Below are 72,089 nucleotides of genomic sequence, written 5' to 3'. Positions count from 1 at the left end.
GTCTGACAGCCATTGCTATCATCCGTTCGGGTTCCCAGCTGATTGAATAGGGGCAGCTGTAGCACCTCAAATTTGCACCTATCATTGTACATACATTCTCATATTAGGTCATAACATAACATGGCCCACTGCATAGCATTGCATTATCCTTTTGCCTCAAGTGCAAACCAGTCAGAAGAATTAGGTCAAACTGGTCAGGAGGTCAGTCAATCAAGCAAGCAAGTACAATTTTTCATTGAGCCAAAGCCCTAGGGTTGGTCCAACATGTTCACATGACTTAGGGGTCCCTTGGAAGTGTTTTGGTCAAGGATTGGATGTTCAGAAGTCATCAGTCAATGCACAGTTTACCAGAAACCCTAAAAAGTCAACCTTGGTCAACTGGGCCTGATTTTATGGTTTTGATGGTGGGATTTGGTTTGAGAGGGCTTATTCATGTCCATATAGGCCTCATATAACATGTCAAACACCATCATGGAAGAATTTGAAGCCAGACAAGAAATTTCCAAAAATAGAAACTTGACCTGTAATTGAAACTTGCCAAAAATGGAAACTTCTTGATCCCAAACTTACATCATGATACAAGCTTCAAATGAAATTTTTCCCAACATGAAAGTTGAAGGTCTTGTTCTCCCATTTCCAAAAAGTCCAAGAACCCTCAATTCCCATGTATGGTTGGCAAGTTATGATCAATTCATTCTCAAAAATTTTTGAACTTCAAAAGGCCATATCTCTCAAACCATTTGGCCAAATTGGGTGGGGTTTTTTGCAACAAGTCACATTTAATCCCCTCTTTCCAAATATGTCATCATCATTCACCAAAACATTACCAATCAAAATGGCATTATTTGAGGTAACTTGAATTATTTAAGTGAGGTAGAAAATTGACTTTTCAAAATAACCATTTTCAACCATTGTTACCATTTGGAATTGATCACAAATTACATTTGGAACTTGTTAGCAGCCCAAATTCGTGCACATCCATGCACCCCCCATGCACATTGTTAATTTTTAGCAATTGGTCCAAATACACTTTATTAAGCAATCATGATTATCTCTCTCTTAACCAAACTTAACAAACCTTAAACAGAGGTATATATTTCATTCTCCAATCTGAACAAAGCCCTAGCCACTTTGATAAAACAGAAAAAAGTTGCATTCTCTCAAAAACCCTCATTTTGCATTTTGGATTTTTTCTTGACAAAACCTCAAAGCCCTCGAGCCAGCCTTAGTTGCTTCATCATATGCTACCATTTTTGAACCCTTTGAAGGCTGGATACCACAACTGTAAGGCTTGTTTCACTACTGTTTTAAAGAAGCATCACTCATGGCAGTTCAGAATGGAAGCTAAAAGCAAGGCATCTGGGCGTTACATACGTGTCTACTCATCATTTAGGACCTTCATGCACATCTGTTTTAATCAATCACCGCCAGAAAACCACTGAGTCATCGCTGCCTTGCCAGATCAGGTGAAAATCGCATTTAACCATTCTCAAAATCATGAACTACATCTTGTAGATCTTTTTGCCATGAACTTGCTGAGCTTTGAATCGAAGGAAATGGTTAGGTATTGAGAGAGAAATATGAAATTCAAATTTGATGTTCATTTATGTTTTACATGATTTGTCCATTTTAGCATGATTTGAGATTAATGGAGTTTGGTTTAGGTTTGAGCATGTTTAGATGAACATTTTGGTATATTTGTTTTTGATTTTGGTTGCAAAATTTTTTCTGCGGGAATCACAGTGATGAACATGAATACTGGGAATTTGTTTTGCAATGTGAATACTGGGCATTTTTCTGCAACATGATACTGGGAATTTTCTGTAGCCAAGCCGTTTAGATCTGTAGGGTTTATTATGTACGCTGTGCATGTGTTTTTGAGGGAAAACATTCCAATTGGTCCAGCGAGGTACTATGCTTGCGCGCTATTGGCTGTAGCTTTTGTTGACCGGGCCCTTTGACTGGGCCACTTAACAAAACGCAGAGTTTTGTTTATTTCAAGCGAAGCATGCCAGGCCTATGAGACACGGTTCGATCCCGTGGGTTACATTTGTTTGTTTTATTATCTTCTCATAAATAAATTACATTAATTGTTTTATTTAAATTTTTATTCCATTTTCTTTACAATCTTCAAAAATTCATAAATAATTAAGGGATGATCCAATTGAGATGGGACTTTTTGCATTGTTCTCCATTCTTCATCTAGTTTTTTATGAGCATTTTTATTCAAATTGTGCACATGTGGAAAATTTATTTGGCTAGGGTTTGTGACATGTATCCATTTTTTTGTACCTTTTGCCAAAACATTTGTGAAATGGTGATGCTTTGTCCAATGGCTTCCAAGATTTTTGTGCATAAACTAGACACATCCATGGTGATTTTGGTATAGAGTTTATGAATTTATCATCTCTGGTCATTGAGTTAAGATTTTTTGAATTAGGGTCTGACAATTTGTGTCACACCATTGATGTGCAATTTGATGATTTTCAATACCATGCCTCTTGACCTCAAATTGGATTGAATCTTTGCATGAATGTACTTGAGTATGTCTAGTTTACATGTGATTTTTCTTGGAATTATTTGTGGCATTTCCTAATTGATTGAGATTTTTCTCCCCTGTTTGGTCTTATGTTGACTTTTTGTGACACATGCTCCCATTTCATTTGTGAAATCCTCATGCTTTATTAGATGGACATGAAATTTGATATGTGATTACTAGACATCTTAAACTTTGCCATGGTTTTAGTCCCATTCATTTCTCATATGCCATCCCTGATTTATGATTTTTTCAAGTTGATGTATGTTTGGTTGACTTCTTTGAGCATGTTTGGAATTGCCTTGCCTTTCTGATTTTCATTGACCACCTTCCACTTGTCCAAGTGAGTTGAAATTTGACATGCTTACCATGCTATGGGTTGTGTTTGATCATGATTTATTTGTTGATATTTGGGAATGTTTAAGATTGCTTTTGAGTTAAGTCTTTCTGTTGACTTCTATGAGCTTCTAAATGCCATGCCTTGACCTAACTTGTTCATGAAATGATGATGATGATTGATATGAATGTGGAACCAATTGAGCTTGTTTCTTGATTGTTTGAACATGATTTTGGATACTTGCCACTTGCTGTTTTAACCTTTTCATCCCCTTTTGACCCTAGGCTTGCCCTAGTGGTCCTGTTACTCACATTTGAGCTCATTTTTTTCAGGTTAACCAACAATTATCCAATGAGACCAATACAAATTGGTTGTGTGTGTTTGTTTATCATGACTAACCTATTTTGTTTTGTAGGTTGCTTGGCTCACATGCCTTGAGCTTTGTGCATTGCACATTTGTCTGTTTGTGTTGACTGGTTGATATCTGTTTCCTTTTGCTTTAACTTTGAAGTTGTGTACTAATGTTGTCTGACTGGTTTCAGGTACTTTTAGTTGCTCAGTTCCTTGTGAACTTTTGCTTTGCTTTGCTTGATAAGCAATTTGCATTGAGGTATACCTTTCTATCTTCATGTAGTCTGGAAGACCTGGCCTGTTACTTGGCCAGGCACCTGTCTGAAGTCCTCCTTAAGAGGCAATGTTTTTGATTGTTTAATTTTGTTCTTGTACATATGCAAAGACCTCCTAAGTGAAGAGGCAATTGGCAGAACCCAAGGGATATGCAATCTATCCCCTGCCAGTCTGTGTGTCACTCACCTTGCTCACACTACCTGTGTTGATGCATAGTGAGTAAAAACCCAAGATCTATAGAGTCTAACTTGTGGAGAGAGTTCCCCCTTTCTGAACTCCCACACCTTCTGATATTCAAATGCTCTCCCTGACCAGGGATAAGAGCAATGAGGCACACCCCTCATCTCCTTTCATCTGCTTCACCTTAGCCCCTCAATGGCAAGGTTAAGAGCACTTTTAACCCTATTCCAGTTGGCTTCAATGCCTAACCCTTGTGTGAGCCCATTGCTTGTATATAGTGTGTGCTACTTGTGATTGTGTGCTTGTTTGACTTGCTTCCTGTGCAAGTTAGGTTTAGTTTAGACTTGCTTCCTGTGCAAGTTAGGTGTGGCTTGCTTCCTGTGCAAGTCATGATTAGGATAGACTGGCTCCCTGTGCCAGTTAGCTAGAAACCTTAACTTAGGGATGATTTTGCATGACAACATCTAGGCTCGAGTCGTAGTCTCCCTAGTGTTGTGTCTCCCTCTGTTATCTGGTTAGGCTAGTCCTTTATCCCTGCGTAGCCGAACTACGGCAACTCTGATTCTCATGTCCAGATGAGATACGTAGGCACGAGATGCGATGTCTTGTCGAGTTTGACTAACACCTAACACTGATTCTTTTCTCTCGCCCTCGTTGCGATTGAGACCTCCCCTTTCTCCTGCCCTAGTTGCAATCGAGACCCTTGCTTCCTGTGCAAGTCATGTTTAGGATAGGCTTGCTTCCTGTGCAAGTTAGCTAGAAACCTTAACTTAGGGACGACTTTGCATGACAACATCTAGGCTCGAGTCGTAGTCTCCCTAGTGTTGTGTCTCCCTCTGTTATCTGGTTAGGCTAGTCCTTTATCCCTGCGTAGGGGAGCTACGTCGCCCTGATCCTCATACCAGATGAGGTACGTAGGCAGGAGATGAGCTGATCTCTCCGGGCGCCCTTTTTCTTTTTCAACCCTTTGTGTCTTAACCACCCTTGCGTGTGTTTTGGTTCGGATGCTGATGTAAGTCCAGTGATTGGCATTCGGGCTCCACGTTCGCCCTTTTGTTTTGTTTGTGTGAGTTGTTTCTCCTTTTCTGGTTGGAGTCCGACGTAAGTCCAGCAATTGGCAGTTGGTTTCATGTGTGTGTTTGTTGGTTCGGATACTGATGTAAGTCCAGTGATTGGCATTCAGGCTCCATGTTTGCCTTTGCCTGTGTTTGCTTGTGTGCGTGTCAGCCGAGCTACGAATGCTCTGATTCTTCTTCGTCCAAGAAGATACGTATGCATAGGATGCGATATCCTAGCGAGCATGTGTCGTTTCCCCAGTCCGAACTACTTCGACTTTGATGTCTATGCCTGATAGACTAAGTAGGCCCAGGATGCGGTATCCTGCCGAGTCGGTCTTGTCTGTTTTCTTGTGTCTCTTTCAGCCAGTGTGTGTGTGTGTGTGAGCAGCGTTTTTTAGCAACCATTTTCCTTCCTATTGTGCGTGGATCCCGTCGAGTACGACGGATGCGTAGGGGTGCTAATACCTTCCCTTCGCATAACCGACTCCCGATCCCATTCTCTTTGGTCGCGAGACCATGCTTTTTCCAGGTTTACTCTGAGCGTTTCCTTTCCCTCTTTTGGGATAAATAACGCACGGTGGCGGCTCTGTTGTTCTTGTTTTCCCGCCGGTTTTTCGCGTAATGCGACAAGTCTACGTCAAGCAACCTCCGGGTTTTGAGGACTTCAAGAATCCTTCACATGTGTACAAGTTGAAGAAAGCACTATATGGCTTAAAGCAAGCACCAAGAGCGTGGTATGACCGTCTCAGCAACTTTCTATGTGAAAAGGGATTTGTAAAAAAAAAGGTTGACAAGACTTTGTTCATAAAGAAGATCAAGGGTAACATCTTATTGGCTCAAGTCTATGTCGATGACATCATCTTCGGTTCAACAAACAAAGATCTCTGCGAAGAGTTTTCAATCATGATGCAAGGAGAATTCGAGATGTCCATGATGGGAAAATTGAACTATTTTCTTGGACTACAAATCAAGAAAACAAAGGATGGCATCTTCATCAACCAATCCAAGTATTGCAAGGAATTGTTAAAAAGATTCGATATGGATAGTTGCAAAGTGATGTCCACTCCTATGGGATCCAGAACGTACGTTGATCAAGATGAATCCGGAGTTTCAATAGATATTACAAAATATCGAGGTATGATTGGTTCATTACTATATTTGACGGCAAGCCGTCCTGACATTATGTTTAGTGTATGTTTGTGTGCACGCTTTCAAGCAAACCCGAAGGAATCGCATCTCACCGCCGTGAAGAGGATTATGAAATACCTCAAAGGAACAACGAACGTTGGACTATGGTATCCAAAAGGTAGTATATGCTCCTTGATTGGTTATTCTGACGCTGACTATGCAGGATGTAAGACCGATAGAAAAAGCACAAGTGGTACTTGTCACATTCTCGGGAATGCACTAGTGTCGTGGGCATGCAAGAAGCAAGCATGTGTCGCACTTAGCACGGCCGAAGCGGAGTACATTGCAGCAGGCAGTTGTTGTGCACAAATTTTATGGCTTAAGCAACAACTTCTGGATTTTGGTGTAGACCTCGGCTGCATTCCTCTTCGATGCGATAACACAAGTGCCATCAACATCACAAAGAACCCGGTCATGCATTCAAGGACAAAGCACATAGATATCCGGCATCATTTCCTTCGAGATCACGTGCTGAACGGAGATGTAGATGTTACGTTCGTGGATACACATAACCAACTCGCTGACATATTCACAAAACCATTGGCTAAAGAGCAATTTTTCAAGATTCGGAGAGAACTTGGTATTCTCAATGAAGGTAACATCTAACCTTTTCTTAGAAATTGCTTGTTATGTGGTATAGTAACTTCAAATATGCTTATTTTCACTTTTTATGTTATGCAATGCTAGCACTTCTTTTTCGCCGGTTCTAGTTTTTCTTACTTTTGCATGTCCAAATATTATCGGTTTTAAAATATTTTCTGATCAAAAGTTGCGTATTGATATGTGCTAATACTTTGTGAAAATTCTTTGTGAAAATTTCTTCCCAATTTTTCAAAACAGGGCTGCTGTTTTTTATTATTTTTTTGAAAATCTCAGTCTGTTAACCGGTTAACGGAATAGGTTAACTGGTTAACGCCTCCCAGAAAGCAGTTTTGCGCTAATTTTAAAAGACAGAATGTTTAATACCTTTTAATTTTAATTTTATTTTGGTATGTGTGTTTATGTTTGGTGCATGTGCTTTACTCTTCACCTACACCTCATAACTCCTACTCCTTCTACATTTACTCACCATAAACCCCTCATCTCACTTCTTCAACTTTCAATCTTCTTGAGTGTCATTAAAGCCCCATTAAACCCCACTCAACCATACCCTCTTGCTAACTCTCAAAATCCTGTTCCGAAAATCTCTCTCAACCCTAGAATCTCCATCTTCTTCCATGGCTCCTCCAAGAATGGGAAAGGCTCCTGTGTCAGCATCTAGCAGTGAAGAGGAAGAGATGAAAATGGAAACAGCAAAGAAGAGAAGAATGGATTTCAAAGTCAGGGTTAGACATCTTCTCAAGGGTAAGTATGTGAACCTCAAATCCTTCACACCTATTACTTTCACCTTCCCTGAACTGTTGAAATATCAAGGGTTGCATGAGTTTATCACTGATAATGGCAAAATTTATACTGATTTGGTAAAACCTTTTCTGAACCATTTCACCTTGAATCTGAATGATGATGATCAACATATGCTGTTTTCCATTGTGAGAGATTGTGAAATTGAGACAGACCTAAGTTCGTTGGCTGCTTCTCTTAGGATCCCTTATTCGGGATTTTTTCTTCGGAAAGGTGTTAACCATGTTGATGGAAAATGGGCTCAATATGATAAAATGGAATATTATTACTCTATCTGTAGATTTCCAAGGGCTGCTGTTGTGTCGGGACAACGTATTTCTCGCATACTTTGTTATGCGAAGAACTTGTCTGTTGATGATCGAATGCTACATTATGTTATCTGCCATGTTTTGCTACCAAAGGATTCAAATCTTGCACAAATCAATGACTTGGAGATGCAGGTTCTATTTGCTGTAAAGAACAAGATCAGAATTAATTGGCTTCCTACTATGATGTATCATCTCAAACAACAACTCTCCCTCAAGACTAGGCTGCCGTATGGTCATCTTATTTCAAGGATTTTGGAATTAACAGACATGGAAATCGGAAGAGAACCGTTTATTGCTATGACCACAACCGCCAATGAGATCAACGGCGTTACTATTATGAAGAATACCGGCATTGTTCAATGCAATGACGGATCTTACAAGTATGATGACGGGTCTTCTTCTTCAAACTTCCCTATTCCGGAGGGTGGCATTACAAACGAGTTCCTATATACCACCATGATGAGCCAACACCGTGAAACCATCCGTGCTATCAAAAGCCTTCGAAACCTTGTGTTGAGTTCTCGCAACCTTCCCGTGGAAGATGATGAAGGTGAAGCCGGTAGTGAAGCGGAAGGCGAGGAGAATGAGGACAGTTCGGAAGAAGATTAAAGCACTATGTTTTATCTGTGTTATTGTTATGTGTTGTTCTGTTTTTAGTTCTAGAGTATCATTATGCTGATTATGTTTACCGTACACTTAACAATTAATCCAATTATATTTCTGTCATCATATGTGCTTGAATGTTTATTTAATGATCACATCATGCGTGTATGCTTGTATGCTTTTCTTTTTCATAAGTTTCTTCCTTTTTGCTAATGCCAAAGGGGGAGAAGACTTGTTTCTCTAATGGTTTCTCTATGCAGAATTTTTTGGGTTATGCCTCTCATTTAGGGGGAGTTCTTGAACTTAGGGGGAGAATCAAATTAGAGAAACTTCACTCTCAAGCATCTATCTCAAAGTTGGTTGTCATCATCAAAAAGGGGGAGATTGTAGAAGCAAGCTTCAATCCAAAAAGAATTTTGATGAAGACAACATGTATCAATGCAAAAAGAGAAGAGCTTCAAGAGAATTCAAGCATCAAAGTGATCAAGCCACATATGCATAAGCAACATTTGGCTCAAGCTTCTTTTTCAAGCCCACCTTTTGCAAGTTTGTTGATTCACTTCTAAGGTACATCTAATTCACTCTTAGATTAGTATACAAGTGTTCAACAATCATGATTTGCATTTCCATATTTAACCTAACCAATTTTTAACATGTTGAAATGAAAGACACATTTTTTCTTAAAGTATTTTTCTGCATTTCAACAGTGTTAACCGGTTAACCATATGGGTTAACCGGTTAACGGCCCTGTTTTTGAACTTCCTTGTTAACGTTATACACGTTAACTGGTTAACCCATTTGGTTAACCGGTTAACACTGTTTGTTTCAGTGAAAAATGTTTTTCAAAAACTCATACCTTTTCATTAATTTTTATGAAGAAAATTATACCTTTTTGAAAAGGTGTTTTGTCAATATAAATTCTTGAATTTTTAAAATGAAAATTCACCTCCAAGAACTTTCATAAAAACTTAAGATAATCACTCTTTCATATTTTTCAATATTTCATAAAAGTGTTCATAACCAAATTTTCATCTCATTCCATTTTTGTTGAACACTTATATATTATTCATTGAGTGAATTATTTATCTAAGGAGAAGATCAATCAAGAGAAGATTGATAGTGCTACACTTTATTCAAATCATCAAAAAGATTTATTTCTGTTTGACTTGTGATCCAGGATTGTTGGACACAAGGGTTGGTGTGGCAAGAGGATTGTTCTTGCACACTTGATTACCTATAGGTTAGATAGTAAGCATCACCATTGGTGTGAGTAGGCTGTACAATAATTCTAACTATAGTGAAATCTCTTTCGAGTCGAAAGGGGAGTGGATGTACCTTCGGATTATGAAGGGAACCACTATAAATTCCGGTGTCTTTTTACTTTCCGCAATTTATTTTTCCGCACTTAAACGAAAAATAACCAAAAACCGGAAACAAGATCGAAGATTTTTTAACCACCTAATTCACCCCCCCCCCCTCTTAGGCGCATTTACAACTTACAATTTGGTCATTAAAATTTGACAAAAATCTTAAAATTTATAAAAATGGCCTTAAATTTTTTACCAATGAATAACTTTAATACTCTAAACAAACAAAATAATTTTAAAAATGAAGAAAATTCAATTAAAGCATTTGAATAAGAGTGAGGTGCATGTTGGTTAGTGCAGGATTGAAGAAGGTTTTTTGGGCTGAGGCAGTCATGACTGCAGCTTACCTGATAAATAGGTGTCTCTCGAGTGGTTTGGTGATGAAGACACCTGGAGAAGTTTGGCCAGGTCATCCACCAGACCTCGACAAACTTAGAGTATTTGGTTGTGTAGAATATGCTCACATTAGGCAAGACAAAGTCGAACCTAGAGCTTTGAAATGTATGTTTCTTGGATACCCTGAAGGACTCAAAGCTTATAGGCTGTGATGCTTAGAGCCATGTCACATGAGGTGTTTCACAGGTCGAGATGTAGTTTTCAATGAAGCATAAATAATGTTCAAAAAAACGGATGATGCTGGTCGAAATGCAGAGATCTATGCAGAAGAGCTGGAACATGAAGAGATTCATGTTGAGGTGGAGCATAGTGATGCTAAATTGCATAACCTAAATGAAGTTGAAGAGCAAGCACAAGTTGCTGATGAAGATGAGGAGACTGATAATGACTACATGTTGGCAAGAGACAGGTCGAGAAGAGTCGTCAAGCCATCTCAGAGACTTGGTTATGCAGATTTCATAGCTTATGCCTTAATCTCTACAAGTGAGGTTCTGGATGAAGAACCTAGATACTATAAGGAAGTTATGAGGAGTCGAGACAAGACTGAATGCCTTAAAGCCATGGATGATGAGATAAAATCTCTTCATGATAATAACATTTGGGATCTGATAGAGGCCATGTTAGTTAGCTATAAGTGGATTTTCAAGATTAAGGAGGAATCAAATGAGTGATGTCGAAGTGATTTAAGGCAAGGTTGGTTGCTAGGGAGTTCACTCAGAAAGAAGGTGTTGACTTCAATGATGTGTTCTCACTTGTTGTAAAGCACATATCAATTAGAATGTTGTTAGCCATGGTGGAAAAGTTTGACTTAGAACTTGTACAAATGGATATAAAGATAACCTTCATGTATGGTAATCTAGATGAAACAATCCTGATTAGGCAACCTGAAGGGTATGTAGAAAGAGGAAAGGAAGATCATGTGTCCGAGCTAAATAGGTCGTTATATGGCCTGAAACAATCTCCTCGACAATGGAATATGAGATTCGACAAGTTCATGGCACACATAGGTTTCACTAGGAGCCAGTTCGATCACTATGTTTACCTCAAATTTTGACCTAGAAGTTCAATTGTTATTTTGTTACTTTATATGGATGACATCCTCATAGCAAGAAACAATGTCGAGAATGTTATGAAGGTGAAGGTTGAACTCGATAAGGAGTTAGACATGAAGGATCAGGGAGTTGCCTCCAGGATTCTTGGGATTGACATCTCGAGAGATAGAAAACAGTCGAGATTATGTTTATCTTAAGAGACATACCTACTAAATATTATCGACAAGTTTGGCATGTCGAATTCAAAGCCTGTTGTGACTTCGAAAAATCCTCAATTCAAGTTGAGTATAACTCAGAGTCCCAGTACTGAGGGCGAAAGAGCCTATATGAAAAGCATACCATATGCTACATAATAGGTTCTTTGATGTATGCTATGGTCTGTATTAGGCCAAACATAGGATATACAGTGAGTCGTACAAGCAGGTACATGGTCAATCTTAGAAAGGGGCACTGGAAATAATTGAAGGGGATTTTAAGGTACATAAAAGGGCCTCTGAGCATTGTCCTAGTTTATGGTGGAGCCTGTAATGATGATAACAAAATAGGAATCAAAGGGTTTGTCGACTCTGATTATGCATGTTATAAGGATTCTACAAAATCTATTTCTGGATATGTGTTCACTATGTTTGGGACAACAAACAGTTGGAAAGCAACACTTATGAAGGTTGTTGCCTTACTAACCACTGAAGCAAAGTATATTGTCCTTACTGAAGTTGTGAAAGAAGCATTATGGCTTGAAGGTTTTGCTAAAGAGCTGAAACTTCAAGATCAAGCAATTACTGTTAAATGTGATAGTCAAAGTGTAATACACATGTCGAAGAATTCAACATATCATGAGCGAATCAAGCACATCGATGTGAGGCTTCATTTTGTCATAGAGATAAGCGATCGTGAAGAAGTCCAAGTGCTGAAGGTTTCTACTGATGATAATGTTGCTGATATGATCACCAAGACATTGCCAAGTTGCAAATTTTTTCCACTGTATGCAGCTGATAGGACTACATGATGACATCTAATTGGTTTCGTGGTTCAGAGTTTGTTATAAAATGGAGATTTGTAGCTTATGAGTTATAAGCTAGTGTTGTAGCAAACTCTGTTGAAGTCAAAGATCTCTGTTGAAGTCGGAGAGTTAGTCTAGTTGTTGAAATATGTTAGCTTGTTGTTTAATTTAGCATGTTGAATTGGGTCAGTTTGTTGGACTAATTGTTTAGTATGTTAGTTGAAAGTTAGGGTTTAGTTTTCTTATAAATATCATACTAGTCATCACTTTTCCATCAATCCCTGATAATCCTGATCAGTGGAAAGAAGTGGTGTGGTTGAGATTCAGTTGTAAACATTGTTCCCTAATGTGTAATTGAATCAAGAATCCAAGGTTTTAAACCCCTTTATATTGTCTTTCTTTTTCTTCTCTCCTTTCTTTTACTTTATGGTTTTCTTATTAATAAAGAAACTGATTCTATTATGTTTCTTGGACATTGATTTCACAACAGGGATCAAATTCAAGATATTGCAATGTTTGAATTTATAGGTGTTATTATCACTTTGTTTAAATATCTAAAGTAATAAGATTATTTAAAGAGAAATAGTTTTTAAGGAAATTAATATGGCTTGCCAAATTTATTGTTTGTTTAAGAATATGAAGAATTGTTAAAATAATAAAAATATATAAAATATTTTATTGAAATTAAATTTAAAAAATTTCAAATGATCACATCAAAATGAAGAAAATTGATATATCTCTTCTAGTTTATATAACGTGAATGTTAAATTGTTTATTATTAATCATTTAAATTTTGTAAGTTGGTCGTCATATATTTTAAAATTTTCAAATTGACCTTAAAATTTACAATTTGGTCATTAATATTTGATAAAAATCTTAAAATGTATAAAAATGGCCTTAAATTTTTTTACCACAAAATAATTTTAAAATGAAGAAAATTCAATTAAAGCATTTGAATTACCTAAATTATAGTATTTTAAAAACTCTAACTAACTCATCTAAATGCAACGTTAAAAATTGATAAGTCATTTGCATCTTTCTAAATAATTGAGTCCCAAGAAAGATATGTTTTTGGTAGGACTATCAACAACTAAAACCTCGTTATAATAACTTCTAATTTTCCTCCTATTCAATTCCTTGTATTGTCTTTTGAATTATTTTTGAGACTTTCACTTATCATGTGGTTCTATTATGATGCTAAGACGAATGAAAATTGCCAATTTTAGTCTTATGTCCCATCTTTTTGGTACAATGGTATTGACAGGGTGATGCCAACAAATAGCGTTCGTTACACAGACAGCATAATCAGAATGCAGAAAGTATATGCAAATAGAGGTATCAATTGCAAAATTGATAAAACATGTGTTGGTGTTATGAAAAACTAGCTTGCTACAAAAAAACAGTTTGACATTGTGTACTATACTCATCTGTGAAGATCTGTTGATGAATATTGTCTTCCATATCTAACCGGTTGAAACAAGTACCTTGTAGAAGCAAGCTTCAATCCAAGAAGTATTTTGATGAAGACAACATGCATCAATGCAAAAAGAGAAGAGTTTCAAAGATAATTCAAGCATCAAAGTGATCAAGCCACATACGCATGAGGAACTTTTGATCAAGCTTCTTTTTCAAGTCAACCGTTTGCAAGATTGTTGATTCACTTCTTAGGTATATCTAACTCACTCTTAGATTAGTATACAAGTGTTCAACAATCATGATCTGCATTTGCATTTTTAAACATAACCATTTGTTAACACATTGAAATGCAAGACACAATTTTCTTAAAGTATTTTTCTGCATTTCAACAGTGTTAACCGGTTAACCATATGGGTTAACCGGTTAACAACCCAGTTTTTTGAAATCCTGTGTTAACGTTGTATGCGTTAACCGGTTAACCCATTTGATTAACCGGTTAACACTGTTCGTTGCAGTGAAAATGTTTTTGAAAAATTATATCTTTTCATCAATGTTTATGGAGAAAATGATACCTCTTTGAAAAGGTGTTTTGGCAATATAAATTCTTAATTTTTCAAAATGATTTTTCACCTCCAAGAACTTTCATACAAACTTAAGATAATCACTCTTTCATATTTCCTTCAATATTTTTTTAAAAAGTGTTCATAATCAAAGTTTCATCTCATTCTATTTCTTGAACACTTGTATATTATTCATTGAGTGAATTATTTATCTAAGGAGAAGATCAATCAAGAGAAGATTGATAATACTACACTTTGTTAATATCATCAAAAGATTTATTTCTGTTTGACTTGTGATCCAGGATTGTTGGACACAGGGGTTGGTGTTGAAGAGGATTGTTCTTCATACACTTGTTTACTTTTAGGTTAGATAGTAGGCATCACCGTTTGTGTGAATAGGCTGTACCATAATTCTAACTATAGTAAAATCACTTTCGTGTGGAAAGGGGAGTGGATGTACCTTCGGATTGTGAAGGGAACCACTATAATTTCCGGTATCTTTTTACTTTCCGCAATTTATTTTTCCGCACTTAAACACAAAATAACCAAAAACCGGAAACAAGATCGAAGAATTTTTAACCACCTAATTCACCCCCCCTCCTCTTAGGCGCATTTACAACTTACAATTGGCATCAGAGCAAGTTATAGGTAACTTGTTCCTAGAGATCCAGCATGGCTTCCGCAAGCATAAATCCGGTTTTCAAAGACGGTGGAAGTAGCAACAAGCCCCCACTCTTCTCCGGAGAATGAAGGCACATCTTGAAGCCCAAGGGGAAGGTATACGGGAAGCAGTTGAAGAAGGTCCACACAAACCGGTAAATGTGGTGAATGGAGTTGGTACCCCAAAGTTGAAAAACACTTATGACGAAGATGATAAGAAAAGAATTCTAAATGAGAAGAAGGCAATCAACATACTCCAAAGCGCTCTTAGTATGGACGAGTTCTTCCGTATATCTCAATGTAAATCGGCAAAGGAGATTTAGGACACCTTGGTTGAAACACATGAATGAACCACCGAAGTGAAGAGATCGAGGCTAAACACTCTAAGTCAAGAATATGAGATGTTCCGCATGCAGCCCGGTGAATCTATAGTTGCCTTACAAAAGAGATTCGTCCATCTAACAAATCACTTGATTGCTCTGGGTAAAAATTTCACTAATGATGATCTCAACCTGAAAGTCCTAAGATCTTTGACAAGAGAATGGCAACCGAAAGTGACCGCTATTTCGGAAAAGAAGAGCCTCTCAACGATGACATCCGCGTCTTTATTTGGAAAACTTCAAGAACACGAATTGGAACTTGGAAGGCTCGAGAAGCACGAAAGTCAAGAAAAGAAGTCCAAGGGAATTGCCTTGAAGGTTGATTCAAAAAGGGACAAAGATGATGAGACGTCCGAGGATGAGAACTTTATGCTTCTTGTAAAGAAGCTTGGTAAGTTTTTTAATAAAAATAAAAATTCCTCTTATCCTAAAAAGAATAACCATTTCAGGAAAAAGGAAGCATCCACATCAATGCAAGACGTCACGTGTTATGAATGTGGACAGCAAGGTCACATAAAGCCGGATTGCCCAAAACTTGCAAAGAAAGGAGGATTCAAAGGCAAGAAGGAATTCAAAAACAAAAAGGCTTACGTCGATTGGGATGATAATGAGATCAGTTCATCTTTGGAATCGGAAAGCGATGAATGTGCGAACATGGCTCTTATGGCTTCACATCACTCCGATGAAGAAATCGATGAGGTTAGTAGTAATTTTTCAGTTTATGACAACGACGCACAAGATGTTATAAATGAACTCTTAAAAGAATGCAAGACATTGTATAAAAGTATTTCATCCCAAAAGAAACAAATTTCATCCTTAGAAGAAAGAAATACTGCTTTGGAAAAATATATTGAAAATGAAAAACAAAAGTTGATGGATGAAAAACAAAGGCTTGCATGTAAGAATTGTGAATCTTTATCCTTTCAAATTATTCAACTTAAAAGAGTTTTAGAAAGATATGAAAAAGGTCAAATTGGCTTGGAAGAAATTCTTAAGCACCAAAGATATTCTAATGATAAAAGTGGATTAGGATATTCTAAGTTTTCTAAACCAAGCACAAATAAGACCATTTTTGTTAAAGCAAGTGAACAAGTTGCTAAAGAGAAAGTAAACAATTCTAAAAATATGCATCAAAGTCATAAAAAGAAATTGATTGCTAAGAAGAAGAATTATGTTCCTAGATATAGAAGTGATTTTCAACCTACTTGCTTTTATTGTGGAATCAAAGGGCACACACCTAATGCTTGTTATGTGCGAAACTTTAGCGTTCCAAAAGGGCATTATGTGTGGGTTAAAAAGGGTACTAACTACCAAGGACCCAAAGCAATTTGGGTACCTAACAAAACTTGATTTTGTTTTGTAGGTATGCTTGAAGACAACCTCGAATCAATGGTATCTTGATAGCGGTTGTTCAAAGCATATGACGGGCGACATCGACAAATTTTCACATCTATCTTTAAAGGCCAAAGGATATGTTACATACGGTGATGACACCAAAGGGAAGATCCTTGGAGTAGGAACCATTGGAGCACCTCCTTTTACCATCATCGAAGATGTCCTTTATGTTGAAGGCCTAAAGCACAACCTTCTTAGCATAAGTCAATTGTGTGACAAAGGGTTCCGGATCAATTTCACAAAAGATGAATGTGTGATAGAGCATGAAGTCACCCATGACATTTTGCTAAAAGGTAAAAGGGTTAATAATATTTTTATGACTTCTTTTGATGACTCTTCCTTGAAGGTAAAGTGCTTAATGACAAACAACAACGAGGCTTGGCTATGGCATAAAAGATTCGCTCATATACACATGGAGCACATGAACAAATTAATAAAGCATGATCTTGTTGTTGGTCTTCCAAAGATTAAGTTCATCAAGGATAAGCTGTGTGACGCATGCCAAAAGGGAAAGCAAACCAAGACAACTTTCAAATCCAAGAATGTTGTATCTTCGTCGAGGCCACTTCAACTCTTGCACATGGATCTCTTCGGTCCATCAAGAACGAAAAGTTTCGGAGGTAATGTTTACGGTTTAGTAATTGTTGATGACTTCTCTAGATATACGTGGACTTTGTTTCTTGTGCAGAAAAGCGACGCTTTCAAGGCTTTCAAAAAAATATGCGAAACAAATTCAGAATGAGAAGTCTCTCTCAATAACCTCCATAAGAAGTGACCACGGGGGAGAATTTCAAAACACATTCTTTGAAGAATTTTGCGAAAAGCACGGAATTTCCCACAACTTCTCCGCACCACGAACACCACAACAAAACGGTGTCGTAGAGAGAAAGAATAGATCCTTGGTGGAACTCGCAATAACAATGCTCAGTGACTCCAACCTTCCTAAATATTTTTGGGCGGACGCAGTTAGCACAGCATGCTTTGTTAGCAACCGTGTCAACATTCGGTCGATTCTCAAAAAGACTCCGTATGAGCTTTTCAAAGGAAGGAAGCCTAGTATATCTTTCTTTCACATCTTTGGGTGCAAATGTTTTGTCCTCAACAATGGAAAGGACAACCTTGGTAAGTTTGATGAGAAATCCGACGAAGGTATCTTCCTTGGCTACTCCCTATCTAGTAAGGCATTTAGAATTTTCAATAAAAGAACTCTTACTATTGAAGAATCAACGCATGTATGCTTTGATGAAACTAACCCCTCGAAAGAGGATAACTTTGTTGTTGATGACGATGATGATATAATAGATGTATCACAAAAGGAACTTTCAAATGTTCAATCAATTCCACAAGGAGATGGCTCACCAATCATTGAAGAACATCATGATCTACCGAAAGAATGGAAAACTCATAGAGATCACCCGATCGATAAAGTTATTGGTGATATTAGCCAAGGCGTTGCAACACGACTAAATCTCAAAGATGCTTGTCTCAACATGGCTTTTGTGTCTCAAATAGAACCAACCAAAGTCGATGAAGCCTTAGGCGACGATCAATGGATAGTAGCAATGCAAGAAGAACTCAACCAATTCGAAAGAAATCAAGTTTGGAGTCTTGTACCAAGACCGGACAACAAGCACATCATTGGAACAAGATGGGTCTTCAAGAACAAACTTGATGAGAATGGGATCATAGTTCGTAACAAAGCAAGATTGGTCGCACAAGGATACAACCAACAGGAAGGAATTGATTTTGATGAAACGTTCGCTCCGGTAGCAAGGTTAGAAGCAATTCGACTATTACTTGCTTATGCTTGTTCTATGAATTTTCAATTGTTTCAGATGGATGTCAAAAGCGCTTTCCTAAATGGCTATATCAATGAAGAAGTCTACGTCAAACAACCTCCGGGTTTTGAAGACTTCAAGAATCCCTCACATGTTTACAAGTTGAAGAAAGCACTATACGACTTAAAGCAAGCACCAAGAGCGTGGTATGACCGCCTCAGCAACTTTCTATGTGAAAAGGGATTTGTAAAAGGAAAGGTTGACAAGACTTTGTTCATAAAGAAGATCAAGGGTAACACCTTATTGGCTCAAGTCTATGTCGACGACATCATCTTCGGTTCAACAAACAAAGATCTTTGCGAAGAGTTTTCAATCATGATGCAAGGAGAATTCGAGATGTCCATGATGGGAAAATTGAACTATTTTCTTGGACTACAAATCAAGCAAACAAAGGATGGCATCTTCATCAACCAATCCAAGTATTGCAAGGAATTATTGAAAAGATTCGATATGGATAGTTGCAAAGTGATGTCCACTCCTATGGGATCCGGAACGTACGTTGATCAAGATGAATCCGGAATGTCAATAGATATTACAAAATATCGAGGTATGATTGGTTCATTACTATATTTGACGGCAAGCCGTCCTGACATTATGTTTAGTGTATGTTTGTGTGCACGCTTTCAAGCAAACCCGAAGGAATCGCATCTCACCGCCGTGAAGAGGATTATGAAATATCTCAAAGGAACAACGAACGTCGGACTATGGTATCCAAAAGGTAGTATATGCTCCTTGATTGGTTATTCTGACGCTGACTATGCAGGATGTAAGACCGATAGAAAAAGCACAAGTGGTACTTGTCACATTCTCGGGAATGCACTAGTGTCGTGGGCATGCAAGAAGCAAGCATGTGTCGCACTTAGCACGGCCGAAGCAGAGTACATTGCAGCAGGCAGTTGTTGTGCACAAATTTTATGGCTTAAGCAACAACTTCTGGATTTTGGTGTAGACCTCGGCTGCATTCCTCTTCGATGCGATAACACAAGTGCCATCAACATCACAAAGAACCCGGTCATGCATTCAAGGACGAAGCACATAGATATCCGACATCATTTCCTTCGCGATCACGTGCTTAACGGAGATGTAGATGTTACGTTCGTGGATACACATAACCAACTCGCTGACATATTCACAAAACCATTGGCTAAAGAGCAATTCTTCAAGATTCGGCGAGAACTTGGTATTCTCAATGAAGGTGACATCTAACCTTGTCTTCAAATTACTTACTATGTGGTATAGTTGCTAAAAATGTGTTTACTTTCAATTTTTATGTTATGCAATGCTAGCACTTCTTTTTCGCCGTTTTCCGTTTTTCTTACTTTCGCATGTCCAAATATTATCCGTTTTAAAATATTTTTAAATCGAAAGTTGCGTATTGATAAGTGCTAATACTTTGTGTAAAATTTTTGTAAAAATCTTTTCCCGATTCTTCAAAACGGAGCTGCTGTTTTTCTTTTATTTTTGAAAAATTTCAGTCCGTTAACCGGTTAACGGTATAGGTTAACCGGTTAACACCTCCAAAACAGCACTTCTACGTTAACGTTTTGAATACAGATTTTTTAATTTTATTTTTTTTAACTTTAAACTTTATTGTGGTATGTGTGTTTATGTTAAATGCATGTGCTTTACTCTTTCACCTACACCTCATAACTCTCTCCTCCCTCATTACTCACCATAAACCCTTCATCTCATTTCATTCAACTTTCAACCTTCTTGAGTGTTGTTTTTTTAAAAAACCCATTAAACCCCACTCAACCATACTCTCTTATTAACTCTCAAAATCCCAAAAATCCTCTCAAAACCCTAGCACCTCCTTTTTTCCCCATGGCTCCTCCAAGAAGAGAAAAGGCTCCCGTATCGGCATCTATCAGTAAAGAGGAAGAAGTGCAAATGGAAACAGCAAAGAAGAGGAGAATGGATTTCAGAGTCAGGGTTAGACATTTGCTCAAGGGTAAGTATGTGAATCTCAAATCCTTCACTACCTTCTCTTTCCCTGAGCTGTTGAGATATCAAGGGTTGCATGCGTTCATAACTGATAATGGCAAAATTTATACTGATTTGGTAAAATCGTTTCTGAACCATTTTACTTTAAATCTGAATGATGATGATCAACATATGCTGTCTGCCACTGTGAGAGATTGTGAAATTGTAACCGACCTAAGGTCGCTGGCTGCGTCTCTTAAGATTCCCTATTCAGGATTTTTTCTTCGGAAAGGTGTTAATCATGATGAAGGAGAATGGGCTCAATATGATAAAATGGAATACTACTACTCAATCTGTAGATTTCCAATGGATGTTGTTGTGTCGGGACATCGCACTTCTCGCATACTCTGTTATGCTAAGAACCTGTCGGTTGATGATCGAATGCTGCATTATGTTATTTGCCATGTCTTGCTGCCAAAGGATTCAAACCTTTCACAAATCAATGATTTGGAGATGCAAGTTCTATTTGCTGTGAAGAACAAAATCAGAATTAATTGGCTACCTACTATGATGTATCATCTGAAACAGCAACTATCTCTCAAAACAAGGCTGCCATACGGTCGTCTTATCTCAAGGATTTTGGAATTAACAGACATGGAAATCGGGAGAGAACCGTTTCTGGCTATGACCACTACCGCCAATGAAATCAACGGCGTTACCATTATGAAGAATACCGGGATTATTCAATGCAATGACGGTTCCTACAAGTATGATGACGGGTCTTCTTCTTCAAACTTCCCTATTCCGGAAGGTGGCATTACAAACGAGTTCCTTTACACCACCATGATGAGCCAACACCGTGAAACCACCCGCGCTATCAAAAGTCTTCGGAACCTAGTGTTAAGTTCCCGCAACCTTCCCATGGAAGATGATGAAGGTGAAGCCGGTAGTGAAGCGGAAGGCGAGGAGAATGAGGACAGTTCGGAAGAAGATTAAAGCATTATGTTTTTTCTATGTTCCTGTTATGTGTTGTTCTATTGTTTTTGTTGTTAAACTATGTTTATGCTAATTATGCTTACCGTACACTTAACTTTTAATCCATTTTTATTCTGTCATAATATGTGCTTGAATGCTTATCTAATGATCACAAAATGTGTGTATGCTTGTATACTTTTCCTTTTTCATAAGTCTCTTCCTTTTTGCTAATGCCAAAGGGGGAGAAGACTTGTTTCTCTAATGGTTTCTCTATGCAGAATTTTGTATGCCTCTCATTTAGGGGGAGTTCTTAAACTTAGGGGGAGAATCAACTTAGAGAAACTTCACTCTCAAGCATCTATCTCAAAGTGGTTGTCATCATCAAAAAGGGGGAGATTGTAGAAGCAAGCTTCAATCCAAGAAGTATTTTGATGAAGACAACATGCATCAATGCAAAAAGAGAAGAGCTTCAAAGATAATTCAAGCATCAAAGTGATCAAGCCACATACGCATGAGGAACTTTTGATCAAGCTTCTTTTTCAAGTCAACCGTTTGCAAGATTGTTGATTCACTTCTTAGGTATATCTAACTCACTCTTAGATTAGTATACAAGTGTTCAACAATCATGATCTGCATTTGCATTTTTAAACATAACCATTTGTTAACACATTGAAATGCAAGACACAATTTTCTTAAAGTATTTTTCTGCATTTCAACAGTGTTAACCGGTTAACCATATGGGTTAACTGGTTAACAGCCCAGTTTTTTGAAATCCTGTGTTAACGTTGTATGCGTTAACCGGTTAACCCATTTGGTTAACCGGTTAACACTGTTCGTTGCAGTGAAAATGTTTTTGAAAAATTATATCTTTTCATCAATGTTTATGGAGAAAATGATACCTCTTTGAAAAGGTGTTTTGGCAATATAAATTCTTAATTTTTCAAAATGATTTTTCACCTCCAAGAACTTTCATACAAACTTAAGATAATCACTCTTTCATATTTCCTTCAATATTTTTTAAAAAAGTGTTCATAATCAAAGTTTCATCTCATTCTATTTCTTAAACACTTGTATATTATTCATTGAGTGAATTATTTATCTAAGGAGAAGATCAATCAAGAGAAGATTGATAATACTACACTTTGTTAATATCATCAAAAGATTTATTTCTGTTTGACTTGTGATCCAGGATTGTTGGACACAGGGGTTGGTGTTGAAGAGGATTGTTCTTCATACACTTGTTTACTTATAGGTTAGATAGTAGGCATCACCGTTTGTGTGAATAGGCTGTACCATAATTCTAACTATAGTAAAATCTCTTTCGTGTGGAAAGGGGAGTGGATGTACCTTCGGATTGTGAAGGGAACCACTATAATTTCCGGTGTCTTTTTACTTTCCGCAATTTATTTTTCCGCACTTAAACACAAAATAACCAAAAACCGGAAACAAGATCGAAGAATTTTTAACCACCTAATTCACCCCCCCCCCCCCCTCTTAGGCGCATTTACAACTTACATACCTCACCTTTCACTGCTTACTTCAAGCAAAACAAATCCAATTATAACAAATTAACGATCTCTCTTAAGAAGCTGACATTGTTTTTCGTTGTGAGCAATCAATGATTTCAACTTCAGTTGATGGAGAATTTTGAATCAAGAAGTCCACAATTCCATCAGATATGGATGCAGACGGTTTCAATCATGCTTTAAATGATTTTGTAACTTGGCAGCTTCTTTCCGTGACTTAATTTTCTCTAACCTTGCCTCAATCAGTCTCATTTGAAACACATTAAGAAGTGGTTTCTTTTTCACTTTCAACTACTTCAAATTGCGAAAGGAAGGCAGCTTGGTCTTCAATAAATTAGAATTTAAGTAGAGAAACTGAGCAATGAGGGGAAGAGTAAGTCAATTTTACGCAAGTCAATTGATTTCTATAGATCCATGACATGTTCTTATCTTTCTGATTTAACATACTCTTACATTTCATACTGATGTTTTTTGAAATATGAAACGAACACAAAAGATGAGTTAAATTTGGAAACACAACTTCCATGGCATTCATCAATGCAAGTTCCTGGTCTGTCACCACAATCTTCGATAGAAAATTCTCAGAAGAGAATAATTCTTTGAGCTTCTCTAGTTCCCATTTGAAGTTCTTCTCCCTTTCATGTTCCAAATAGGCAAAGCCTACCGAAAACGTCAACTTTATTGACGTAACACCAACAATCTCAAGCAATGGTAGTCGTACCTGTATGATCACGATGCACATAATCAAAAATATGATAAATCAAAGTATGTCGAAAAGATATCAAAAATCAATATCTGGTCGTTACCTATTTGTCTTGTACGTGCAATAAAAGAACAATACCAAATGAAACATATTCAACAATTTCACTGAATCAAGATGTGTCCAAATAAGATAGCGAATGATGTTATAAAAACTCTTCAATATACTTATCGATTTTAAATTAATCGAAGAAATATTTGAAATCATCGTGAGTTCGATCTCCAACATCAACATATTTACAGCCACATACCTCTTGATTTTTATCAAAAATTGAGATTTTTTTTAAATACAAATTAAATTGTTTACACTAAATACTAAATTGCATTGTTTATCTTAAATAGTAAATTATTTTATTTACTCATAACAATAAAATTACACATAATATTAAATTCAAAGTTTCTAATGTTGTATTGTTTTGGTTTTAATATGCAAATACAAATTTTTGATTCATCATCATCACTTTGAATAAATCTAAATTTATTCAATACTTTTCAACCTCGATGGTTTGCACGCTTCCAATATCTTATATGACATAAAAAACGTTAGATACATAATATAAAATTCAAGTAAAAATATAAGATATTAGGTAAGAACAACAACATTGAAACTCTTTTTTTTTTGCACTTGAAATTTATCTCAAAGATCTGTTTAAAGCTTTCATTATCAATGTTTTGCCTATAAATGTTTGAGTTTCCCAAGATAGTGTCCAAGATATATAGTGGTGATATTCACATTCTTATTTGATATATAGAGTTTCTTCTTGATTGATATTATGACAATATCTTGAACGTTGTTACTTTATGAACGTAAGACATAGATTCTTTGTTGGTTAACGAGTAACTATATCCCTCGATTCTTTTTTAAAACCAATAAAAAAATATTAACCGATAAAAAAAATATTATTTTAATATTAATTAAAAAATATAATAAACTAAAAACTTTCTCCTCGATATTATATTAAAATCGAAGTAATATACTACTTGCAAAAAGAGAAAGAAATATCTAAGAAATAATACTCCTTAAATCTTTCTAACTGTCAATATAAACACACAGAAGATATTGTTTTAAAATTGTCACTTTTGAATCAGAATCGTATGATCTTAATCGAAAGGCTATCGACGGCTTGAATGCAAGAAATTTAAATGCAATGAATCTAAATAAATATATGCATGATTCCATGCTTCCAAATTTAGGTCCTATATATGTTGAAGCCTAGATCTAGACGTTTGTTGTACGAGGTGGCTATTTCTACCATTTTTCTGAGCTTGAAGTTTCATGTAATAGACACGTTATTCTATTCTTGTTCTTTTATCTAGTACTAAGTATGCTATAGTCACTTTCTGGGTTTCTATTTCATTGTCAACTTCAAATAAACAGATAGTATACTTTAATCTACTATAAAAATTGAGATAACAAATGACCATACGTATTTCATTTTTCTTTCCATTTTAATATGTTTCGAAAGAAAGTTATATAACTTTTTTATTTGATAATAAATCATTATTTATTAATTTTTGTTTTTACATTATCTTATGAAAATAAGTCATTAAAATATGTCATTATAATATATAATTCATAAACGAAATAATAATCTATATTTAATTAATTAATTAAATTAATGTTTATATTTAGTTAATTAATTAAATTAATGTTTATATTTAATGAAAATAAGAATAATTAAATTAAATATTTTTTATAATACACATGGTTATACGGAATAATCGGATACTCGCAGCGTTATACGGCGGCGCCGGTGGTGCCCTAGCAGCCCCATGCAGCAACTTAATTTTAATTATTGCTCATGGTTTGAATTTTGAATTTTGAATTCGAAATATGTAGCACTTCATGAAGTGGTACATAATCTAAACATAGGCGAACCATTGCAAACTAATGCTGAAAAAATGTTGTTTCATCAAGAGTTTCAACCTTATGAAACAACACATGCATGACCTATAAATATGCTATTTAGTATTCGAAAATTATTACAAAAATACTGTGCATCCTCTTCACATAATTCCAGACACTTTTATCTACATTCGAATCTTCATCACTCTTGTGCAGGTTCGATTAGAAGGTTGAATTATCCTTGGTATTCTTGTGTTCCAACTCTAAGACTATAAAGAGATGTCATTTATATAGTCTGTATTATTACTCTCTCATCCATAATCAAACGTCCATTCATTTCTAAAGCTTGAATGTTGGAGGTAACATCTGATATCTCACTAATGACCATTAATCATGGTTCAAACATTGATTTCGTTACTTTCTTGTTCCCTTTAATCTGCCTCTTAACCATTAAGGAACATGGGCGTCCGACATCTATCATAGGTCGACATATGTGTGCCGACCGGGGCTCATGCACGACCATCTCGACCAAGATGAAGTGAGTTTTTGTGAATTCGTGGTCTTGTTGATGAACAAATTCCTAAGGGATTCATCCTGGCATGTATTGGGAAGTTTTATGACTTTAATGAAGTCGGCAAAGCTGCAATTTTAGTAAAGAAGTCGGAGAACCCTGGTGGATTCGTGATGTAGAGAGATCAAAGAGCCCATATGAGGTCTCGAGTCGTCATTGTCATAAAACCCAGTAGGTTCTAGACATAGAGAAGTCGGAGAGTCTCAGTGGGACCTCGATCTGTTGGTGTCGTACAATTCGGTAGGTTCTAGACATAGAAAATTGGAGAGCCTCATTGGGATCTCAACCTATTGGCATCGTAGAACTCAGTAAGTTCTTGACACAAATAATTTGGAGAGCCCCAGTGGAATCTCAACCTATTGATGTTGTAGAACTCGGTAGGTTCTAGACATAGAGAAGTCAGAGAGCCCGAATGAGATCTCGATCTATTGCAGTTCCTTTTAACTATGCTAATGCATGGCTTTGTTGTCAGGATCATAATGGCCCGTGTGGATTTTTGACTATCAGTAATAACCAAATCCTTAGATGTATATATAGTTTTGGCAAATCCCGATTAAATCTTATTTATTCTTTAGAGAACTCTGGTATATTGGGTCCCAATGCCCGAGAATCTTTGGTGTGATTTAAAATCAGAGATCGTTCACATCGGAGCATTAGTTCATAATCATTTAGTCATCCTTTACGAATGCACTTTGTAATGTTTGGATGCTTTCTTGATCCATTAATAATAATATTTAAGCCCTCATCATATTGTCTTAGTCATGACCATGATAGCCCTTTTAGAATTTCTTATGTAGTCTTAATGGATTTTACCTCCTTGATAAAAATTGATTTGTTCGAATGGGAATAGAGTGCTCAGCTCCAAGCTCATCTTAGTTTATCTTTTAGCTGAAGTTTGTATCGTACAAGTTTAAAGCCCCAACGAGTCGAGCCTTAATGATTTGAGTGGTCTCGTTAATCTTGAATACAGACCGACTTAACCCCGAGTAGATTATGTCGGATATTTAGCCAGTGTTAAGTTAATCAAACCGCTTAAGTTCAGAGGTATGTCAACTTGATCGGATCAGAGGTATGCTAACCTGCCTGAGATGCCAGAGGTATATTGATATTTGGTCTTTAGTTAAGGTCAGAGGTTTCAATTAAGATAACTCGGTCATAGGTTTATATTTACTTGATCGATTTTTCAGAGGTTCTTATTTACTTGAACTTTTGATTCGATCAGAGGTTTTATTTAACATAACCCGGTCAGAGGTTTATTTTTACTTAGCCGGTTTCATAGGTCAGAGGTTTTATTGAACTTAACCCGACCAGAGGTTTACTTTTTTACTTAGCCTATTTCATAAGTTAGAGGTTTTATTGAACTTAACCTGACCAGAGGTTTACTTTTTACTTAGCCGATTTCATAGGTCAGAGGTTTTATTGAACTTAACTCGGCCATAGGTTTACTTTTACTTAGCCGATTTCATAGGTCAGAGGTTTTATCGAACTTAACCTGGTCAGAGGTTTACTTTTACTTAGCCGATTTTATAGGTTAGAGGTTTTATCGAAATTAACCCGGCCAGAGGTATACTTTTACTTAGCTGATTTCATAGGTCAGAGGTTTTATTGAACTTAACCCGGCCAGAGGTTTACTTTTACTTAGCCAATTTCATAAGTCAAAGGTTTTATCTAAGATAACCCGGTCAAAGGTTTAGTTTTTACTTGACTGGTGTGCCCCCTTGTGGAGGTCTTGGGTTAAATGTCCTCGGTGGAGGTTTTCGTCGTTCTCGGCCCCTACTCTTATTTGAGGAGTAAGCTTCTGTTTGGACGAGACCAATTGACTTCTTCGACTTCCAATTTATTTAATTCTTGTGGCATATTGGTTTCCTCTGATCATAGTATCTGATGTCCTTTACTGAAAATTGAAGTTCTTCGATAGGATATAGTTTCTTTCGACAACCATCCTGCATAATTTTAAGGGTTAGAAAAGAAAATGTGCCTCCCGCCCTCACAGGAGAAAGGAGCAACACACATTGCCTAAAGTAAGTTCTAAATTGGTCATTAGTTACAAACGACAGAAAATTAGCTCATCTTATCCGACAATAAAGGTAATTAATTTAAAGCATGCACTTGTATTTGTCCAGCCTCTTAATTTTATCGACTGTTTTGTTTGATAAATTTATGATTTCTGTTAGCTTATATTTTGTCACTCCCGATGTGGCGTGACACATTTCGCCTTTTTATGGGAGACTTGTTATCTTTTAACCTTTTGCACAATGGTTCCATGGTATCCTACAATTACTCCTTATTTGAACCAAGGATATTAGCAACACGTCATTTGAAACGTCTTATTGGTGACAAGTTAAGACCCTTAGTATGTTTCTTAGCTTAAAAGACAAAGAAGTAACCATACCTACATACTTTATTTTCTTATACAAATTACACTTTAGTAAAAACAACAATATTAGAAGCAAGCAAGGGATGTTTGCAGAAACAAAAAGGATTAGATATATATAACAGGTTGTTCAAGGTTATATAACTTCTACCACAAGAAGGAGATTCCTATGTATGCCAAATTATTGCAACTAATACGCAAGTCATGACATCAACATTTAAGTATCATAACAGAATTAAAACAATTATTCAAATCCGTTTCTATCAAATCAGCTTCTTGTCCCCTATTCTCCATATTTTGGCTAATTTTTTAATACCTTTCCCGACTCATATTTTCTATGCCAAACAAATTATATAACAAGCATACTCTAACCAAAAAGTAATTTAATAACATTACAAGTAATTTTGTATATTTTTTCCCATACCCTAAGTTTTAATAACTTAACTCGACCCCATGTTTATTATGCAGCTCAAACTAGAAGCAAACACCAGGATATTAAAATATGAGTATCATTCTTCTCTTCCTAATAGTAAAAATAATAAACTAATAAGATAATGTGATATATAATGCATTGTTATTAGATTTTATTTTCTCCGAAGTCCCAAGCATTTGAATACCATAAAGATATCAATAATTGGAAAGTGAACCTAATTAACTCCAAATCATGAACAAATGAAGCGATGATGCCTCAAACTAATGCGTCAATATCTACTAAACAACATTTTTCAAATCATACAACAAGTAGTTTGGGACCTATTTACCAATAACCTGTCAAAAGATTCTTCAAAAAATCATTAATTATAATTTCCCGATCCGTAACAACTCATACAAGCTTAAATTGAAGAGAAAAGTAGAGATGGGATTTAGAAACTATGAACCTTTGGCATTGTGATAATCTCGATAGCCGGTGATGAGTGATGACTGACGATTGTTCATTGCTGCCTTAGGTGATTCCTGCGTTTCGCAGAGGGGATTTGGAGAAACTGATTTGGGGCTATTTTCATAACTTCATTTTATGAAAAGAATTGGTGATTCCTCATCTAACTTCGAAGTAAGCCCCGTAGGTATTATGACAGCGATCTAAAATCAGAAGCTTCGCCGACTACTTCAAACTTTAATTTCATTTGAGGATGCATCAAATTGTTATAACCTTACCGTGTCGAAAACAATGGTGCATCTGGAGAGGTCATCGTACATGAATGATTTTGTGGCCTGAGAAAGTTTCTAGACCCCCACGGTAGGCGCCAAGTGTTCTTACTAAACACTATTTGGAGGAATCTTCCTGAAGCTTATTCAGGAGATATCACAATCTTTCTATTTAGTTAGGAGGTATTAATTAGGATTCATGACCACCATTGTTGCTGGTCCAAGGTTTCTCGTAGGTTTTTTCCTTTTTCTGTTATTCATCGATCAAATGCCCCTCATTTTCCCTTTCTCCTGACGTCCTTTATCTAGTTTGTATTATTAGTCTCCCAGCCATAATGAAACATCCATTCATTTATAAAACTTGAACGTTGGAGAGGTAACATCTGACATCTCACTGATGACCATTAACCATGGTTCAAACATTAATTTCGTAAGTTTTTGTGCCCCTTAATCTGCCTATTAACCGTTAAGGAACCCGATCATCTAACATTTATCATGGGTCGACCTATATGTGCAGACCTGGGCTCGTGCATGACCATCTCGACTAAAATTAAAAATAGATATCCCAGCTAACATATGAATGCAATCTCTAGAGTGATGCACAAACAATAACACAAACAAAGGATTCAAAATAGAAACCCTAATCCAAAGATCTTCAACTCTTGCGCACACCTCAAACATTAAGTTTGAGTCTCCTTAAATAGCAATGCAACTTCTGGTCTTTTCTTCAATGGGCATAAGATTTGATCACACTCATATTTGTAGAGGATTCTATTTTGATTTGAATTTCAGAAACCTCCAACAAAAAGATTTGATTTACTTTGATTCAAATTTATATCTCTAAATAATTAGATTTAATCTTATTCGATCAGCCAAACAAATCTAATTAATACATTGTTAAACGATAGTAACAAATCTGATTGAAACACAACCACAATGTTTGCTCAGAACAACAACAACCATGGCATACTGACAAATGTCAAATGTTGCAAACATGCTAGAACATTGTGTCTCACATGTATCCTTTTCTTCACTAAAACATCTTGTATACTCCATGTTGTTTTGCATAATGCAACCAATTAAAGGAACAACGTTATCTTTTTATCTTTCCAGCTCATCTAGTGATTTCATCCTTAATCTTCTGCGACGTATTCCCTGTTGTTGATAACATTCAGTCTTTTCAATGTCTTCTGGATCTAAGACATGCAGGGAAGTGAGTTTGCATTTAAGTTGCATTCCTGGCGTGGCTGAACTTGTCACCAGAGTATTCCTACACTAGCACAAAACACATAAAATTCACAAAACATAACACCTAGTGTGCTTCATGCTAACTAAGTTAAAAATAATAAAATATACATAATTCATCTTAATTATGTTTATCAAAACAAAATAAAGTCAAGTAATGGGGGCTTAAGTATCTCACAAATAGTGAGTTATCAAAATTTCATCCTGCAAACTACTTGATCAGAGATCTTTGCTGACTTTAGTGAACGTCATTGGCATAAGGTGTTGTCTTCACAAATAAACACATATAATTTGGTCTCTAAGAACAACAATAATATCAAGCTCGAGTAACATACTAAGCATAATCACTTGATAAACAACTTGTCAAGCACCATCACTTGAGCAAACACATCAAGCACCATCACTTGAACAATCATATCTTTGAACAACAAAATTGATGATCGACAACTTGTCAAGCACAATTGAGCAAACACATCAAACACCACCACTTGAACAATCATATCCTTGAACAACAAGACTGATGAAGACTCCTTTTAAGAGTGTTGTCAACATCAAAATCAAATCACCATGTTGGTGTAGTTTTCATACCTGCAATCACATAGATCCGCATTTTTTTAATTTGGAAATAATTCTTGGTCGGTCAATCGAAAACTCTTGCACCTTCATATATTGACTTTATAATCCTTTCTTTTGGATTAACAAATAACATATCAAGATTTTAACCTGACGTTCTCTTATTGCCTTGTTGATTTCGGATCTAACAATAGTGTTCCTGTTGGGTTGAAATCTAGCCCGCTCCTCTTTGGTGTAGTCATTTAAGCATTATGCTTGTTTCAGGTTCTTTTTGTGACTTGTTAGTTTTGGGCTCTATACCTTTTCCTTTTTGGCATGTTTATTGCCTAGTTTTTGTTGTTGTAGCAATTCGGACTTTTTATTCCAATTGCTTTTGTGTTTTGTTGAATTTCCTCCTCCTTATTATTAATATTATTTTTCCTTAAATAAAAACATAAATCTCTCCATTGGACTCCCAATTCTTATAGCTCCCATTAAACCTACCCGTTTTTTGGTATTACTAGTATAAAACTCCGTGTTTGCGAATGTACCTTTTTAGTTGATCACGGGCTCATGAAAATATGCAGTTAAAATGGCAATGAAAAGGGAACACATCTCCATCACAGACGAATTAGAGCTAAATAATTATTGAGCAACTTGGATATGAATGATTATTATTTGAACCAGTAGGGTTAGAGAATAATATATAATTGCTTGATGATTTGAATGTTGATCTATAGCAAGAACACAGAAACTAGAAATGAGGGACCATGCAAAAGAATGTAGCCCGTGACCGACATCTCGTGCAAATACTGCCAAAACTTTCCAGCTCTATCAATTTATATTCACCGCAAATATCTCCATACAAATCCACAATTGATCACGAGCATGCAAACTTTTCATTTCTAAATCTAACTACTTCAACTCAAAGGATGTTGTTGTAATTTAACAACAATCTATCATCACTCTCGTCTCAACTATATATATAAGAGCCTCAACCTCAAGCCATTCCATGCATGCAAACAAACTAGTTTAACCACCTTAAATCTTAATCAACCATGAACCTTAAATTGGTTACTACCTTAACACTTTGCTATGTGATTTACATATGTAAGAGTAACGCTATTGATCCATGTGCATCTCAACCGGATAACTCCGATCTCAATGTGATTCCCATGTATGGAAAATGCTCACCATTCAACCCGCCAAAAACAGATTCATGGGACAACAGAATCATAAACATGGCCTCCAAAGACCCAGCCCGGATGAACTATTTATCCACATTAGTAGCCCAAAAGACTGTCTCTTCATCTCCAATCGCTTCGGGCCAGGCTTTTAACATCGGCAACTACGTTGTCCGTGTCAAAATCGGAACACCGGGTCAACTTCTCTTCATGGTTCTTGACACAAGTACTGACGAGGCTTTTGTCCCTTCCTCCGGCTGCACTGGTTGTTCCGCCACAACTTTTTCTCCGAACTCCTCCACTAGTTATCTCCCATTGGATTGCTCCGTTCCACAATGCGGTCAGGTCCGCGGGCTTTCGTGCCCGGCCACAAGCTCCGGAGTTTGTTCCTTCAACCAGTCTTACGCAGGTTCTTCTTTCTCTGCTACACTCGTTCAAGATTCACTTAGATTAGCTAAGGATGTTATTAGTAACTACTCTTTTGGAAGCATTAACGGTATCTCTGGTGCTTCGATTCCAGCCCAAGGGCTTTTGGGCTTGGGCCGTGGGCCGTTATCTTTATTATCTCAATCCGGAACAATTTACTCTGGTGTTTTCTCTTACTGTCTTCCAAGTTTCAAATCTAGTTATTTTTCGGGCTCACTTAAACTCGGGCCCGTGGGCCAACCCAAAAGCATTCGAACCATGCCACTTCTTCGTAATCCTCACCGCCCATCTCTCTACTATGTTAACTTCACCGGAATCAGCGTGGGACGAGTAAATGTTCCTTTACCCAACGAACATTTATCCTTCGACCCAAGCACTGGTTCCGGAACAATAATTGACTCGGGTACCGTCATAACCCGTTTTGTGGAACCTATTTACAATGCAATAAGAGATGAGTTTAGGAAACAAGTGACAGGACCATTTTCAAGCTTAGGAGCATTCGACACATGTTTCGTGAAAACTTATGAAACATTAGCACCAGCTGTTACGTTGCATTTCACGGATTTGGATCTGAAATTGCCAATGGAGAATAGTTTGATTCACAGCAGTTCAGGTTCGTTGGCTTGTCTTGCAATGGCGGCTGCCCCGAGTAATGTGAACTCTGTGTTGAACGTGATTGCTAATTATCAACAACAGAATTTGAGGGTTTTGTTTGATACAGTGAATAGTAAGGTTGGGATTGCCCGTGAGGTTTGTAACTAGGTAGCTATAGTTAAGGTTTGTAATTCAGTTTGGATGTTTGGTTGTTGTGGGTACGATGAATAAGGTTCGCATGTTGTGTGTTTATTAGTGTGAGTGTGATCGTTACTCTCAAAGGAGAAGTCATTTTGATTACACACTTTAGTATTTTCTATCTTAAAAAGCTTAGTGTTAAAATTAATTAATATATCAATTTTGTTTTTATGGAATGTAGTAACTCACTGCGATTAGACCTATTCAATAACAAAACATCTAAACTAGATGCGACTCGTGATAGTCCTTTTTATTCTTTTATGGAATCCAGCTTGCTATTTTTGTCTTTCAGATAAAAGGATTGCACTCGTGATGTCGAATAATCACTTGTTAATTCGATTTTGAGTTTAATAAACATGTACGTGTCCATTAATAAAAAAATTATTAATTTACTAAATTGTTTAAATTATTTTAAAATATCAATATAATTTAATGGCACGTCGATTATTGAATGATGATAAATTATTTTACATTTGCATCTCCTATTTCTTCTTTCAGTTTTACTAATAACATTGAGTATTATTAAATATTTAAATGCTTGGTCTTTTTAATACTTTACTTTTTTATTTTAAAATTCAATTTTTCTATTTTTTATTTAACAATTTCTATATAATTTTTCAGCGTTATAAAAATTGATTTCTTCTATAATTTTGATTTTTATGTAAAAGATGAGAATAAAAGAAAGAACCTAAAAACAGGATTTAAAAGAAATTAAATCACATCAAAATTTTATTCTAAAAGAGAAACAAAACTACGAGACTTTTCTGAATCCCTCTAAGAGATTCCTTCTCTCTTAAATAAAAATTCTATTTGAAATAACATCTATAACATAAATTATAAATTAATAAAATAATCTATAAATTCGTGATAAAAATTAATAATAAGCTATAAATTCGAAATTGTAGATTACCACAATCTCTTTATCTATGGTTATAAATTAATAATAAAAAAATCTCCATATTAATTTAACCATGATAATTAATATGTAAACAAAGATGTTTTTCTTTATAATTTATTAAGCATGTTTTTCTTATGCAAACAATTAATAGGATTATAAACAATTTAAGCATGTTATTTATGATAAATTGGATTAGAAACTATCATAGTAGAACAACATGCTTAAATTGTGATCAGAGACTCTAAAGAATTAAAAATCATTTTAAATTTCTTTAGGCATCTCCATGTACTCGTTGCTTTGTTTCAATACACATAAAAATGCATGGTTGAGAGATATAAGAAATCATCCGTACATATATAATGTTTGTAGATATACAATTGACACAATGTTTAATTTATCTAAAATTCTATAAAAACACTAATAATTATGAACTAAAAGTAATAGTTAAGTTATTTTCATACAAGCAGTGACGAAGGTCCGGTCGACCACCACCAACCATCACTCCATTATTATTAAATTAAAAAATTATTAAAATTTTAAGTTATTATTTTATTTTTAGAAAAAATTAATTATTAAAATAACAATTTTTGATACTTTTTTAATAAGAAAATACTCTTTTTGGACAAAGCTAATTTGCTTTGTAATTTAAGAAACCCGTTAAAAGTTAAATTTAAAAATTTTGTTTTGGAAATTGTTTTAGAATTTTTATTTTATTTTATTTTGATTAAAACATTTAAAAGGAAGAAATTATTGACTTTGTAATAACCTTTTAGTAAAATATAATATAAAAAATTAGAAAAGAATAAAGAGTAATACTTTCTATATTAAAAAAAAACAGTTTCTTATTAAAATATATCAGATATTTATTTATCGTGTGTACATATACTAGTCTGAAGCTCTCCCCATCTATGCCACCTAGCTTAGCTACTTCAAATCTCCATTAAAATTAAATCAGCCATGAACCCTAAATTGGCTACAACCTTAATACTTAGCTATGTATTTTACACATGCAAAAGCAACTCCATTGATCCATGTGCATCTCAACAAGATGAGTCTGATCTTAAGGTATCTCCCATGTACGGGAAATGCTCACCAATCAACTCACTAAAAACAAACTCATGGGATGATAGAGTCATAAATATGGCCTCCAAAGATTTAGACCGAATTACTTACCTATCCACATTAGTAGCCAAAAAATCGGCCTTTTCAGCTTCAACACCAATCGCTTCGGGTCAAGCTTTCAACATTAACAACTATGTTGTACGTGTCAAAATCGGAACACCAGGTCAACTCCTCTCTATGGTTTTTGACACAAGTTCCGACGAAGCTTTTATCCCTTCTTTGGGATGCACTGGTTGCTCCGCACCAAAATTCTCTCCAAAATCCTCCACTAGTTATGTCCCATTGAAGTGTTTCACTCCACAATGTGGTCTAACCCGTGGGCATTTATGCTCAGTCAAAAGCTCTAATTTGTGTTCCTTCAACCAATCTTACGCAGATTCTTCTTTCTCTGCTACACTTGCTCAAGATTCACTTACATTAGATGGAGCTGTTATTCCTAAATTCTCTTTTGGAAGCATTAATGCTATCTCTGGTGCTTCGATTCCAGCCCAAGGGCTTTTGGGCTTGGGTCGTGGTCCATTGTCTTTATTATCTCAGTCAGTGTCAACTTACTCCGGTGTGTTTTCTTATTGTCTACCCAGTTTTAAATCTCAATATTTTTCTGGTTCACTTAAACTCGGACGAGCGGATCAACCCAAGACCATTCAGACAACACCTCTTCTTCGCAATCCTCGACGTCCATCTCTTTACTATGTCAATTTAACTGGAGTTAGTGTGGGTAGTGTGAATGTCCCTATACCCAACAATCTTCTAGCATTTAACCCTAAAATTGGAGCTGGATCGATAATTGATTCGGGTACGGTTATAACCCGCTTTGTGGAGCCCGTTTACAATGCGATACGGGATGAGTTTAGGAAACAAGTGAAAGGACCATTTTCGAGCTTAGGAGCCTACGACACATGTTTTAAGGATACAAATGAAACGACATCACCTGCTATTACGTTGCATTTCCAGGATTTGGATCTGAAGTTACCAATGGAGAATGGTTTAATTCATAGTACTTCAGAGCCTTTGGTATGTCTTGCAATGGCCGCTGCACCAAAGAATGTGAACTCTGTGTTGAATGTGATTGCTAATTATCAACAACAAAATTTGAGGATTTTGTTTGATACGGTGAATAATAAGGTTGGCATTGCCCTCGAGCTTTGTAACTAGCTAGATAGATAAATCTCCATCTTTTTTCTCTTTTATGAAATAAGTGTAATTTGTTTCATATATTAGAAAATAATAAATAAATAAAACAATTTTACAAAAAAAATTGTGTGGATCTAATAGTTTGAGGGGAGAGTTGTTTCAACCATGATAATCAAAACAAAATCGAACTGAGTGGTTCAATCGATTGGATTAAGAACCGAAACCCAAGGCTATTTGTTTGGACCTAAAAAGCGAATGGGAGAAGAATCAAAGTTTAAACTAATAAATCGATCAAAAATCAAAATACACAGATTTTGATGATTTCTAAGGTCAAACTATATTTTGCTTTTGATTTTTAAAAACATGATAAAACATTTCATTTTGAAACAAAAAATTGTTTGATTTAGGGACAATTTGTTTTGTCTTTTTTTAAAAATAATTTTTATAGTTTAACATAATTTTGTGTAAAAAAATTAAATAAACTTTTCATAAAAGTTTCAAATAAAAATTTGGTTCAAATAGTTATTCTTAAAATGTTTTTTTTAATAAAGCATTACATTTTATTATCAAACAAGAACAGGTTACAAAGAATCACAAATCCATACTAAGGACTATTGCATTAACATGATTCGTTAAATCTCTATGCAAGCTATTTCTAACAACTATACTATACATATTTTTATCAATCAAATTAGGTTCCATGTCCTTTTGAGAGAACAACTTATCATTCCTACTTCTCCATAGCTCATAAATTGTTTATGCAATGACCATTTTGAGAAGTTTAGCCTTCCAACCCGTCTTCTTAGTTTCTCTAGTCATCCATATTTTTTCCACATTCCAATTTGTTAGCCTTCTCCTCATATCCAATCTCGCTAGAACATCCTTCCAAACACATTGAAAACCTGCACAGGAGAAGAATAGATGGTCCATGTGTTGGTGTAAGCCCTAGAGGCCAATACTTTTGGTACTTGTATCGAATTATTTATTAATAATAAAAGACTTTTTCTTTATTATGTTTGTCTAATAAAGTCCCTAGAATAGATAGTCCGTTTAATGTATCAAGTGTGACTTAATCATGAGATCACATTAAACATAAGGACATTATTCTTAAAGTATCCGTAGTCGAGCTTTATTGTGAAGTGGGATAACATTAAAGCATTAAGACTATTATGTATATAGACTGATGATCACATCTCATGGATCATGGATAAGGAGTTATCAAGTCTTAAACATATGTATGAATATTAAGAGTAATATTTATACTGGATTGACCCGCTATGAGAATACTATATAGAATGTTATGCAAAGTGTCATAAGTTATTCTCATGGTGATAATGGTGTATACCACCCTTCGACCTGAAACCACTATGGACCCTAGATGTAGAGTCGAGTGCGTTATTGCTGATCAAACGTTGTCCGTAATTGGATGACCATAAAGACAGTTGATGGGTACTCCACGAAGCATGCTAAGGGACATGAGTGACCTAGATGGAATTTGCCCATCCTGCGTAACAGGATAAATGTCTATGGGCCCAATATTGAACTGGACAAGGATGACATGGTCTATGCCTTATGTTCAATATAGACATAAGGGAAAAAAGGTAATTATACACATAATTATTATCACAAAAGGATTTGTCATATTGTAAAGACAAAGAGTCAGACAACATACGATCGCAAGTTTCGATGATGACAAAAGACCATCATGCACGTCTACAAACAAATGCAACACATTACCCATCATATCCTTTCCTACGCTTATCTAAACCTATTATAATGTTTAAGAACATATGTGGACAAAGTGTGATCATGACGAAATGCATGAAAATCACAAAACACAGATTTATGCAGATTTGAAGACTTTGAGTCGACCATAAGGGTCAGCTCAAAGCTCACGGGTCAGCGCAAAACTCAGCCAAATTGGAGATTGGTCAGCGCATGCGTGTTTGAGTCGACCATAAGGGTCGGCGCATAACTCACGGGTTAGCGCATAAAACCCTTGAGTCGACCAGAGGTCGGCGCATGGCATAATGATGCTATCCATGGGTCAGCGCATGAAACCTTGGGTCGACCATAGGGGTCGACGTATTTCCCACGGCTCAGCGCACGCCGACCTATGGTCAACCGCTCGTGCGTAAACTCAGTTTTCTGAGTATTTTCCACTGTTTGAAATACTGTTATTTTTGGTTGGTTTGCTAGTTACTATATATAGAAGTCAAAACACTTTTATCAACTAACATTTGTCAATTTGAATTCAAGTGTTCAAGGAAACAAGAAAGAGTGAAAAAGGTGTCCAAGATTCATCATCTTCATCTTCAACATTTCACAACACATCAACTGCACACAATTACTTTTGATGTGGTTCGTGATCGATTAAAGGTGATAAGGTTCGAAGCTGTGATCGAAGAATCCGGTTCGGGTTGAAGCTTGTGGCAGGTTCTTTCTTGAATAAAACCGTTAGGGTTTTGTCCTTCAATACCGGTTTGTGTTTGGGGGGTTTTTGGACGAATTGCTTCATCAATATTCAGCCGAGCGAAGGTGATTGAGAAGAGGAAGTCTTCATCAGTCTAGTAGCGGATTCGGTGATATTGAAGTGAAGGATTCGGGTTCGATTCGTTGTATTTGAGATCAGCCGGGCCGAGGGTTTGAAGAACGGAAGATTCTTTAACAAAGGGGCTGGAATCGGAGGTCTAGCAACAACGATCGAAGGTCTTGATTCATCTTGAATCAAGGAACAAGGATAGGAAGCATCATTCAACACATTGGAAGTTCTGTTGTTTACTTGCTTTGCAATCCTTGTATAAACGGTTAAATTTCACAAGTGATATCTAATTAAATCATCTCAATTCTAAGTTTAGAATTGAGGGCAGACGTACCCCGAAGCGAGGACGGCGGGGGAACTGCCTCATCAAATCTCTGTCTTCTTTAATTTTCTGCATAAGTGTTTTTCAGCTTAAAAATTAAGTGATTTTAGTTTAAGCAATTTTACCAAACATTGATATAAGTTGAGTAAGAGATTAAGACTGTTGTTTGAATCCAAAGTACAATAGTCTATTGTACTAGATAAATTTGAATTACTTACTCAACTCAAATATCGCTTGGAGTGTTTATGCACACCAAGTGTTTGTTAATTTGCATAAGCCAAAGTTGTCTTAAGTTTGCATCCAGTTTAATTTGGTATTTTGGATCATTGGAACTAGGCTTGCTAGTTAGTGAAATATATCATTGAGTGTGCAAATAGTGTAGTGATTTGTATTTCACTTTATCTCTAATCCATTAGCTTAACGCATATCCGGTTTTCCAATAACGGTTCGTTTTAGACTAAAATTTTCCTCGGCCGCTTCCGCACTTAAAACAAAATTTCAAAACCAATTTTCTTTTAAATTGGCAGCGCCGACTCAAGTTTTTAATTGGGATCTATTCAACCCCCCCCCCCCCCCTTCTAGATCCGTGCCATAGTCTAACACATATCACATGACATTTTTGTGTCTTGGGTAGCAGTGATGTGTTGCTAGATACCGCTCACTATTTATTATGTTAAATACGTGATTTAATATAATTGCCAATGTCGCGAAAACCTACAGGGTCACACACAAAGGACGGATTGATGAGAGATAGAGTAACTAAGGAATACCGTAATGTACGGTGCCCTTAAGTGAATTGTAGAACATCATAAGGTACAGTGTACTTAAGTAGAATACGGAATATGGTAAGGTACCACGCGCTTAAGTGATTTTGGCATATTATAAGATATGGGCTAGGGGTGGCAAAACGGGCTCGGCCCGCTGGGCATGCCCGTTTTGCCCGCACTTTTGTGCGGGGCGGACCAAGGATTTAGGCCCTCACCCTCAAATGTGTTCGCCCCGCCCCGCCCCGTTTTTTTCGCGGGCTTTTGCGGGCACGTGTATTTACATAAATTTTTGCATTTTTAGGTTTAAAGAGTGCAATACCAGCGGGCTTTCTCTGCCCCGCCCTCACTTTTTTGCGGGGCGGGTCTAAGTTTTAGGCCCACATCCTCAACTATGACTGTCCCGTCTCGCCCCGTTTTTTTGCGGGCTTTTGCGGGGAGGGCCTAAACGGGGCGGGCATGCCCATTTGCCACCCCTAATATGGGCCATATACACTTGAGTGGGCTTTTTAGCTTGCAGCCCACACAAGTGGTTCTATAAATAGAACCCTTGTGTAGAAGCATTAGTGCAGTTGCAATTTCGTTTCTCTCTCTCTCTCTCTCTCTCACTCTCTCACTCAAAGCCTTCATTCGTAGCAGCTAGCACTGAGATTGAAGGAATCCATTCGTGTGGACTGAGTAGAGGCGTTGTCATTGTTCAACGTTCGTGATCGCTCCGTAGATCTGCATCAAAGGTTACAATCGCCACAAGAGGTAACGATTCTATCACTGATCATGCCCATTCGTAAGGATCATTAAAGGAGAAATTTTAAATTCCGCTGCGTTTTGGGTCGCTCTTCTCCTTCACCATGGACTCATCCATATCACAAAAACAACAACTAACTATCAATTAACATGAACTTATGTAGTCTATCTTTCGTTGGAAGTCTACCATTAAGCAACAACCAAAGGGTGAATTTTTCTCTAGGCCATGATTATAAATAAGCATTTTTATCCACTCCACCGGTGTTTTATTGCCTCATAAGTCATGGTACATTGATTCAGTGCAGAGTTTTTCACCTTCCTTTATGCTATTCCAATAATCCGTAGTTATCAACTTGTCTATACTCTTCATAATTTTCCTAATCATCCAAGAGCAAGTTGTGGGAATCTCCCAGCTCAAAACATCACAACCTTTTAGGTAATATACATTCACCCATCTAATCCAAATATTATCCTTTTTAGAATGTATGTTCCACAACAGCTTACCGATAATAGCTTGGTTCCATTCTCTAAGGGTTGTTATGTTTAGCCCACCAGCATTTTTAGGACCAAAAACCTTATCCCATGAGACATGAGCCTTCCTATTAATGATATTTGAACCACTGCATAAATATTTTCAATCTCATGAGTCACATTATGAGGAATAGGAAAGACTTGCATCTAATAGCTAGTCACAACAAAAAGAATACTTTTAATTAACTGCAGATTGTCAGCATAACTAAGGAGTTTCGAAGTCCAATGCGTAATTCTACCCACAATCTTATTTACCAAAGGTTTGCACTACTGAACATAAAGTTTTCTACTATCTAGGGGCACACCAAGGTATTTAAAAGGGAGCATACCTTGGGAGAAACCAGTGTTCTGCATTATCTCCTATTGCATTATAGTCTGAACTCCCCTAAAGAAAAACTTGCACTTAGTTGAATGGGCTTTCAAATCAGTAGCAGCTGAAAAATTCTTGACTTCCTCCATATTTGAACATAAGTTTTATCTCCTATAGAGAAAAGCATTTGATCATTAGCAAATGATATGTTGACCAAGTTGAGTTTCTCATCATTCGGGTGGAAATTAAAATCAGGTTTATCTTTGAGTTTCCCTAGGCACCTATGTAAGTATTCCATGACTAGCACAAAGAGTAAGGGGGAGATTGGGTCGCCTTGCCTTAAACCACATTTAACTTGCAACAACTCAGTATAATTTCCATTAATTGGGTACATGTAAGAGACAGAAGAGACATAGATCATAATCCATTTAATGAACTTTATAGGGAAGCTCATCTCTTGTAATATGTATTCTAAGGCCTTCTATTCCACAGTTTCGTAAGCCTTATGAATATCCATTTGAATAGCACATCTTGGGGAGATATGTTTTATGTTGTAGCCTCTTATCAACTCATATGCCATGTTGATATTGTCTTGCATCACTTTTCCTGGCAGGAAAGTTGACTGACTATCGTCAACAATACAACTAATGATCTTGCTAAGCCTAATAGTGTGAATTTTAGAAATTATCTTATAAACAGTTGAGCAACATGCTATGAGCCTCATGTCTTTCATCTTCTTTGCCTCTGCTGACTTCGGAATCAAGGTTATAATGGCATAGTTTACAGTAATAAACATATAGTTTTCATCAAAAAATTCCAGGACTGCAACAATAAGGTCTTTTTTTGATAATGTTCCAAGTTGCTTTCAATAACTTAGATGTGGATCAATCCATACCAAGGGATTTTGTTTCACCTATACAACTGAGAGCATACCAGATTTCTTATTCAGTGACTTGTTGAATCAATTGCTCCTTGTGAATATCCTGCAATTGAGCTTCTTTCCTCAAAACCTCTATATCCACATGAACCAGAGTTTGAGTGTTGTACCAATAAGCTCTTGGTATAACTGATTAGTTTACCTTTCAATCTCCTTAAACTCACCAAGAACATTTCCATGCTTGTCTTCCAACCTATGCAAGCCATTTTGTTTGTTCTTCTCTTTAACAATAGCACGGAAATAAGCATTATTTCCATCTCCAAGCTTCAGCCAAGAAACTTTTGATTTTTGCATCAAAACATTTTCCTCCACCTCAGTAATATTAAGGATCTCATTAGTCCAATGTTTAACTTCCTGCATATGCTCAGGATTAAACATATCATCATTCAGCTTCTATTGAGACATATCTAAATTCTCCCTACACTCTTAAATTTTCTAGGCACCTCTACTCAATCTCCTACTCACCCCCCTAAGGATGGTCCGCAGTCTCTTCAACTTCCTCCACAATCTCTGCATAGGCCTGCCAATAATCTTTGTATTCCAGTTATCTCTCACCACGTCCGTAAAGTCAGCCTCATCCACCAAGAAATTAAGGAATTTAAATCTAGCTTGAGTTCTCTTCTTTGAAGGAATATTAGGATCAATGACTACCTTAAGAGGAGCATGGTCAGAGATGTGAAGGGGCATGATTTGAATCTCACTGTTAGGATACTTCAAATACCACTCCATGTTGCAAATAACTCTATCCATCTTCGAGTAAACTATCTCATTAGTGTGCTTGTTGGACCATGTATGATGATTCCCATGTGTGTTATGTTCAAATAAACCAGTTACATTCGTCATCATTTTAAGGTCATGGTATTCCATCTCCTGCACAGGGCAACCCCATATTCTATCCTCCACATTTATTTTTGTAATCTCCAATAACCATCCAAGGATCCTTTATTGAGTTAGTTAATCTCTGTATGTGCTCCAATATCCATCTTCTTTTATTAATTTGATTATGAGCATAAACCACTGTTATCCAACATTGCATCTCTCATGTTTTATTCAGCATTTCACAATGGATCAACTGGTCATATTTCTCCATCACTTTAATCTCAATATCATCATTCTTCCATATAATCCAAATTCTCCCATTTATGTGGTGCTCATAATTATTAGTCCAACTCCAATTATTTCCCAAGATCCTCATGATTTTATTAGCATTATTCTCTTTCACTCTAGTTTCAAGCAAGGCTACACAAGACACTTCCATTTTCCTGAGATGAGACCCAATCTCAATGTGTCTTGCCCTTTTATTTAAGCCCCTTACATTCCAAGTGACTATCATGGAACTTTGTCTTCAAGATTTGGGTCATCTCCAACTCCTAACACATCAAATCCATTGTTGCATCCAATCCTAGGATCTCCATCTGTTGTGTACTTATTAACAATATCATTTTCTTTATGTTTGGATGCTCCTACAATTGTCCAAGTTGTATGTTTTTTCATTTCTGCATCTTGCTGCAAGTCCACGTCTTTTCCAAGGGTGGATTCTTCCAGATATTTCTCTGTCACCTCTAAATTTTGCTTCACTGTCCACACTTGTTTTGGTGGATCTTTTTGTTTAGGTTTAATATCACATTCATGACCAACCCTATTACATTTCTTGCAAAAAGGTGTTTTTCACTCATACCCAACCTTCTGAATCAGTTTTGAGCCTCTTGGATCATTGATTATGATTTCCTCTTTTAACTCTGCAGAAACATCAACTTCCACAAGAACTCTAGCATAAAACACCCTTAGATTCTTTGTTGTACATTCATCAGTCATCAAGGGCTTTCCTATTGCAGTAGTTATCTTCCCAGTGCTCATTTCTCCCCAATACACTAAAGGCAATTGTGGCAATACGATCCATAGGGGATTACTATTATGATATCAACCTTTTGAGTGAAATTTGGGCTCCACTCATGTAGAAATATAGGTTTCCTATAGATGGTGTAAGGCCCCCTTCTTAGGACTTCATCCCTATCAAGCTTAGTTTGGAATCTTACAATGAAGTATCCCTTTTCATTATAGTATAGTTATGGGGTGGAGACAAAGTTCCATATAGTGTTCATGAACTTCTTCACACCATTCGTAGACAAGACCCCTCCTAAAACATACATGATGAGTTCATGTTCCCAGAATTTCAATTTTGAAACTATATCATGTTCCTCTATCACAACTTCAATTTCACCATTTATAATCACATGTGCAGTATATTCAATTTATATTCCATTTGAGGGAAGACAATTACCTCGAATGATGTCCACCCATGATTTTGGTGTCATTATTTCTTCTTCTTTCCCCATCCCTTCTTTTGCCTCTTCCTCCATGACTTCTAATGTGCTTCTTTGGTTTTCTTTGGTTGAACCAGATACATCTTTCTTATCCACTTGTGCATTTTTCATTCTCGATGTCTTGCCTTTCTGATTCGTCGTGTCCTTCTTTCGAGCATTGGCCCCTACCAGTGTAGATGAGTGTGGTGAGAACACTCTCACCGATGCTGGAGGCGTTGTAGTCGCATGTTTCTTCGACCGACCACGACCTCTCCCCATGCCCTAGGTTCACTGCAAAACTTAGTCTAAGATGGTCCTTAATCCGAAGATTAGAAGTTTAAATCTTCCTAGAACAAGATTAATGCTACCGGAATCAAGAAATTTTGAATCCTAGACTCGTCGGAATTCGTCTCCACTAAGTCTGGAATCACCAGTGCTCACCTTTATTTTTTTCTTGTTATTCTTAAAATGTTATTTTAAATATTTCATCATTTTATGAAACTTTTTTCAAATATCAAAATTTCAAAAAATCACTTCAAAATTTTCAAATAACTTTTCATAAAATTAATTTTTGAGATACAATTTTTTAAAAATTGCGATTTCAACTATATTTTGATCTTCAATAATGTATGTTTGTGTTATAGTATATCAAAATTAATTTTTCAATTTTGAAAAACAAATATATAAAAACTTGTAATATTAAAAAAAAATTATAAAATCAATTTTTTAAAATACAAAGAACATTTTTTCAAATCTAAAATAAACAAGCCCTCTTCCATCCCCAATCACTATAGTATATAGTAGTTTAAATAAAAGTGAAATTTATATGACAATACATAATACACAACATATTATTAATTTATAATAATTATTATATTAAAATAAAATATTTAGACCCATCTAGTCAATTGACCCATTATTTTTAATTTTAAAATTTTGTTTGCCATAAAAATTAAAATTAATTATTTTATTATAAAGTAAACTGCATTTTAAAAAAAAAAAGAGTTTCGTGACATTTACATTATTTTGTATTATTATCTTGTTTATTGATAATTTTTAAATATTTAAAATAACAAATAAAAAATAAAAATATAAAAGATTGTAAAAAATAAATAAATTACTAAATGATACTCCCTCCGGTCTCATATGTAAGCAAAAAAAAATAAAATTTGGAGTCTCAAATATAAGCAAAAATTAATTACAATGGTTACAATTAAATATACAATTCCAATTTTACCCTCAAATTTAGTTTTTCAATATTCATGTTTATTCCTATAATAACTCCACTTTTTACACTTCCAAAAGAGCATTTATTCTGAAACGTTGCATTTGTTATCATTGGCTTTTGAAAAGTCATATCCTATTATAAATGGTGCAGTATCATCTTGTACAAAACTCCATGAGTCTTGTTCTTCCTTTTTTTTTATACTCTAAAAATGGCAAACCCACATCATTTAGCTAATGAGTTTCCATCTTTTGATTTAGGTATCGAAGACAATAAAGTTCCTGAAACAATTCAAACTCCAACAAATGAAAGTGCAGAAAATATCACTCCAAAGAATGAAAGTGAAAATGCTCTAACTCCAACAAATGAAAACACCATTGTTGAATACTTAGATATGGATGAGTTTGATCTGAACAAATTACCAGCATTGAACTTTGGTGTCAAGAAAGAAGAGGTTAAAGATATGATAAAAATTTACTTAGATTATTTAAACTAGGTGTGTTCTTATTTGGATTTTTATGATGTTTAATGTTTCTTTGTTGTTTCTATTGCACTGTTAAAGAATTGTACTGCTATGTTTCTTTATGATTGTGATGTTTAATGTTTATTTTTCTAATCATCTTCTATTGGTTTTTTGGAGTAATGTCATTGTCTATTTTATTTTTTATTTGTTAAAAAATTCTAACGTGCAGTACCAGTGCCATCAGTAAGGAACTAACATGCATTCTTCATGAAACTAACTAGTAAGTCTAATGTAAACTAACTAGCATTCTTCATATTTTCTTCTTATTGTAATGTACGGTACCAATAATATGAAATAGGTAGTACAACACATAAACTAATAAGTCTAATGTAACTAACTAGCATTCTTCATATTTCCTTCTCCATGTAAATTCCATGATCTAGAACCAACCTCCTGAAAAATGAATAAATCAAATTTGACAAAAATTAGCGTACACTATTTTATTTAAAAATTTATAGAAAATACGATTATATAAACCAACAAGTTCGTACCTTAATTATCATTGTTTAAATATTGAAAAGTATTTTCAACTAACTCTCGGTCACATTTTAGTTGCGTAGGTAGTATGCCTCGATTAAGCAACACTTCTTTCTTCATATGGGGAATTCGGTAATTATTAGATCCTTTAATTTTCATGATTTCAATCATACAAGATTGAAGTGTGAGAAAAATTTTGTCAGATTGTTTGCTAGAAAAATTATCATATGAGTTTTGCACAACTTCAATGAGTTCATCAACTGATTTTGAAACTTCCTTTTGTTGTAATGATTGAATGGCATTGAAAAAACCCAGATCTAAAACATTTAAATCAGGAGAATTCGGTGGTTGACAAGATAAACGGATGTCAAATCCTCCTTCAGAAGCTGCTTTATGAAATTCTTCATCGTCAATAGAAACATGACACGGAGCATTATCTTGTTGTATATAAATTGTTTCCATTGCATGTTCTCTCGGCCATTTTTCTTTAATTGCAGGTAACACTTTATTGATTAGAAAATTTCGACTAACTTCTTTAGTGATAGAAGTAATCGGTTTAGTTTCAAGTGTACCCGAAGCTCTATTGATACTTGACCTTTTTGCTGCAACTTTTTGAACAAGAGGAAAGACGCCAATTTTTCCCGAAAATATCTCCTTATCACCGTCATCAAATCTAGGCCTAGCGACTGCTACTAAAAACATGACTTTTCCAATAAAATTTTTATTTTTGCATGTGCGATATGGCTCATCCTCATTTTCAAGAAGGTAGTAGTTAGCTGATTTTTTGGTCATGTAGAACCATTTTTCATCTATGTGGACGATATTATGCATAGACTTAAACTCCGGATCATGAGGAAGACTAGTTTCTTCAAGCATGGACAAGCAAAATCTAAGACGATCTTTCATATTGCTATCTTTCATTTGTGGCTTTAGAGCATTTGAATGCCGACGCAAAGTCCCATCCTTTACAAACTTAAACAATGCTGTTTTGCTAATGCCCAAGGCAAATGCGAGGCTCTGAAGAGTGCTACGTTTAGCTAACGAAATATCCCGCACTTTTTCAATATCTACCGCAACTCTTTTCCGATCAATAAAAAGTGCGGGATATTTCGTTAGCTAAACGTAGCACTCTTCAGAGCCTCGCATTTGCCTTGGGCATTAGCAAAACAGCATTGTTTAAGTTTGTAAAGGATGGGACTTTGCGTCGGCATTCAAATGCTCTAAAGCCACAAATGAAAGATAGCAATATGACAAGATAAACGGATGTCAAATCCTCCTTCAGAAGCTGCTTTACGAAATTCTTCATCGTCAATAGAAACATGACACGGAGCATTATCTTGTTGTATATAAATTGTTTCCATTGCATGTTCTCTCGGCCATTTTTCTTTAATGCGAGGCTCTAATCAAAAATGCGAGGCTCTAATCAATAAAGTGTTACCTGCAATTAAAGAAAAATGGCCGAGAGAACATGCAATGGAAACAATTTATATACAACAAGATAATGCTCCGTGTCATGTTTCTATTGACGATGAAGAATTTCGTAAAGCAGCTTCTGAAGGAGGATTTGACATCCGTTTATCTTGTCAACCACCGAATTCTCCTGATTTAAATGTTTTAGATCTGGGTTTTTTCAATGCCATTCAATCATTACAACAAAAGGAAGTTTCAAAATCAGTTGATGAACTCATTGAAGTTGTGCAAAACTCATATGATAATTTTTCTAGCAAACAATCTGACAAAATTTTTCTCACACTTCAATCTTGTATGATTGAAATCATGAAAATTAAAGGATCTAATAATTACCGAATTCCCCATATGAAGAAAGAAGTGTTGCTTAATCGAGGCATACTACCTACGCAACTAAAATGTGACCGAGAGTTAGTTGAAAATACTTTTCAATATTTAAACAATGATAATTAAGGTACGAACTTGTTGGTTTATATAATCGTATTTTCTATAAATTTTTAAATAAAATAGTGTACGCTAATTTTTGTCAAATTTGATTTATTCATTTTTCAGGAGGTTGGTTCTAGATCATGGAATTTACATGGAGAAGGAAATATGAAGAATGCTAGTTAGTTACATTAGACTTATTAGTTTATGTGTTGTACTACCTATTTCATATTATTGGTACTGTACATTACAATAAGAAGAAAATATGAAGAATGCTAGTTAGTTTACATTAGACTTACTAGTTAGTTTCATGAAGAATGCATGTTAGTTCCTTACTGATGGCACTGGTACTGCACGTTAGAATTTTTTAACAAATGAAAAATAAAATAGACAATGACATTACTCCAAAAAACCAATAGAAGATGATTAGAAAAATAAACATTAAACATCACAATCATAAAGAAACATAGCAGTACAATTCTTTAACAGTGCAATAGAAACAATAAAGAAACATTAAACATCATAAAAATCCAAATAAGAACACACCTAGTTTAAATAATCTAAGTAAATTTTTATCATATCTTTAACCTCTTCTTTCTTGACACCAAAGTTCAATGCTGGTAATTTGTTCAGATCAAACTCATCCATATCTAAGTATTCAACAATGGTGTTTTCATTTGTTGGAGTTAGAGCATTTTCACTTTCATTCTTTGGAGTGATATTTTCTGCACTTTCATTTGTTGGAGTTTGAATTGTTTCAGGAACTTTATTGTCTTCGATACCTAAATCAAAAGATGGAAACTCATTAGCTAAATGATGTGGGTTTGCCATTTTTAGAGTATAAAAAAAAAAGGAAGAACAAGACTCATGGAGTTTTGTACAAGATGATACTGCACCATTTATAATAGGATATGACTTTTCAAAAGCCAATGATAACAAATGCAACGTTTCAGAATAAATGCTCTTTTGGAAGTGTAAAAAGTGGAGTTATTATAGGAATAAACATGAATATTGAAAAATTAAATTTGAGGGTAAAATTGGAATGGTATATTTAATTGTAACCATTGTAATTAATTTTTGCTTATATTTGAGACTCCAATTTTTTTTTTTTTTTTGCTTACATATGAGACCGGAGGGAGTATAATCTTAAGAAATAGTAATATAATATCAATTCAAAATAAATAAGAATAATTGATTAATATTGCATTGAAAGTAAAATTGTGATATTTATTGTTTTTAATGTGCTAATATCACAATACAATGGATTTGTTAAGTAGGTAAGTTGTCCTTTGTAATATAATTTAGATGTAGATTTCACCTACACCAATGATTAACCCTTTCACATGCACTACTGTAATCATACTTTAGATATACAATCAACAATAATGTTATCTTATCCCATATGTCATAATTCATCTTTGAATGACATACTATTCACATAGTATCAAAATCAAGTTCAATTGTATAATTTGGAATCATAAATTTTAATTAATTTGATCATTTTTTGATTAACAAATTTATAATTCAAATATTTTCAAATTAAACGGTATATTTTTTCACTTCAAAATTAAATAATAAATTAAAGTTTATAATCGAAATTCAATGATAAACATTTATGAATTTGAAAAAAACATTTCATGACTAGGGGTGAGAATGTCAGGTCAACTAATAGGGGTTTACGGTCTAGCCTACACAGACCAAACTTTATTTTAAATAAAAAAAATCTAAATTTTTTTATAATCCTATTTAGTTAAATAGACTAGCCACGGGGCATAAAAAAGTCTTTTAAATATATCAGACCGACCTATTTTAATAAATATAAATAAATATATTATTTTTTATATTGTATTTTGTACTTTATATTACAATACAAAAATAAAGTTCACTTATCTTGAAGAACTTGTGAAAATAAATTTAAAAATTATCATAAGTTATTTTCATAAAAGTTCACCTAAATAGAACCGTCTTTAAGAGCGTGTAAGATGAGTTACCGCACATCGCCTAAATTTTTTCAAGGTTAAGCTATAGTTAAATCGGACCTCCTAAAATAGTTTTTAGGTTAAATCATGTTAAATAAGGTCTCTATTTGTTTTGCCCTTGTTAAATTGTGACTAATCTACACAGGGCCTCAAAAAACTTGAGACGATTTTACTCATAAATAAATAATCTCACAAAACTTATGCTATTATGTAAACTCAAATAAGTTAATGTAAACAAACATTTAGTCTCATTGTTCTTTTGATTTTCTAGTATGTTTAAACATCAGGCTTTGAGTTTCAAGGTAAACAGACATGCAAGCCTTCGAAAATGTCAGACTCAGGCCGAAAAATAAGTCTATAATAGTCCATAGGTCAGGCTTAGGCTTTGAGTTTTTTAGCAGGCCAAACTCAAGCTAGGCAAAGCTTACCTCAGTCCAGTCTATTCTCCCCCTTATTCGTGACCAATTCATGCACCGTTTAATGCTACATTACTTCGTGCATTTATTACAAAACTGATGCAATTGATCAATATGAGAACTACGGGTAAAAATAGGTTAGGCCGGGTTAGGATTTGTCAAGCTTAAGTCTGGCCTATGAAAAAAAAAACGAAGTCTAAGTTTGATCTGTAGTCTGTGATAGACTTATTTTTAAGTTCGAATTTGGCATTTTCGAAGACTTTGTTAGTCTGTTAGCCTACATAAAAGCCTATTTATTACAAACACATGTAAATAAGCAATTTAAATAATCTTTAAATAGACTAATAAACTAAAAAACCAATGAAACTAAAAGTTTGTTTGTATTGACTTATTTTAACTTACCTATTAACATATATTTTATGAGGCTATTTGTTTAAGAAAAGTTATGAAAACAACTTATGACATTGTTTATAATGTATTTTTATCTTATTTTCATAAATTCTCCCAAATAATCAAATTTTATTTATGTATTTTAATACAAAGTACAAAATATAATATAATGATAATAAAAAATTATTTATATTTATTTAAATAGTGCGTCTTAATAGATTTAAAAGACTTTTATATGACATGAGGCCTCATTCTTTTAACTATATAGACTTATAAAAAGATCTAGATTTTTTTTATTTAAAAAAAATATATATAATGGCTTGAGCCTATGTAAGTTAGGTCATAGATTTTTATTAAAAATATAATTTTGCACTGATAAAAAAAACTTTTGGCAAACACATTAATAAAATACTGATAAATATTTATTATATATAATTCTCAGAAATTGTTATAATACAAATAAAAATTACATATTGCATTATGAGAATTAAAATATTGTATTCATGTAAGTAACAATTGTGAAGTATCTTACTTTAACTTCTTTTCTATTTCAATTAAAAGGCGCCGGTACAGTACCCCTCGTTAACATTATTATGGTAATGGTGTGAAAACGTATATTATGTATATGCCGGGTATTATCCATTTTATGTACTATACATAAAAATAAATTATGATATTGATAAAATTTCATACCATTTCATAAAAAAAAAATATTATTAGAAATTCGTTAATTTTTTCTTCAAGAATTTCATTATAATTTGATGAATTCTAAACCAAATCTTAATAAACAAGAATCAATCTTTATGATTGATTCCTCATCGTGTTCTTCACTCTTCACTCGAGTAAATCAATCAACATTGATTGTAAGATTTCGTTGCACAATTGTAATGAAAAGAAGCAAAATTGAATTGGGACAGAAGAGAAAAATGAGGGTTTTCGAACAAAGGAAGAAAAAGATGAATTTCTGCAGAGTTTCTCTTTACTCTCAAACTTTGCAAACTACTCCCTCCGTCCCATAAAAAATGTCAAATTTGAACAATTCACGGTTCTTAAGAAAATGATTAGATGTATTGGTTTTGATGATAAAATTAATATAATTGACTAGAATACCCTTATTAATTATAGTTAAAAGATTGGTTGAATAAAGTGAAAGCTAATAAATAGGAGTATGATAGGAAAAATAATAATAAATGATGTATTGATATTGTAAAAGGACAATTATTTTGAGACAAAGAAAAAATGCAAATGAGACACTTTTTATGAGACAGGGGGAGTACAATTATTCACTATCAAGTTGTTCCAATCAATAATAGGTACCTCCTTATTTATAGATTTAGATTGCTTGCAACCCAAACAATCTCTTAACAAACTAACTAACTCAGCTAAAACACAAATAAAGTTAAGTCTAACAACTCTGTTGAGATACATTTCGACACCTAGGTGATTCGACATTTCCTTACTTCTTTTGAGCAACATGCTTCGATACAAGGAATTATAATTCAACACACCACCTAATTCATTATATCTAAGTTATCCATATTCATTATAGACCTTAAATTCTTGAACACTTCGACCTGCACTTCTTTCGCTATGATGTCTGCAATCTGATTCTCAATTTTGCAGTGTTCTAAGTTCAACTTCGTTTTTGCTACTTTCTCTTGAAGATAATGGAACCTCATTTCGATGTGCTTGCTTCGTCCATGCGCTATCGAGTTCTTCGCCAGATTGATAGTAGACATGTTATCGATCTTCATGGTAATCACTCCATGATTCTTCCCTGTATTCTCTTCGACCAAATTCACCATCCACATTGCTTGACATGCACAAAGATAAACATCTATGTATTCTGCTTCGCATGATGACAATGCTACTACTGATTCTTTTCTCGAACTTCAAGCAATTTTTGCACCACCTAGCATAAACACATAGCCAAATGTGGATTTTCTATCCTCAGCATCACTACACCAACTTGAGTCGGTGTATCTAACTAACTTGCATTATTTTCCTTCATCAGCTGTAGGAAATAAAATACCATAGTCAAGAGTTCCTTCCAAATACCTCAGTATCCTCTTCGTCGCTACTAGGTGTGGTACCTTTTGCTTTTGCATGAATCAACTCACCATACTTACACTGTATACTAGATCAGGCCTTGTGTGACAAAGCTAACAAAGTGATCCAATGAGTCTTTTGTACTGCGTTGAATTGATATCATCTTTATATGTGTCTTTTGACAGTTTCAATCTGGGCTCAACTAGAGTCGAAGTTGAGTTGCAATCTTGCATCTCAAACCTCTTGAGTATTTCGCTTGCATATCTTCTTTGGTGCATCCTCAAGCCTATACTACTCTTGTAGAATTCAATGCCAAGGAAATAGGAGAGATTTAACAAGTTTTACATTTCAAACTCCTCACTTAGGTCATGTTTGAAGTCTTCGGTCTCCTTCTTGCAACTTCCTGTTATCAACAGGTCATCGACATAGAGACATAGTATAATAAATTCAATATTTCTTCTTCTTACATATACTTCATAGTCAGTTGTACACTTCACAAATTCCTTCTCCTTTAGAAATCTATCTATCTTCTTATTCCAAGATTTTGGATCTTGCTTAAGTCCATACATGGCTTTATGCAGTATGTATGCCTTGCTTTCTTCGCCATGTTTCACAAACCCAGCTGGTTATGCAACATAAACTTCTTTATCTAAGGGGTCATTCAGGAAAGCACATTTCACATCCATTTGACATATGTACCAGTTGTTCATGTTTGCTAGACCAACAACCACCTTGATTGTTTCGATCCTAGCAACAGGTGCAAAAACTTAGTCGAAGTTGATTCCTTCCTTCTAAAGAAATCCTTTCGCCACAAGCCTTGCCTTGTGTCGAGTTACTTCACCTTTGGGATTCAACTTCACCTTGTATACCCAATTCATATTGATTTCCTTCTTGCCTTGAGGCAATTTAACAATTGACCAAGTGTTGTTGACTTCTATAGACTCCAGTTCCTCGTTCATTGTTTTCACCCACTTTGAATCCTCCAATGCCTCAGCTACATTGATTGGTTCGACATCTGCATAGAAAGCATATTGTACCATCTCACCTTCATCATCGACCACATCATCTGATGTAATCGCACATTCTTGCAACCTTGCAGACATGTGTCTTGTTCTTTGAGGTCTTCTTGTGTTTTCTTGACCTATGCCTTCTTCATGTTGAAATTCTCTTTCGACTTCACTTGATGATTCTTCGCATAAGATTCTCACTGAGTCTTTCTTGACATTTTTAGTGTAATCCCAATCCTTAAGCTCATCTATGATCACGTCCCTGCTGATCACTACTTTCTTATTCACTGGGTCAAACAACTTGTAACCTCCATTCAAATGATATCCTATTAGGATCATCTGACTCGACTTGTCATCAAGTTTTCTTCTCAAGTGATATAACACAAGTCTATGTGCTATAGATCCAAATACTTTTAGATGACTCAAGCTAGGCTTGACACCAGACCAACATTCTTCTGACATGATTCGTTCTAGACTTTTTTTTGTACATCTGTTTAAAATATATGGTGCAGTCGACACAGCTTCTCCCCATAATTCTTGGGGTAGATGCTTGTCTTTCAACATACTTCTCACCATATTCATGATGGTTCTCTTCCTTATTTCTGCAGTTCCATTCTACTGTGGAGTGTAGGGTGGCACCACCTCATTCACAATCCCTTCTTTCTCACATAATGTGTCAAAGTCTTTCAACACATATTCTCCACCACCATCAGTCCTCAAAATTTTGAGCTTCGACTACTTTGTCTTTTGACCATAGATTTAAACTTGGAAAATACCTCGATCACTTCATTTTTCTTCTTGATCAGGTAAGTCTACATTTTTTGACTGAAATCATCTATAAAAGTGACAACGTATCTATTACCTCCAATCGAATCCACCTGGATGGGACCACACACATCAAAGTATATAACTTCAAAGATTTCTTCGACTTGCTTCCTGCATCCTTGCTGAAGTTGTTCTTATGTTGCTCCTCCTACACACATTCCTCACACACTTCATTTGGAATGTTGATTTTTGGTATCCCTGAGACCATATTTCTTATTTTAAAATCTCTTATGTCTTTGAAATTGAGATGACCAAGTCTATAATGTCATATCCATTCATCCCTGTTAGTTGCAGTTGCAAGGCACTTGTGCTCCATCATATTAAGTTCAATCCTGGAAGGTCTATTCTGAGACATAGGTGCCTTTAATACTAACCTTCCACTTGAGTGAAGAACTCTCATCATCTTGTCTTTGATTGACACTTTATAGTTTTTTTCGACCAGCTGCCCTATGCTGAGCAAATTACTTTTCATGCCTGGTATGTAAAATACATTGGGAATTACTGACCTTTTTCCATCTTTCCTCATAATCAAAATATCATCAATACCTTCAGCTGCTAGAGTATTGTCATATGCAAATTTTACCATGTTCTTCATTGAGGGTTTCATGTTAATAAACCAATATTTCCTACCAGTCATGTCTGATGAGCATCCTGAGTCCAAATACCATTGGTCCTGGAATCTTTCTTCATCTCTTGTTGTAACCACTAGCAACATCTCTTTTTCTTCATGCTTTGCAAACTTTGCATCATTTTCTTGATTCTTGTGTTTCTCAAGACAATCACTATAGTAGTGACCATACTTCTAACAATTCAAACACTGAATGTGACTTTTGTCAGGTTTTTGACCACCACCTATTCCTCTACCTGTAACACCACCTCTTTAGTTGCTTTGGTATGAGGACTTTCTATGATTTGACCAACCTCCTTCTTACTTATTTTGACAGGTTGAATTGTTGTAGCCTCTTCTACCTTTATTGTCAAACCACTTCCCTTTGCCTTTCTTTTTTCTTGCTGATTGTGCATGCAAATCCACATCACTATTCAACTTGCCTCTAGCTCTTTTAGCCATCCTTTGTTCATAAGATTCAAGTGTCCCTTGAAGCTCTTCCTTTGTCAATGTTGAAAACTCTTTCGACTGTTCTATGGCTACTATGATGTGGTTGAACTTTGGAGCCAATGACCTCAAGATCTTTGCAACAACTGATCCTGATGTCAACACTTCTCCACATACCTTGATTTGATTCACAAGTTTTGTAAACCTAGTTAAAAAAAAATCAGTTATGCTTTTATTATCTTCCATCTGAAGCAATTCATACATTCTTTTGAGTTTGTAACCTCACTTCCTTCACCTTTTCTACGTCTCCAAATGATTTTTCCAGAATTTCCCATGCTTCTTTCGTTGATTCGACATCACTAAACTTTTTGAAATTGTCTGCATCAACGTATTGATGGATCATAAAGAGAGATTTATAATCTTCTTCAATTCTTTGTGTGCAGTCTTTTCTTCATCCGTCACATTTGCTGCAAGCGGAATCACCCCCTCCTTCACAAGATCCCAAAGATCTTGATAGCAAAAGAAAACTTTTATTTACTTGCATCAATTCTCATAATTCTAATTCTTCAGAATTGGGAGACTCGTCGAAAAATGCCTATTCAGATGATTCATCACCATCATGTTTTGCTTCCCACGAACCGCTCAGCCTGTGCTCTAGATACCAGATATTGGAAATTCACTAATTTCCTTTTTAAAAATTTCACCACAACTTGATGAATTCCGAACCAAATCGTAATGAACAAGAATCAACCTTTATGATTGATTACTCCTATTGTCCTTCACAAGAGTGATCAACCAATCTCGATTGCAAGATTTCGATGCGCAATTAATAATGAAAAGAAGCAAATTTGAATTGGGAAAGAAAGATTATATTGGATTACTTTTAGAAATGTTAAGGCATTTTAATATATTTAAATACGGTAACAATAATGTAGCGTGGATAGAGAAAAGAAGAAGGATATGTGCCTTATGTATATTGTTTAGTTTAGTATATCATTGATACTTATATATATATATATATATATATATATATATATATATATATATATATATATATATATATATATATATATATATATATATATATATATATATATATATATATATATATATATATATATATATATATATATATATATATATATATATATATATATATATATATATATATATATATATATATATATATATATATATATATATATATATATATATATATATATATATACTAACTAATAAGATACCGTGCTCCCGCACGAATAAATTTATTTGACATAGCATAAGATATATTTAAATAATTGGGAAATAAACAATGATTAAACTCATTGTATTAAATAATTTTACTTCAAAGAAAAAAGATATCGTGAGATAGAAAAGGAAAAATAAAATAAAAATTTAAACATTAGAAAATAAGAAAAATAATCTTAGTTCTTAATCAACTATTATTCAAGTATAATCAAAGTCTCATCAACAACTAACTTTTATATCCTATACAAGATTGTTCATTCTTCTTCAAAAATATTGAATGGATTTAAGTAAAATATGGAAATAGTGGAAATAATTGTTGCTTGTGCATGACAAATTTTCTCAAACAAAAATGATTTTCTTGGAGCGTTTGAAAAATAAAGAGCTTCCTTACCTAGTATCTACTTACTTAGTATCAAGCCTAATCAAATATGTCAACCATGCCACCTTTGTATTTGCAAGTTAGAATTAGTATTTGAACCTGAATCAAACAAACCCAGAAACATAAATATTTGTTTCATTTATTACATAAATATTTGCCATAACCGAAAAAACAATCTATGGAAACAATTTTCACACAAAGTACAGACAGGTTGACTCACTGTTTTCCCATCTCTAGTGAGAACATGGACATTTTCACCACTAAATTTAGTAACTTCACCACCAATCCATGCTTGTGTTAGATCTTTAACCCAGACATGAGAACCAACAATAATGTTCATTGGTGCAGACTGCAAAAACATATTCAGCATTCAAAGGAAACATGTGAGTTCACATAAACACAACAGATATTCCAAAGAGTCAATCACATCTTCTCAAGAAATGCATTAATTTTAAAAATTAACATTTTTAGATTGGTATATAACAAAATTTATCATCTGCTAAAATTTATAAAATTTCTCATTGGAATATAAGTTAGTTTTCTACCGTAAGTAATTGTAGCTACTAAAGCCATATGTGTAATGTAATCGAGATGTTAATGAAAAATATATGAAATAAATGCAACACACATATGCTTCTGGCCATAAATTGGCATTATTAACCCCAAAAGATTTAGTTCAAGGAGTATGCATCACTTATCTAATATCTCATATACCCTTAAGTGTTCAATTGATTATCGATTGAGATAAACTGAACTCCTACATGCTCTAAGTGTTGTCAATTGGTATCAATAGAGTAATCGGTGAACTTAAAGAGACAAATCCTTATTAAAAGAGGTGAACCATTATTGATAACTACAAGAAAGAATGTTTTAGTAATATTAATAATTGGTTAATTGGTACCCATAGACCAAATATCAATTGAGATATTTTCTATCAGTATTTAATAGTATATATATATATATATATATATATATATATATATATATATATATATATATATATATATATATATATATATATATATATATATATATATATATAGTATGTATTTATGTGAATAAGAAGAAAGAAAGTAGATAAGAGATAAGAATAAGAAAGAGAGATATTAAAATAGAAGGAAAAAGAAAGAAAAGAGGGGAAGAGAGGAAGAGAATAAGAGAAAGAGGAAGAGAAGAACTTGGAAGGGGAAGAAGAAAAGCCATGGAGATTTTCCATCATCACCACCGTGTCAACTTCTTTATCATCTTCATCACAAACTTTATCTCAATGTCATCATCTTCTTCTTGAGCAATGTGAGTTCCATATATAGAATTAATTTTGGAAGGGGGGATTTCATGACTTGAGAGTTAGGGTTTGTGTGATTCCAGTTCTTACTTTTATGTTGTTATTGTTGGTTGATTCTTTATGATATTGTTCTATCTTATTGTTATTATTGTCTCCTTTGATAACATATGTGTTGTTCTTGAATGATACCTCATAATTCATTGTGTTGGTGTTGATTATTGAATTATGACCTTGATCTTGGTAGTTATTGATGTTAATCATGTGTACTTATGTTAGTGTGTGTGTTGGTATGAATTAGAATGGTTAATTATGGAGTTTGATGTGGTTAGAAGATGAAATTTTGAAGAAATAACAGAGAGCAATCGATTACACTGCTGTAATACCCCAAAATTTACCCTTCATTTTTCCTGGAAGCATACGCTTTACACCTCATGCATGCATTCATTTTTAGGTCATTTAGCATTTGCATTTCATCATGGCAATCAGAATCGTATCCAAGAAGCTTGAACATCATCCAGGACACTTTGTGGGCTCTATTTAGATGTTCAGTCAACACAAGGGAAAGACTTGAGTTACTTCCAACAGGGGTCTATTCGTCAGTCAAAACGTTAATTTTGAAGGAGCAAAGGTTTGTTCATGAGCTGTCATGCTCGCTAGGCGAAGCCCACGTGTTTTGAAAAAAAAACGAAAAAAAATATAAAAAATAAAAATAAAAATAAATAAATAAATAAAAGAAAAAATCTTGGACTTGGACCTCTCTCATTTGAGCCCACAGGTCCACAAAAATTAGGTTATAAATTCAGAGTTTCAGTGAAACAAAAGGCATTCTATTCCTATTACCCTGACTGGAAAAAGATAGTGAGAGAAGAGCTAACAGAGTTCAGAGCAGCCTCCAAACCCTGAAGGGAACTCAACTGCACAGAATCACCTCTGCCTCACATAAACCCTAAAGATTGTTTTGTAAACCTCACGGGTGCAACTCAATTTCAATCAAGCTCTCCAATCAGGTTTGCCTTATTCCCATAATTTTATGCTCTTAATTTGAATCATCTGAGTGTATGAGGTATTATGGGTGAATTTGATACCCTTTTGATGCATGTGTTTGACCAGAGATTTAGGCCTCCTACCCTTGGTTGCTTTTTGTGAGCTTTTTGTGAATTGAAAGGGTATGATTCATGTGGTTACATTTTGATTTGGGGGCAACTCTTGATTACCCTATTTTGTTTCTCTAACCTGTTTGTTGAGTTTTTGTGAGGGCTCACATGACTTTTGCAGGGATAACTTGCGTGGTTTTCCACTTTATTTGTGGGATACCACCTGGAGGTTTCATTCCGATTACCTGTACTGAGTCACTTTCTTTGATGGTGTTAGCTTGGAAGGATCCCTGGGTTTCCCATTCCTCTAATTGATGTTACCTCGGATCTTCATCCGCGTGGTACTTTTACATTTTTCCCGCATTTTACCGCTTTCCTAGCTGGAAGACCTCGATAGGAGGCAATGTTTCTGTGTGTTTATTTTTTTACAAGTTCCTTTGCCAAGGACTGCCTTTTTGCATGAGTTTACCAAACCCTAACCCTTCATTGATTTTTCTTCTCCTAAACACACGTTTACTCCTTCTACTACAGGCGAGTAAGTCTCCAAAGGTCGAGCATTCGGTAGATTGCGTAGTAACGTCGTTCGTCCAAAACCCAATCCATAACCCCGTAGTTAGACGAACTACGGCTTGCTCTGATTCTCATTCCAGATGAGATACGTAGGCATAAGACGCGATGTCTTGGCGAGCACACATCCCCCCAACCCATAGGTCAGCCGAGCTACGAAGACTCTGATTCTCATATTCAGATGAGATACGTATGCAGTGGATGCGACATCCGCGCGAGTCATTTTCATTTAACCCCTTTTTTAGTAAACAGCACAAGATAAACTCACACCCTTTAGACAAGAACTACAAAAGTGGATCCCGTAGAGTACTACGGATGCGTAGGGGTGCTAATACCTTCACTTCGCATAACCGACTCCCGAACCCAAGATTTGGTTGCGAGACCTTGTCTTTTCCTTTCCTCTTTTCAGGTTTACTTCGAGCGTTTCCTTTCCCTCCTTTGGGATAAATAACGTACGGTGGCGACTCTTCTGTCATTTTCTTTCGCCGGCTGTTTTTTCGCACACTGTATTTTTTCAAGTTGCGACAGCTGGGGACCCGGTTTCCCTAAGCGAGTCCCTCCTAACTTTTGTAGTTTGTTTGTTTATTGGGTGTTCATGCTTTTGTACAGTTATTTATTTACCTGCTTTACCTTATTGCATTGTGTACATATCATTGTTGTATCTGTTGGCTGGCTATGGCTGCTTGGTGATCTTTGTGAGATGAGTTCTATACCCGAACTCGAGTGCACTTAGGATAGGAGAATGGCATAGTCTTGCCGACTTGTGTGGAGTTATTCCTTAGCAAGTTGACTTGCAAGCCCATTCACTTGGTGGAGGTCATGTTGAGATCAATAATGTCACACAAGTAAGTTGTGGTTAAACATTACTTTTTCCAATATAGATCTTAGAAGCCGAGGACCTTAGTTTACCAAACCCATCTTGGCCTATTCGTAGGACGTAGTGCGAAAGTCGTTCAAGTGTAAGATTTGATACGATTGTTACGCGATACTACACTCATAAGAGTCTCTCTTGAGAATATTTTTGGAATACGAGTAGTCGTTCCTCTGATAATATCCGAAAGATGGGATTATGACTATGGGAACCTTTTGTAGAACATGTTTGGCAGGTTTAAACCTTAGTACACTCCTTTTGGGTGGTTCTTAACCTAAACTCCATGCTCGTGACTTGCAACAAACCCTTGATTCATGGTTGATCCGATCAAGTATCCTTAATATCAATGAAACTTGGGTGTTGATAAGGTGTAAACCATAATCCACCAAAATGGGTGGTTGATATTAAGGATAACATGATCCATCCCATGACCTTTGTTTGGTGTGCTCTTAATTTCTCTCCAAACAGTGCAACCTGACAGATGTTCAAGCAGATACAGCGATCCTGATTCCCATGCCAATGCACTGCATTCACATCATTTTGCATTCATAATCATTCACACATGTTTATCCATTTTTGTGGGGTTTATATCTTCTACTTGATTCTAGTTGGAATTTTCTTGGTTCTCATCAACGGCTTAGTCTTTTTTTTTTTACATCGTTTATCTATTGAGAGACTGGGATCAAGGGGGTAGAATACCTTTGGAATTGATAAACATGTCATTGCATTTACATATTCATTAGCATGTCTTGCATAACAGGTACCGCCACAGTGTTCTCAGTTTGTTTGGTGTTCCATCAGCAGGATAGCTGACCCAGGCATTCACCGGTACGGTACCCGCAGAAACCAACAGAGAGTAATGGAAAAGTTACAGGCAGAGTTCGCCGAGATGAAAATCCGCATGAATCAATTCATGGATGTGGTTCAAGGGGTGGCTCAGGGACAGCAAGAGCTCAGGCAGATGATACAGAGGAATCCCCCTGCTCAACCAGAGACGGTGACTGATCCTCCAGCTGGAGAGGCTAATGAACACAGTGGACCGGGGCCTACCCCGATCCTACATGTCACCTCCGGTCAACAACCCGTCCATGATGACCAGGAGGATCAGTTCCCCTTGCTTCAGGAAGACTTTGGTATGGGTCATGGTATGGACCCTATGTTTCGGAGATTGGAAGAGAGGTTAAAGGCAGTGGAAGGACAGAATCCTCTGGGAGTAGACGTTGCTGACTTGGGGCTGGTCCCAGGTGTGAGAGTCCCACCGAAATTCAAGGTCCCGATATTTGACAAATACAACGGCAACTCTTGCCCGAAGACCCACGTGCAAGCCTACTTCCGTAAAATGGTTGCATACTCTGATGATGAAAAGTTGCTTATGTACTTTTTCCAGGACAGCCTAGCTGGGGCATCCCTGGAATGGTATATGAGGCCGGACAGAGCCCACATCCGTTGCTGGAGGGATTTGGCTGAGGCTTTCGTGAAACAGTATCAGTATAATGCAGACATAGCTCCGGACAGAACTCAACTTCAAAATCTTTCTCTTAAAAGCAATTAGTGCTTCAGAGAATATGCTCAACGCTGGAGAGAAACAACTTCCCGTGTTCAACCTCCTATGTTGGAGAAGGAAATGGCTAACATGTTCATGAACACTCTGCCAGGACCTTATTTGGAGCACCTGGTGGATTGCAATGCCTCTAATTTTGCTGATGTAGTCTCTACCGGAGAGAGGGTGGAGAATTACCTGAGGACATACAAGACCCAGAGTGGAGGTGGATCCTCATCAGGGGTGAAGAAGTCGTTCGTTCAGGGATAGAAGAGGAGAGAAGGGGATGCAAGTGCCATATCTTCTTATCAGAACAGGGATAACCAAAGGAATAACTTTCAGAACTATCATCAGCAACCGTATGTTGCGGTTGTGACCATTCCAGTTGCAGCACCACTACAACAACAACAACCACAGCGTCAACCAGCTCAGTACCAACCACAACAACCGGGTAACAGACCCGCCTATCAACCGAGGCCAAGGACGATGGATCGGCGTTTCGACACTCTTCCGATGTCGTACGCTCAGTTTCTTTCTAGTCTTCAACAGCTATAACTTGTGCAGTTGCGCACTCTGGCTCCTCCCGTTGGTAGGCTTCCGGTGGGTTATGACGCCAACGCTAGGTGTAGCTTCCACTCTGGGGCACCTGGCCACAATATTGAGAACTGCAAAGCTTTTAAGCACGTAGTTCAGGACCTCATTGATTCAAAGGCCGTTAACTTTGCACCAACTCTTAATGTCGTCAACAATCCCATGCCCCAGCATGGTGAAGCCAACGTTAACATGGTTGAATGAGAAGTCAAATTAGTCTCTGCGGTCAACAATGAAGATGGGGATAGTGATTGCGACATCGATAACTGGGTACGTCCGAGGATCCCGAGTGAAGTTCTCAACAATTGGTCTTCTGAGGAGATTGTCCAAGCCACTTGTCTGGAGGAGTAATTTTCTTTGTTTATTCATGCATATCCAAGTCTTACGTTCCGCCAGGGCGTAATGACTCATTGTAGGGCTCATCTATGTGACACTTGCATTTTTTATCATAAATAAAGGACGTCTTTTTGCATTCAAATATTTCGTTCCCTGTCTTTCTATTTTTGCAGTTTTTCAAAAAAAATGGCAATGTTTTGTTTAGTTTCCATTTTTTTTTCCACACTCATAAGCACATACCATCACTCATGCAGATGCACATCACCGATCCTATTGATAACGGTTCTGCTATGGCTCGCTTCGACTTTGAAAATCCAATCTTTCAAGCTGAAGAAGAGGGTGATGAAGACTGTGAACTCCCTGAAGAACTTACCAAGTTATTAAAACAAGAGGAAAGGGTCATTCAACCGCATCAAGAGTCTGTTGAAGTGATTAATCTCGGCACCGAGGACGCCAAGAGAGAAATCAAGATAGGGGCTGCTTTGGAAGACAATGTGAAGAAGGGGTTGATTGAATTGCTGCAAGAGTATGTTGACATCTTCGCTTGGTCTTATCAGGACATGCCAGGGCTTGACACAGACATTGTGGTACATCGTTTGCCTCTCAAAGAAGGTTGTCCTCCGATCAAGCAGAAGCTCAGAAGAACAAGACCAGAGATGGCTGTCAAGATAAAAGAAGAAGTGCAAAAACAGTTGGATGCAGGGTTTCTAGAAGTCACAAATTATCCGCCATGGGTTGCAAATATCGTTCCGGTACCTAAGAAGGATGGAAAGGTACGGATGTGTGTTGACTACCGGGATCTGAACAGGGCTAGTCCTAAAGATGATTTCCCTTTACCTCACATTGACGTTTTGGTGGATAACACGGCTCAGTTCTCGGTATTCTCCTTCATGGATGGCTTTTCTGGCTATAATCAAATTAAGATGGCACCAGAAGACATGGAGAAGACACCATTCATAACCCCATGGGGCACCTTCTGCTACAAGGTGATGCCGTTTGGTCTGAAAAATGCCGGAGCAACATATCAGCGAGCGATGGTGACTCTGTTCCATGATATGATTCATCATGAAATCGAGGTTTATGTTGATGATATGATTGCCAAATCTCAGACAGAAGAAGAACATTTGGTGAATTTGCAGAAACTGTTTGAGCGTTTGAGAAAATTCAAGCTAAGGCTTAATCCGAACAAGTGTACTTTTGGGGTGAGATCTGGAAAACTACTGGGTTTTGTTGTTAGCGGAAAAGGGATTGAGGTGGATCCGGCCAAAGTGAAAGCGATACAGGAAATGCCTGAGCCAAGAACAGAGAAACAAGTCTGTGGTTTCTTAGGGAGGTTGAACTACATTGCAAGGTTCATCTCTCACCTAACAGCCACGTGTGAGCCAATATTCAAATTGTTGAGAAAAGATCAGGCTATCAGGTGGAATGATGATTGTCAAAGGGCGTTCGAGAAGATAAAAGAGTATTTGCAGAATCCTCCCATCATTGTGCCTCCGGTCCCAGGGAGACCGCTGATTATGTATTTGACAGTACTAGACAATTCCATGGGTTGTGTTCTCGGTCAACACGACGAGACAGGTAGGAAAGAGCATGCCATCTACTACCTGAGTAAGAAATTCACAGATTACGAGTCGAGATACTCAATGCTTGAAAAAACATGTTGTGCACTTGCATGGGCTTCTAAGCGATTGAGACAATACATGCTGTCTCACACAACCTTACTGATCTCCAAAATGGATCCAGTCAAGTATATATTTGAGAAGCCAGCTCTCACCGGAAGAGTTGCTCGTTGGCAAATGGTACTGACAGAGTACGACATCCAGTATACTTCCCAGAAAGCCATCAAGGGGAGTATTCTGTCAGACTATCTTGCTCAACAGCCGGTTGAAGATTATGAGCCGATGAAGTTTGATTTTCCAGATGAAGACATCATGTTCCTCAAGATGAAAGACTGTGAAGAGCCAGTTGTTGAAGAGGGACCTGATCCATACGAAAAGTGGACTTTAATGTTTGATGGGGCCGTCAACGCCAGAGGAAGTGGAATTGGTGCTGTCATTACAACTCCGAAAGGTGCCCACATGCCTTTCACCGCTCGTCTAACTTTCGAGTGCACCAATAATGAAACTGAGTATGAAGCCTGTATCTTGGGTATTGAGCAAGCCATTGATTTTAGAATCAAGACTTTGGACATCTTCGGAGATTCAGCTCTGGTAATCAATCAAGTGAATGGTGATTGGAACACTCTCCAGCCTACTCTGGTCCCCTACAGAGATTACACGAGAAGACTGTTGACTTTCTTCACAACAGTAAAGCTGTACCATATACCTCGTGATGAGAACCAGATAGCAGATGCTCTTGCTACTCTATCCTTCATGATCAACGTGATCCGTTGGAACCATGCTCCCAAGATCGACGTGATGCGCCTTGATAGGGCCGCGTATGTGTTTGCTGCTGAACTGGTAGTTGACGACAAACCCTGGTATCACGACATCAAGTGCTTTCTGAAGAATCAAGAGTACCCTGCAGGGGCATCCAACAATGATAGAAAGACTTTGAGAAGATTGGCAGGCAGTTTCTTCTTGAATAAAGATGATGTTCTGTATAAGAGGAACTTCGACATGGTTTTGCTCAGATGCGTGGACAGACACGAAGCAGACATGTTAATGCAGGAAGTTCATGAAGGCTCCTTCGGTACTCATGTCGGCGGATATGCAATGGCTAAGAAATTGTTGAGAGCAGGTTATTACTGGATGACCATGGAATCTGATTGTTTCAAATATGCTCGGAAGTGCCATAAATGCCAGATTTATGCTGATAAGGTGCATGTGCCACCGAATCCTTTGAATGTGATGTCTTCGTCGTGGCCTTTCGCTATGTGGGGCATCGATATGATTGGAAAGATTGAGCCGACCGCTTCCAATGGGCATCGCTTCATCCTTGTTGCCATCGATTATTTCACCAAGTGGGTCGAAGCAACGTCATTTGCGAAGGTCACCAGACATGTGGTTGCCCGATTCATCAAGAAAGAAATCATTTGTCGCTATGGGATTCCCGAAAGAATCATTACTGATAATGGTTCTAATCTCAACAACAAAATGATGAAGGAGTTGTGCCAGAACTTCAACATTCAGCATCACAATTCTTCCCCTTACCGCCTTAAGATGAACGGTGCTGTTGAAGTGGAAAATAAGAACATAAAGAAGATTGTGCAGAAGATGGTCGTTACGTACAGAGATTGGCATGAGATGCTACCCTTCGCCTTGCATGGGTACCGTACTTCAGTACGTACATCGACCGGGGCAACCCCTTACTCCCTTGTGTATGGTATGGAAGCAATCCTACCTGTTGAAGTGGAGATTCCTTCTCTAAGAGTCCTGTTGGATGTCAAGTTAGACGAAGCTGAATGGATTCAGACAAGGTTCAATGAGTTGAGTCTTATCGAAGAGAAGCGAATGGCAGCCATTTGTCATGGGCAGTTGTATCAAAGTCGGATGAAGAGAGCCTTTGATCAGAAAGTGCGTCCTTGATGCTTCCAGGTCGGAGATTTGGTGTTGAAAAGGATCCTTCCTCCTCAGACAGATCACAGGGGCAAGTGGACTCCTAACTATGGTGGACCGTATATTGTCACCAAGGTTTTTGATGGTGGGGCCTTAATGCTTGCAACGATGGATGGTGAAAACTTCACTTCCCCGGTGAACTCAGACGCAGTTAAAAAATACTTCGCATGAAATAGACCCGCTGGACAATAAAAAGAGTAGTCCAGGCAAAAATGGGCATCCCGGCGAACCAAGAAAATGAAAAAGGTTCGGGCAAAAATTAATGATTAAAAGTGAAAAGATTGTACACCCGGTAAGTTGAAAACATGAAAAGGCAACTTAGGCAAAAATGGGTATCCCGGTGGATTGAAAACCCGAAAAGGGCGATCCAGGCAAAAATTAGGGATTAAGCGAATGACTGCGTTCTGAGTAGTTCTAAATCTCATCTCGTGTCAATAACTAAAAACTTTTGAAGGATAGGAAACAGTCCAATCACTCTTTCAGAAAGCTGATCATCTGGAGGATCTTGAAGACGAGCGAGTCATAGCAGAATTGGAACCCAATAGAAATCCATTTCACATTGCCATTAGATTAATGTCTATTTTTATCTGTTGTGCGATTACCTCTTTCCAGGGATTGCTTCCTGATGTAAATGCCTATTCAGAGGCCGTTCAATCAATAAAATCATGTTATTCAGTATATCTCTATTTTCATTTTCATTTTTCTGTTTTGTTTGCAAAAATGACGTCCGAATTTTTTGATAAACATTGCATCATGATACATAAGAGCTTTACAGGTACATGCTTAATAAACATTTAAAATTGATGTAAATTTTAAGTGCTTTGAATCGTCTATTCATAACAGGTACCCTCGGGGCATTTCCTTAAAATCCCCTGCAGATGATCGTGAATGTTTTTCCTCCAACAGACGAATTCGGTATCTTATCCCTGCAGAGCTGATCAGAGCATTGGATTCTTCAATCCCCAGCAGGTTCTCACCACTGTACCTCCCCCCAAGCGGTGGTTTCAGATTATACACTCCCCAGTAGAGTTGACAGTGTCAGACTATATACCCCCAGCGGGGTTGACAGTGCCAGACTGTATCTTCCCAACAAAAGCGGCTGCTCCTCAGAGTTCCAGGCCAGATCGATAATCCCAATGCCAGATCCATGGTTTCTTTCCTTGAAGAAGAACCTCGGTACCGTATCGGTGTTTGCTTCCCCTGCTGAGTCATCTCTCGCAGATCGTGGTTGCCATAACCACTATCGCTTTCCCCAACATCAGGTTTTCAGTGCCGTTCTCTCCCCAGTCAGAATCTCGGTATTTCGTCATTGCTAGAACACCGTGTGGAGGGTCATTTCCCCACAAAATTCTTTGTGCTGTGTATCTCCAGCAGCCTTGCCAGGGTCCAGAAGATGGTGATCATTTCCCCAGCAGATCCCCTTGCCTCAACTTGGCATTCTACCCAGCATTTCGTATCCCTGCATGTAGAATCATATTGCATTGCATCCTCCCAAATCGCGTAGCATTTCCATTTTCATGGAGCATTACGCCATTGAAAAATTCAAACATACGCATGTAAGCATAAAGCATTCTCGGTATCCCAAGTGATAAGCCAGAAGTTGTTTCCAGTACTCAGACTGAAGATTGTTCATGACTTACCTTTGTTATCCCCAGCAAGTGTCATTGGCCCATGCGTCGCCTCTATTATCGTTCCCTATTTCTGCCGATGCTGACAGGCATGAAGTTTCCGGTATTCAGACCGAAGTGGCGTTCAGGCCAGTTTTCCGATTTCAGATCGAAGAAGTTTCCGACGTTCAGGTCTATACAACTTGTGGCGTTCAGGCCAGTTTTCCGATGTTCAGATCGAAGAAGTTTCCGACGTTCAGGTCGATGCAACTTGTGGCGTTCAGGCCAGTTTTCCGATGTTCAGATCGAAGAAGTTTCCGACGTTCAAGTCGATGCAACTTGTGGCGTTCAGGCCAGTTTTCCGATGTTCAGATCGAAGAAGTTTCCGACATTCAGGTCGATGCAACTTGTGGCATTCAGGCCTGTTTTCCGATGTTCAGATCGAAGAAGTTTCCGACATTCAGGTCGATGCAACTTGTGGCGTTCAGGCCAGTTTTCCGATGTTCAGATCGAAGAAGTTTCCGACGTTCAGGTCGACGCAACTTGTGGCATTCAGGCCAGCCTCTCGGTGTTCAGACCGATATTAATAATCTCATATCTCCCGATGTTCAGATCGAAGTCATTTCCAGTATTCAGACTGATGAGCGGCATTCAGGCAATGGTTATTTTTGTGTTACCATTTATTTTGGTATCCAGGTTAACATTCTTTTTTCGGTATTCAAACTGACTCTCACCGTACCAGACGGATTCTTCTTTCAAGACCACCTCTTTGCCGATTCTGACAGGCATTGTTACTTCACTTCACTTCAGTGCAAATTTTCGGGCTTTTATTGTATTCAATCCTTTGATACCTCGAAAGACGAAAGTCGCTGCTATCTTCTTTCCAGGTCTCCAGTTGATTGAATAGGGGCAGCTATAATACCCCAAAATTTACCCTTCATTTTTCCTGGAAGCATACGCTTTACACCTCATGCATGCATTCATTTTTAGGTCATTTAGCATTTGCATTTCATCATGGCAATCGGAATCGGATCCAAGAAGCTTGAACATCATCCAGGACACTTTGTGGGCTCTATTTAGATGTTCAGTCAACACAAGGGAAAGACTTGAGTTACTTCCAACAAGGGTCTATTCGTCAGTCAAAACGTTAATCTTGAAGGAGCAAAGGTTTGTTCATGAGCTGTCATGCTCGCTAGGCGAAGCCCACGTGTTTTGAAAAAAAAAACGAAAAAAAGAAAAACGAAAAACGAAAAAAAAGAAATAAATAAAAAATAAAAATAAAAATAAAAATAAATAAATAAATAAATAAAAGAAAAAATCTTGGACTTGGACCTCTCTCATTTGAGCCCACAGGTCTACAAAAATCAGGTTATAAATTCAGAGTTTCAGTGAAACAAAAGGCATTCTATTCCTATTACCCTGGATGGAAAAAGATAGTGAGAGAAGAGCTAACAGAGTTCAGAGCAGCCTCCAAACCCTGAAGGGAACTCAACTGCACAGAATCACCTCCGCCTCACATAAACCCTAAAGATTGTTTTGTAAACCTCACGGGTGCAACTCAATTTCAATCAAGCTCTCCAATCAGGTTTGCCTTATACCCATAATTTTATGCTCTTAATTTGAATCATCTGAGTGTATGAGGTATTATGGGTGAATTTGGTACCCTTTTGATGCATGTGTTTGACCAGAGATTTAGGCCTCCTACCCTTGGTTGCTTTTTGTGAGCTTTTTGTGAATTGAAAGGGCATGATTCATGTGGTTACATTTTGATTTGGGGGCAACTCTTGATTACCCTATTTTGTTTCTCTAACCTGTTTGTTGAGTTTTTGTGAGGGCTCACATGACTTTTGCAGGGATAACTTGCGTGGTTTTCCACTTTATTTGTGGGATACCACCTGGAGGTTTCATTCCGATTACCTGTACTGAGTCACTTTCTTTGATGGTGTTA

General features: G+C 36.3%; 4 protein-coding genes across 6 annotated transcripts; 2 read left to right on the top strand and 2 right to left on the bottom strand.

The window, feature by feature from the left end:
- Nucleotides 1–23,328: 23,328 nt before the first annotated feature.
- LOC127088247 (uncharacterized) lies at nucleotides 23,329–45,675 on the bottom strand. Of its 3 annotated transcripts, none has more exons than XM_051029162.1 (2): nucleotides 45,207–45,675; nucleotides 23,329–23,447 (listed from the first exon to the last, which is right to left on the bottom strand). In XM_051029162.1, exons 1-2 carry the CDS (start codon nucleotides 45,505–45,507, stop codon nucleotides 23,428–23,430), a joined length of 321 nt encoding a protein of 106 aa, XP_050885119.1. In that variant the 5' UTR covers nucleotides 45,508–45,675; the 3' UTR covers nucleotides 23,329–23,427. The 3 variants fall into 3 exon arrangements, with proteins under 3 accessions (XP_050885119.1, XP_050885120.1, XP_050885118.1); XM_051029163.1 differs by lacking the exon at nucleotides 23,329–23,447 and adding an exon at nucleotides 30,379–30,692; XM_051029161.1 differs by lacking the exon at nucleotides 23,329–23,447 and adding an exon at nucleotides 37,312–37,677.
- On the top strand, nucleotides 31,956–33,792 carry LOC127088246 (aspartyl protease AED3). The gene has a single exon (XM_051029160.1). It carries the CDS (start codon nucleotides 32,278–32,280, stop codon nucleotides 33,589–33,591), a length of 1,314 nt encoding a protein of 437 aa, XP_050885117.1. The 5' UTR covers nucleotides 31,956–32,277; the 3' UTR covers nucleotides 33,592–33,792.
- LOC127088245 (aspartyl protease AED3-like) lies at nucleotides 35,409–36,864 on the top strand. Its single transcript, XM_051029159.1, has one exon. It carries the CDS (start codon nucleotides 35,477–35,479, stop codon nucleotides 36,794–36,796), a length of 1,320 nt encoding a protein of 439 aa, XP_050885116.1. The 5' UTR covers nucleotides 35,409–35,476; the 3' UTR covers nucleotides 36,797–36,864.
- Nucleotides 45,676–47,323: 1,648 nt separating the features above from the next.
- On the bottom strand, nucleotides 47,324–48,814 carry LOC127079178 (uncharacterized). The gene is made up of 3 exons (XM_051019599.1): nucleotides 48,715–48,814; nucleotides 47,512–48,490; nucleotides 47,324–47,369 (listed from the first exon to the last, which is right to left on the bottom strand). Exons 1-3 carry the CDS (start codon nucleotides 48,812–48,814, stop codon nucleotides 47,324–47,326), a joined length of 1,125 nt encoding a protein of 374 aa, XP_050875556.1.
- Nucleotides 48,815–72,089: the final 23,275 nt, after the last annotated feature.

The sequence above is a fragment of the Lathyrus oleraceus genome, chromosome 5, assembly GCF_024323335.1.
Source record: "Lathyrus oleraceus cultivar Zhongwan6 chromosome 5, CAAS_Psat_ZW6_1.0, whole genome shotgun sequence".
Lineage (NCBI taxonomy): Eukaryota > Viridiplantae > Streptophyta > Magnoliopsida > Fabales > Fabaceae > Lathyrus > Lathyrus oleraceus.
The sequence above is the reverse complement of the archived record's forward strand: the minus strand, read 5'-3'. Positions and strand labels throughout refer to the sequence as shown.

Coding starts and splice junctions, on each gene's coding strand:
- LOC127088246 (XM_051029160.1), top strand. CDS start 32,278: ATGAACCTTAAATTGGTTACTACCTTAACACTTTGCTATGTGATTTAC.
- LOC127079178 (XM_051019599.1), bottom strand. CDS start 48,814: ATGGAAACAATTTATATACAACAAGATAATGCTCCGTGTCATGTTTCT. Junction 48,491..48,714: donor TGAAGGAGGATTTGACATCC/GTTTATCTTGTC, acceptor ATATTTCGTTAG/CTAAACGTAGCACTCTTCAG. Junction 47,370..47,511: donor CAACTAAAATGTGACCGAGA/GTTAGTTGAAAA, acceptor TTCATTTTTCAG/GAGGTTGGTTCTAGATCATG.
- LOC127088245 (XM_051029159.1), top strand. CDS start 35,477: ATGAACCCTAAATTGGCTACAACCTTAATACTTAGCTATGTATTTTAC.
- LOC127088247 (XM_051029161.1), bottom strand. CDS start 45,507: ATGGGGAGAGGTCGTGGTCGGTCGAAGAAACATGCGACTACAACGCCT. Junction 37,678..45,206: donor ATGGGTGGACATCATTCGAG/GTAATTGTCTTC, acceptor TCTCCTGTGCAG/GTTTTCAATGTGTTTGGAAG.